This window comes from Eptesicus fuscus, chromosome 21, assembly GCF_027574615.1.
Source record: "Eptesicus fuscus isolate TK198812 chromosome 21, DD_ASM_mEF_20220401, whole genome shotgun sequence".
In the NCBI taxonomy this organism is placed as follows: domain Eukaryota; kingdom Metazoa; phylum Chordata; class Mammalia; order Chiroptera; family Vespertilionidae; genus Eptesicus; species Eptesicus fuscus.
Window position 1 is genome coordinate 26,564,582 of NC_072493.1, and position 70,746 is coordinate 26,635,327.

Consider the following 70,746-nt stretch of genomic DNA (forward strand, 5'->3'; position numbering starts at 1 on the left):
GTATAGTAGAAGTCCAACTGACCTCCCTCCCCCACTGTAAAAGAAGCCAGTTTTGCATCTATTAAGCAAATTCATCTCAGTGTTCCTGACTGCCTATATATGTGACTATCTTTTGGATTCATATCTCAACCATTTGTATCCTCTTACATACTTTATCATTAATTAGTGAGTTAAATTAAATATTTTACATGTGTTTATATTTGTATAAAAGTCATGATTTTACCTTTTTAAAAATATGTTTTTATTGATTTCAGAGAAAGGAAGGGAGAAGAAGAGATAGAAACATCCATGAGAAATCCAGCTGCCTCTTGCATGCCCCCTACTGGGGATGTAGCCCGCAACCCCAGGCTTGTGCCCAGACTATGAATCCAACTGGTGACCTCCTTGTGCATGGGATGATGCTCAACCACTGAGGCACACTTGCCGGGCTCACTTGTTGTGTGTGTGTGTGTGTGTGTGTGTGTGTGTGTGTGTGTTTTAAGAAGCTATTCTTTTAACATTGCTCGAAGCAAGTATATCTCAAGTATAGTCTTGGTGTCATCAGAGATAACCATCCTTTCTTTCAGCCTATGTGAAAAGAATTGACCACTGACTGGAGGGGCTAACCTCACTTTTTCCTTTGTGAAAACAACGATCCCAGGCAATAGGAGGCTCAGTGAAGGGTGACTGAATGCATAGCACCACTCTGAATACAGACATACAAGACCCACGAACACACGTTTAAACTTTTAAAGCTGGCATTTTGATGATTAATTTAATGTACCCCTTATTCCTAAAGTTTGGCTGGAATGAGTTTCTGGGGGCAAGACAGTAAATAATGAGAAAGTAGCTTGCAGTTAGTGAAATTCTCATAGATTCCTTAACTATAATTACTGCTTTTCTCATACAATTTAGTCAGTACTTACCAGTTTAACAACAAACACTGAGCATCTACTTCCCAGACCTGCAGCAATTGCCCCAAATATTATAGGAAAACCAAATAAATAAAAAACGTATCTACCTTCAAAATATTTAGGACATCACCTAGAAGGAATCCTTGAGATGTTCTGACATCCAGGTCCCTCAGAGAGGGAACACCAGAGCCCCCGCAGACCCCAGCTGCCAGGCCTCCACTCCCCAGCCCAGTATGCTTTCCCTTTTTCTTTTTAAACCAGAGAACTGTATGTCTTATTTATTTATTTTTTTTAAAATATCTTTTTGTTGGTTTTCGAGAGAGGAAGATAGAAACATCCATGAGAGAGAAACATCCTCTGGCTGGCTCCTGCACATCCCCTCCTGGGGATGAAGTTCGCAACCTAGGCATGTGCCCTTACCAGGAGTCAACCCAGGGATCTCTTGGTGCACGGGAGGGCTCTCAATCAACGGAGCCACACCAGCCGGGCTATGCTTCCCCTTTTCCGCATATGCTTCTGCCTCCATCTTTTTCACTGCTGTTTCCTTGTCCCCGTTTTCTGAGTTCTCATTCCCGCACACCCTACAGGCCACACCTACAGCTGACAGTTCCTTAAGAGGTCGCCGCGGGCTCCAACCACTTGGGAAGAACTCTGGACCCTGGATGACAGCTCAACGCGTGGCTTGGACCTTGCGGCAGCCCGTAGACCCCATCCTTTCCCTTCCGGATCTCAGTTTGGAGATCCTTTACTTTAGCGAGGGGAGCTTGCGACTAGAAGCTGCCTTTCTCAAGGAACTGCCACTCCCTAAGAGCCTCTGTTCCAGAGAGACCCTGGCCACTGAGTCCCGGAGATCGCCTCACGAGCCCATCTCCGCGGCCAGGAGCCCGGCGGACAGCCTGAGCTGCGCAGGCGCGACGCCGCTGACCTCGCGGGTTCACTTCCGGGGGTCGCACTGCTGTGCTCTCCAGGCAGGGTTCTGGGCTCCGGTGTGTGGTCGGCGGCCACCTCCCTTCGTTCGGCCCGGCCGGACCGGCCCGCTCCGAGCCACGCGGCCCGCTCCGGCCCGGCCATGAGCGCGGCCGCATGATGCGTCCCTGCCTTGGCCGCTGCAGTCGCCGCCGCCGCCGCCGCTGGCCAGGAGGAGCCGTAGCGCCGGGCGACCCCGCCCGGGCCTCGGGTGAGTGCGGAGGGCTGGGCTGGGCCGGGCCGGACGGGCTGGCTGCTCACGCCCAGGTGTCCTGGCCACTACCTGCCCCTGCTCCCTCTCCTCCACCCCGCCCGCTGTGATCTGCAGCCTTCCCGGATTCCTCAGGGGCACTGTGCGTGCACTTGACTTCCCCAGGTGTCTCCTTGTCGCTCCTTAGTTGATCTTTCGGGATAGGGTCCAAATTGCAGTCCTCGTTTTGTGCCTGACCTTGGCGTGACAGTAAGCTCTCCGAGCCACTGTTTTCTCCACTAATAATGGGTTGTTGTCAGGACTAGAAGAGAGAATGGCTATAAACCCTTCTGTAAGCTGTAAAGAATTGTTTATAGGCATATATTACAATGGGCTTCCTCCCACATGGTGCGTGGCTTCTTGAATGCTCTTGTTCTTCCTTCCCTGTTAAGTTTTTAACTTTTTTATTCTTTGTGCATCTTTCTCATTATCTTCCCTTCCCCATCAGTGTTCTTTGGGGGATTTCGGGACAGGGCATCTGGTACAGTCAGGTCAGCTTCAAGACAATGTCTGCATCTTCTCTTAGTGTGGCCAAGGCTCTCCTTCTTGAAAAGTCATTGCTGCCGGAACTAAGTCTCTTTTTGCTCTTGGATGGACACACTTTATTCGTTTATAGCAGCCAGTTTATTATGGTAGTTAAATTGGAGTGTGGGAAGAACTGTTGATACACCTGCCTTGTAGCTTCTTTTGCTGTCCAGGTTGTGTACAGTGCTTTCCAAACCGATGCTACGTGGTTACATTTGCATCCTGCTTAGTGTATGTACTTAATGCACATATATTTATCTGTTTTACTCTTATTGTCTCAGGTAGTCTAGAAATCTAGTTCAAAATATTTTTTTCCTAAACTCTTCACCTCACAGATGATGAATTTAATTTTTTTGATATTGTCTTACAACTTTTACTTATCTAAAGTCACCTTTTAAAAAGTCACCTTGTTAAGTTTGTTTGTTAGGAAGTTACAACTTGGTTAAAGTGACTGGCTATTGAGATATTAGAAAAATGGAATGGAACACAAGTGATAAATGGCATTTCTTGAACACTCTGGAAAATTGAAGTTATTTGGATTGTGTACTTTTTGGAGTTAGACTGGTAGGTTCCCATTGACTTTTGAGTTGAGAGATGGAGGAGAACAAGACCTCCTGAAAAGGTAATTGCCTAAAGAATTCATAAAACAATTGGAACTCTATGCAGATGTCTCATAGGAAGGCAAAGTGGTTAAAAATGTACAGAGATGTGTTCTATTACCAGTGACTCATAGCCTGCCTCTAATTACAATTAGTGAATTGCAGCTTTACAGCAATGCTAATTAGTGCACTATAAAAGCAGAAATCCTCTTCTAGTGATACAGTCATGCGCCACTTAACAACAGAGATACATTCTGAGAAATGCATCGTTAGGTGATTATGTTGTGTGTGAACATCATAGAGTGTGTTTACACAAACCTAGATGGTATAGCTTACTGCACACCTAAACTATATGGCATAGCCTGTTGCTCCTAGGCTGCAAACCTATATATCGTGTTACTGTACAACACAAGGTTAAAGCAAACACAAGAGAAAATTATGCAATTAAGAGATGCAGTAAACCAGATGTATGAGGCTGCTGTCATGTATCATGGCATACTGTTTTATAAGTAGAAGGTACACTCCAGCTATAAGAAGTATAGTATAGTAAATACATAAACCAGTAACATAGTTGTTTATTATTATTATCACGTATTGCATACTACACATATTTGTATGTGCAGTACTTTTATGTGACTGGCAGCACAGTAGTGTTGTTTAGACCAGCATCACCACAAACATGTGAGACATGCATTGTGCTATGATGTCACTAGGCAATAGGACTTTTTCAGCTCCCTTATAATCTTAGGAGACGACCGTTCTCTATGTGGTTCGTTGTTGACCGAAATGTCGTAATGCGGCACATGATTGTATTAGCATGAATAGAATGGCCGGAAATTTATGTAAGAACAGTCTTGATTTAGTCAAAAGTATGGACATACTTTCACATTCTTACTAAAACTGTTACTGCAGGCTTGGACTCTTTGGTGATATAAGTAATACAATCTTTGTTAATTTGATAAAATGGGGGTTAGAAATAAGTTCACATACAAATTAATGTTTGGGATAAATTGAGAAGCAGTTTTCCTGATGATTCCAGAACTTTGCTGCTCCAGGCTGTGCTGAACATCTTGACAGAATAAGTTTCTTGAAGCAGCTTTTTGGGTATGTGTTTCTTAAAAGTGATGTTTAATTATAAAAGTAACACAGGCTTGTTTTGTAAAAAAATCAAGAACTAAAGCAGAGCATAAAATCTAAGCACTCTTTTTCACTCCCGCTTTCTCCAAGGCCAGTGTCCAGTGTCTATGTAAACAACTTGCTGTGTGACCCTTCAGCTGTAGCCCCTGAGTGGTCGGCAAACTCATTAGTCAACAGAGCCAAATATCAACAGTACAACGATTGAAATTTCTTTTGAGAGCCAAATTTTTTAAACTTAAACTTCTTCTAACGCCACTTCTTCAAAATAGACTCACCCAGGCCGTGGTATTTTGTGGAAGAGCCACACTCAAGGGGCCAAAGAGCCGCATGTGGCTAGCGAGCCGCAGTTTGCCAACCACGGGTTTAGGCGAACGGTGAGAGTTAGTCAGCTACAAAGTTTAGAAGGAACGGTCCACACAAGACCACCTTCACTGCTGGCATCAGCTGCAAGTTTGGGGATTCCCAGAGCTACCCTGATGTTTGATTATTAGGAAGAAGGACTCATAGAACTCACTGAAAGCTGTTACCCTCATAATTATGGTTCATAACAGGGAAAGGATACAGACTAAAACCAGCCAAGGTAAGAGGCTTGCAGGACAAAGTCCAGGAAGTATCAGAGGTGGGGCTTCTGTGGGAACACGTGAGACAGTATGCACAGGGTATTGCGAAGCAGGGAAGCTCACCTGGGCCTGGGTGTTCAGAGTCTTTATTGGGGTTCCACCTGTGATTGATTGCTCACTTGCTTGATCTCAGTTTCTAGGTCACCTGATACTACATGACCCAAAGCCTCAACTTAAATTGAATTATTAGTCTTTCTTGTGTGGCCAGCCCCCACTGAAAATCAGATTGTCAGCTGAGGACAAAGGCCACACCTCCTTTTGGGCAAGGTTAAATTCTTTACTGCACAGCATCCTTCCTTCTCTCATGGCCCCTTCCTCAAATATACATACTAGGTGTATCAGTTAATAATGTGGATTTTGTAATCAAAGAAAACACGATAATTTCAAGAGAAACATCAAAAGTGCTTTATTCAAAGTAACGTCCATTGCTAGCTACACATTTCCATCTTTCAGGTAATTTGTGGATACTGTCCCAATAGAACTTTTCTTGTTTTGAGGCAAATCATTCAGAGACCCAATTTTCCACTTCTTCGTGCGTTTTGAAGTGCTGCTCAGAAAGTGTGGGTGCCATCGATCGGAACAAGTGGTAATCGGAAGGAGCAAGGTCTAGTGAATACAGCGGGTGGGTTAATACTCCCCAGCAAGATCTTTTAACGTGTCTTTAACTGGTTTTGAAGTGTGTGATGGTGCGTCATCATGAAGCAAAATTACTTTGCCATGTCTTCTGGCCCATTCTGGTCATTTCACGATCAAAGTGTGGTTCAAATTGATTATTTGTTGTCAGGAGCGATCAGTATTAACGGTTTCACCTGGTTTCAGAAGTTCATAATACACAACACCTTCCTGATCCCACCAAACGCAGAGCATTGTCTTCTTTCTGAATCGATTTGGCCTTGCAGTCAATGTTGGTGGTTGACCTGGATCAACCCATGATTTTGTGCATTTGGGATTCTCAAAATAAATCCACTTTTCATTGCCAGTCACAATTCGATGCAAAAAAGACTTTCTTTCGTGCTGTTGAAGCAACATTTTACTGATGACTTTTCGGTTTTCCATTTGTCTTTCATTTAGTTGATGTGGCCCCCATTTTCCTTACTTTAAAATCTTTCCCTTTGCTTGGAAACTATCGGAAATTATTTGCTGAGCAATGTTTAATCTTTCTGCAAGTTGTTTTTGAGTTTGACATGCATCTTCACCCAATAATGCTTGTAATTGTTGGTCTTCAAACTTTTTTGGTTGACCTGGACATTCTTTGTCTTTCACATCGAAATCATCACTTTTAAAGCATTTAAACTAGCATTCACAAGTATCTTGAGATGGAGCATGTTCACTATAAGCTTCCCAAAGTATTCAGCAGCACTTTTCTTCAAAATAAAGTAATGAATTAAAACTTCCCGCAAATGCTCTTTTTTTTGGCACGAAATTCGACATTTTTAATTGTAAAAATACCTATGATGTTAACACCTTCAGAAAATTTACATATGAAGTTTTGAAGCTTGTTGTCAATACAACAAAATAGCATACATATCAAATTGCATATATACCAACATATGTGTAACTCCATCTATTGAAAAAAATCCACATTATTAACTGGTACACCAAGTATATATATTTTAACCATTGACAAATGATTGTCTTCTAGATCATGGAGGAGACAAAGGCCACTGGGAGAGTTCTCTCAACTTTGAATCCTTTCTAGGTAAAATACCTGAATATTCATCAGTCTTTTGTATCCCCTCGCCTCTGAAGAAGAGATATTCCCTCTTTCCCAATGTCAACTTGTATCTGTTCTTTGGTCTGCCTGTTATGGGATAAGCATTTAGTCATTTACTCACTTGCCTCTTTGATTTTCTTTCATTGACTTCTTTGCTTCTTTCTACAAACATGTTCTTGTCTTACTAATCTTAGCCTTGCTTATGCTTCATTCCATCTTAAAAAGCCTTCAGTAGAATCCTGTTAATCCTATCTAATAAAAGAGAAACATGCAAATTGACCATACCTCCGCTATGCCCACCAGCCAATCAGAGCAAGTATGCAAATTAACCCAACCAAGATGGTGGCAGCCATGGAGCTGGAGTGAGCAGGAGGCTTGGGTTGCCCCCAGCGATGGAGGAAGCCAAGTTTCAAGCCCGCCCTGGCTGGCCCTGACCTCCGCTCAAGGCTACAAAGTTTCAATTATAGAAGATAAATAAATCCCAGATACCTGCTTCCAGCCAGCCCTGACTACGCCCAAGGAAGCACTGAAAAAAAAAAGAAAAAAGAAAAAAAAGAGGGGCTGGGAGCTTGGGTCGCCAGAAGCCATGGCTAGCTTTCAAAGAGCCATCAGCCCCTCACTCAGGCTGGCCATGCACCCCAGCGGGAACCACCTGATCCGGGACACTCTTCAGGGCAAACCAGCCAGCCCCCACCTGTGCACCAGGCCTCTATCTATACTAATAAAAGGGTAATATGCTAATTAGACTGGGAGACCTTCCAGGAGACCTTCCGGACATTCTTCTGGACAAAGCCATGGTGGCGGGGCTGAGGTAGAGGCAGTTAGAGGCCAAGAGGGGAGGGCAGTTGTGGGTGATACGGCCAGGATGGGATGGCAGTTGTGGGTGATCAGGCTGGTGGGGGGCGGGGCCATTGGGGGTAAGCAGACCAGCAGGGGGGGCAGTTGGGGACGAGCAGGCTGTCAGTGGGGGTCAGTTGGAGGTGATCAGGACAGCGGGGGGGGGGGCGCAGTTTGGAGTGAGCAGGCCAGCAGGGGGGCAGTTGGGGACAAGCAGGCGAGTAGGGGGGACAGTTGGGGGTGAGCACACTGGCACAAGGGGCAGTTGGGGGCGAGCAGGCCAGCAGGCAGAGTGTTTAGGGGCAATCAGGTAGGCAGGCAGGCAGGTGAGCAGTTAGGAGCCAGCAGTCCCGGATTGCAAGAGGGATATCCCACTGCCAGTTTAGGCCCAATTCCTGTAAACTGGCAGTAGGACATCCTTCAAGGGGTCCCAGATTGGAGAGGGTGCAGGCCAGGCTGAGGAACACCCCCCACCCCGTGTACAAATTTCATGCACTGGGCCACTAGTTGTCTTATAAAATCCAGACTCCTTATGGGGCCAAGAGAATGCCTTATATTGGTACAGCACCTTTTAGTTTTGAAAACACTTGTGTTATCTTACAGTGCCTTGCATGAAGTGGGTGCTTGGTAAATGTTAGATTAATGAATAATTTGGCGAGGAAGTGAGTGAGAGTCTTCTGTTGGAGGAAACAGCAGGAGCAAAAGCACAGAGCTGTGAAAGGGCATGTGGCAAGGAGAGCCTGAATGAGCACTGTGTGGAAGAGTGATGAAGACTGAGCCTGGAAAGGTAGGGGGAGCAGATTCAGTGGGGCCCTGAATGCCATGGTCCCATGGTTTGGGACCAGATTGATTTTGTAACCCAGGCTGTGATTTTGATGAGGACTCCTGCAGCCAGAGGGTGGTTGGCACTTGGAAACCCTCTGAGGTTAGGATTCTGCACTGTACAGGCAGAGGTGAGCGTGCCCAAACTTGGGTTGTGGCAAAGGTGAGGAGAGAAGGATTAGAGCATGGGGAGCAGTGTGTGCCTAGAGGTTAAGAGGTACCTAATAAATACTGGCTGTGTGAGGCGTGTCATCAGTAAATGGAAGGAGAGGCCAGCCTTGTGTTAAGCTGGTGGTTTGGTTCTAGAGCATGGGGAGCAGTGTGTGCCTAGAGGTTAAGAGGTACCTAATAAATACTGGCTGTGTGAGGCGTGTCATCAGTAAATGGAAGGAGAGGCCAGCCTCGTGTTAAGTTGGTGGTTTGGTTCTTTCTGGGAAAGGGTGCAGTTCATTTGCAGCACTCAGTAAGTAGGAGGCAGGCAGAATAGAGAAGCTTCCAGTTTCCCTTGAGACAGGCTTTTACAGTATCATTTCTTTGTTGAAATGTTGTGAATTCTTAGAGTTCCTCATTTCCCAAACTCAATTTATCCATTACAGAATGCATTTTCTAAAACCAAGAGTTCTGTGAGGCAGTGTATTTTAATGGAAGAATATGGGCTTTGAAGTCAAAACAGTCCCGACTCCACCCTTTTCTGGCTGTGAACTTGGGCACGTTACTTCAGCACTAAGGCTCAATTTTCTCATCCCTAAAAGGCTAATAATATCGTCCAGCTTTTAGGGTAGTGGCAGGAGTGTGATAATGTGTATAAAGCTCCTGACATACAGTGGATATTCAGTAATTGGCCTTTCCTTTCACCTTCTGATTTACATTGTTATTAACTTGCAACTGAGAGCTAAATGTTCCTTGTACTTTGGATTTGCGTGAATCTGATGTTCTAAAAATTCACTTCATATTAAATAAGGAAGCCCTAGTTCAAAAAATACAGAAGGAGGTTGGGATTCATAAGCATCATTCAGGTTCAGTTATTCCCTGAGACAGGACATTTAAAGAGTTTAGAACTCCGGGGCGCTTTTTATATCTGGATTTAGAATTCTTGAGGGTTTACTTACCATGTTGGGATTTTTAAAAATTGCTGCTCCATTTGACATTGGGTCAGGCTGTGGCTCTAGAACAGTGACAAAGTGAAACCTTTCCTGTTGTGTGAACATGCCTTTGAGATGCCTTATCCAGCCTAGGTGCTCCAGGTGACACACCTCAAATTGATACTTCCCCAGAAAACCCCCTACTAGTGTGGGTTTCTCTCTTCCTCCCCTTCCCCCTCTCTTCCCTTAATCCTTCCACATTTCTCTCCTACTCTTTTCTCCAAGGCTCCCCGACCTTCTGACCCCACCCCCCATGCTGGATCTCCCACTTTGATCCTCTTTCATATTTCTTTTATGTTCCCATGGGCTTCATTTCTACTTTTTCTTGCCTCCCTCAAGCATGCTCCCTAATTCTCTCACTCATTCATGCAACAAATATTTGCGGCATATGTAGTGAGCGAGGGATGGACTGGGGATTTTACAAGGAATATTTTGTTGAGGTGTCTGACAAAGGAACAAGACAGCCAGCAAGGGGAGAGGGTAAGAGGTGAGGTCAGCAGGCTACAGAATGGGTAGGATTTTATAGGCCATGGGAGGCCTTTGGCTTGTGTTCTAACTGGGGAGGCAGGCGTGGGATTGGCTCCATCTGATTTCTCAGTAAAAACGTACGCTGGTGCTGGATGGGGAAATGGATGGTGGGTGAGTGGAGGCAGTGAATGTAGAACAGCCCTGATTAGGAGTCCAGGTGAGGGCTCAGGTGCCTTGATCTGCTAGGTGGGGAAGTGGAAGAGAGGGTCAGATTTGGGTGCGTTTTGGAGGTGGAATCCACAAGACTTGCTTTGGACAGATATGGAGGTGGGGGAAAGAATTAAATAAAAGGTGAGTCCTGTGTTTTGACCTTGGCCACTGGATGGTGGTGCCCTTTATTAAGGTGGGAAGAGTGGGTCATAACAGTTTGGTGTGTGTGGGGGGGGTGTGTTTCTGCTTTGACCCTCCTACAGTGGCGTTATTGAGGAGTCAGTTGGATATACTCAGCGATGCATTATTAGTTTGGAAGTTTCTCAGATATATATTTTTTTTGGATATACATATTTTTTAACTACACGTGGCTAAGATCCTGTGAGACCATTTGGAAAGCATATACATAAAGGGGAAAACCTGGGACTGAGCATGGGCACTCCTAACATTTGGGTATCTATGCAGGAGAAGGACCTCGTAAGTGATAGATGTGTTGCTGGTCTCTACTCCCAGCCCCCAACCTCCATTCATGAGATTGACTTTCCTCTCCTAGTCCCATGGCTTTTGCTGGTGTGTTTCCAGCTTGGCATCTTTTTGATATGTAGTATCTGAGTGCTGTTTTGTGTGATTAAGTTCTTTAGTGTAAAAGACCTTGCTAGGAAGATTATATACTTTTACTGTTCACAGGAAGGATAATGAGACTTGGCTTTGGTTAGCTTATTACTGTGTTGGGTTTTTTCCTTAGAGGTTAATATTCTGTTCTTTAGCTTCAGTAATTTGAGAAGAAAATAATGTTTCATGTGGTATACATTATTGGTAGGGTTTGAAAGCACAGACTAAATCTTTCATGATTGTAAATTGATGGAAAGAACATTTAAGAACATAAATACAGTAAATACACTGGGAGATTAACTGAATGCTCAGTACTTGTACCAATTTCAGTGAGGGTTCTGGCTTTCTCTTTAGTGTACCCCACCCTAATCAGGCCCCTTCCTGGTTCACTTAGCCTCCAGGTTGGTGACATACCTGGGACATAAGTGCTTGGCATCCTCCCTTCACTCCCCTTCTGTTTATCAACCTGTTTGCACGGCCATATCTATAATAATAAAAGCATAATATGCAAATCTGGATGACCACGCTATGGCATGCACTGGCACCAAACCAGCCAAGGCGGGTGTGATGCGATTGGTCAGGTGGTCCCACCATCGCCCCACAATCGATTGCCCCAAAGAGGGAGGCCCAGGCCAGCCAAGCGATTGCACCCCACACCTGTCGCCCGCAGAGGGAGACGATTGGTGGTGGGGGCAGAGGGACAGCGCTGCACAGATGGCAAGCAGTGGCAGTGGCAGGGGCAGGGCCAGCTGCTGGGAGCGGGCTAAGGAAAGCCCCGATAGGCCCTGATCGCCAGCCAGGCCTAGGGACCCTACTCAACGTTTCCCAGATTGTGAGAGGGCGCAAGCTCAGCTGAGGGACATCCCACCCCCCACATGCACGAATTTCATGCACTGGGCCTCTAGTTTGAGATATTATTGTTATCCGAATGGCACCTTCTCTGAGTTCTTTTTTTTTTCTTTCAATTTTTTAATTAAGGTATTATATGTGTACATATCTTACCATTGCCCCCCCTTCTCTGAGTTCTTAAAGGGCGTGCAGGAGGCAGCCGATCAATGATTCTCTCTCATTGATGTTTCTATCTCTCTCCCCCTCTCCCTTCCTCTTTGAAATCACTAAAAATATATTTAAAACAAACAAACAAAAAGTCCCCCAGCCTCAGTTCCCCCTGGCTCTTGTGTCACTTTCTCCAAACCTGGTTCTCAGTCTCACCAGGACTTGCAGTTCCTTGAGGTCTTCTGTCTCCTGGTTTCTCAGGCCTCACCCGTCATCCTCACTCTGGTTTTCTAGCCCAAGTCTTGCCTCTGATACCCTGGCTTTCTGTCATCTTTGTTAATCTCCATCCCCCGTAAGCCTTTGCAGTGCTGGGTCAGGCTTTTGGATAAAAGGACTCACTGTTCTCATCACCTTATTAGAAACTGGCTGTTATCAGCACTGTCTGCGCCCCGTGTTGTGTTTCAGCCCTTCTTTTGGCTGCCCTTCCCCAGCCTCCTTTCCCCAGGCTCAGGAGCTCTTCTTTGCACAGGAAACAGTGTTATGGAGTGTGACCCTCTTTAGCTTCGGTCCGTCTTGTCCATAGTCTCCCGTCTTCCTCCAGTCTAGGGAAGAAGTGTCATTCTCTGTCAGCTGTCACCTCCCTGAGTCTGCACACTTGGACCCTCATTCTTTTTTTTTTTAGTTTTAATCCTCACCCCAGGATATGTTTTTATTGATTTTTAGAGAGAGAGGAAGGGGGAGAGGAATAGAGAGAGAGAAACATTGGTTGGGTGCCTCCGCATATATCCTGACTGGGGATCAAACCCACAACCTAGGTATGTGTCCTGACTAGAATTGAATCTGCAATCTTTGGTGTATGGAATGACTCTCCAACCAACTGAGCCACCTGGCCAGGACTAGACCCTCATTCTTTAAAAACAGATAAAAGTGAGTCTACATTGCTTTTGTAGTTGTAGGACACGTTCAAATAAGTACATATTAGAAATAAAAAAGAAACCGGAGCAAGTATGGCTGGATCTCTTAGTTTATATCTCTTAGCCTGATAGTCTAATTGGTTTATCTAGGCATATACTCTTCATTCTCTTTATATTCAATCACTTTTTTTAAACATTAGCTCTCTTTCTCTCTCTCTTTTTTAATTGATTTTAAGAGAGAGAGAAAAACATCAATAGGCTGCTTCTGGTACACGCCCCCACCAGGGATTGAACATGCCCCCTGGGTATGTGCCCTGACCAGGAATCGAACCCACCACCTTTTGGTGTACGCACTGATGCTCCAGCCAACCGAGCCACACCAGCCAGGGTTACGTTCAATCACTTTTGGGGCTGTCCTAGGCTTTTTAAAAGTGTGGCATGGTTAGACCAAGATGTAGCGTGGTGGATCTCTCATGGAGTCCCAGAGACTAACTGTGACTTTGGGTGGGTACTTAAATCTTGTGGGACCATGGTGGTCATCTGTAAAATGGTGAGACCAAATATTTCTTGAAGATAGTTGTAGCTTTAAGTGAGTCTGCACACTTGGACCCCACTTTTCCTTCTAGCTATCTATGTCCTTTACTTAACCACATTAAAAAATTTTTTTTGCTTCTTTAATTATCTCACCACCCTGTCTCCAAGCTCTTGGCACTTCTCTTTTTTTTTTTTTTTAATCTTCATCTGAAGATATGTTTATTGATTTGAGAGAGAAAGAGAAAGGGAGGGCAGGAGAGGGGAGAGAGAGATGGAGAGGAGAGAGAGATTGGGGAGAAGGGTAGAGAGAAACATCGGCCTCCCACAAGTGCCCCAACTGGGGGGTCGAACCCAAAACCTAGGTATGTGCCCTGACCTGAATCAAACCACATTCTTTTGGTGTATGGGGCGACGCTCCAACTGAGCCACACCGACTAGGGCAGCTCTTGGCGCTCCTGAAGCTGCATCCGCCTGGCATCTCCTGCCCCTCCCCCCCCTTGTTGACTGCTCCCACCTTCCTTCCTGCCCTTAACTTCCTTCCTGGCCTCCTTCTGGCTGTTCCTCCCCTTTGCTGTCTGTGCTCCCCAGGGTTTCAGCCTCACACTTCTGTGGCCTCTAGGATGAGAGCATCCGGTCCCACTTCACCTCTTCCCTCTGCGCTGGGTCTCTCATTCCATGTCTCTAGGTTGGGGCTGGAGAAGATCAGCTATTAATTGGCAGCTACCCAGCTCTGCTAGTTTATTCCTTGTGCCCCAGTCGCAGCACTCTCCCTGAGTCTGCAGCCCCCATGTTCCATGAGAAGTTCAGCCAGGGCAGTAATGTGTCTGAGTGCCTTTATTTCCCCGTCCATTCCGCGTTGGTGGCTATGCTTTTTCCTGCTGGAACTGCCTCTCAGCCCCTTCAGGGCCTGCCTTCCTCTTGGCCCTGGCCTCCATCATCTACTCTGGGTCACAGCCTCCTGGTTGCCTTGTTCCTTCCATCCTAGTCTCACTTGCTCATCAGTTATTTTTTAAAAACATCTGTCTCTTTACCTAAATTCTGGTGCCTCCCATTCCAGCAGAATGAAGTGCAGAATCCCGACACTTTAGCTGGGCATCAGAGAGCGTTGTTTTGGACCCCAGTCCATCCTTAGGTCACATTTCCCTTCCCTCCCCCCTGCCCTCTGCCCTCTGCCCCCTGCCCTCTGCCCCCTGCGCCTTTTCACACTACTCTCTCCTCCTGTGATATCTTGCTTGTTCATCAGGGCCCACCCTGCTGTCTTCTTCATTGACACTTGCTCTGGTTCCTGCAGACAGAATTGGTCTTTGTCATCTCTCCCTCCACACTTTGCTCCTAATTTGGGGATAACACTTAGCACATTATTTACAAGGCTGCCTCCCACCTCTGCTAGTTTGTCAGCTCCAGTGGGCCAAGCTCCTGTCCTTGGTTGCTCATGGGAAGTGGGGCTTGCATAGAGTGTGGTGCTTGCCCTCCCTGTCCCCATGTTTGAATTCAGTGGCTCTCTCACAGCTGGCCTATGCTTCTTATGCTGTTTCTGTGTCTGAAGCAGAGACGTGCTTATTTCTGTGTTTTATATAGGTCATCAGTGAGAGTATGAATAGTAAAACAATGATAATTCAAACAGCATATTAATATAAACATGAATACCAAGCTCTGGCGTAGATTTTCTTTTCATTTGCTTAGTGAAGTAATTTGTAACTTAATTCTTTTTTGTAGTAACTGATCACCAAAGAAAACTGATATCTTTTGTTTACTTAGTTGGTTTTAGTTTGTTTATGAGAAATATACATCTTGTTTATAGCCAAGGAAAATAGTGAGGGGAAGAGATTAAGAAATTTAACCAAAGATACAGTTAAAAGTAAATCTAAGAGGGGTCTTGACTCCTGAATACCCTTAAGGTTCTTGGCTGTTGCTTAGGTGTTTTAATAAAGTTACTATATACAAATACCATATTTTAAAAGTCACCATTAGTTTAAGCAGCTTGGCATTTATGGCCACATTTGTCATTAACAAGTTCAGAAGGGACTTGGAGCCAGAAATACGTTAGGGTGGTGTTGAGGGCAGGGCGGGAGGTGTACAGGCAGGTGCAGAGGGGGAACCAAGTCCTGAGGAGAGTTGCAGTGGGCGGGGTGGGCCGGGAGGCTGACTGCAGAGCCTGGCCCAGGTGGGGTGCGGCAAACCCCAGAGGAAGCACTGAGCAGCTCTGGGTACTGGAACACCAGAATCTGTTTCGTGGCAGGGACTAAGGAAGCATACCCTCCATGCCTCTTCTTTTTTCTTTTTAAATTTTTTTCTTTCTAATCCTCACCTGAGGATATTTTTCCCATTGAATTTTAGAGAGAGTGGAAGGAGGGAGGGAAGGAGAGAGAGGGAGAGAGGGAGAGAGGGAGGAAGGGGGAGAGAGAGAGAGACAGAGAAAAGAGACGTTGATTGGTTATCTCCCGCATTGCCCCAACTGGGGCCAGGGTCGACCCTTCCGTGTCTGGGTCAATGCTCTAACCCAGCGGTCGCCAACCTTTTGGACCTCACGGACCACCAGTGGTTCACGGACGATCGGTTGGCGACCACTGCTCTAACCACTTAGCATACCAGCCAGGGCCCTCCAGGCCTCTTAATCCCTCCCAGACCCCTATCCCTTCACCCTCTGCCACACCAGCGTCCCAGTGTCCAAGTCAGGCGTCTTGGTTTCAGAAAACACCACCATATTTTAATTAGATTGTTTCCCATTAAAAAATGGGCAGAGGACCAGAACAGACACTTTTCCCAAGCAGACATAGAGGTGGCCAAAAGATTTATGAAAGCTTCACCAGCTATAAGGGAAATGCAAATCAAAACCACAGGATACCACCTCACACCTGTTAGAATGGCTGTCATCAATAAGACAAGTAATAACAAGAGGTGGAGAGGATGTGAAGAAGAGGGAACCCTTGCACACTGCTGGTGGGAATACAGCCACTCTGGAAAACAGTGTGGTGGTTTCTCAGAAAATGAAGAGCAGAACTACCATATTACCTGGCAGTCCTTCCGGGCATCTACCTGAAAAACTTGAAAACAATTACTTGTAAAAATACATGTACCTCTGTCATTATTCACAGTGGCCAAGACGTAGAAACAAGCCAAGTGTCCTTCAACAGATGATTGGCTAAAGAAGATGTGATACATATACACAAAGGAATACTACTCAGCTATAGAAAGATGAAATACTGCCATTTGTGACAGCATGGATGGATTGTGAGAATATCATGCAAACAACAATATGATTTCACTTACATGTGGGATATAAAATAAAAAGCACTAAAGGAACAAACAAATTCACAGACAATAGTATGGCTGTTACCAGATGGGAAAGGGGACGGGGAAAGATGAAGAGGGTATAGGGGGTCAAATATGTGGTGACTGAAGGGGACTAGGCTTTGGGTGGTGAGCACACAGTGCAATACACAGATGACGTATCCTAGAACTGTACACCTGAAACCTATATAATTATTAACCAGTTTACCCTACTAAACTTAATTTAAAAAAGAAAAGACACTAACTGAGGGTTTGTTTAAGCAGAAAAATACAATATTGGATGAAAACAGAATGGACAGGCCGTCATTCTGCATGGCCAGGCAGCAGAATGGAAGCCAGCTGTGAGCTGTGCTGCAGGAGGGGCTTGGAGGCTGCCCTGCCGACCTCCTGCTGTTTGGAAGATGGGCTCCCGGAATGGCCCTCTAATCTTATATTTTCCTCTAAGGTCCTTCTCTTTGTCCTTTAGTTCTGCTTTCTGGGAGATTTCCCCTTTCTCTGTCCAATCCTACTTTGGAGATTTCAAAATTCTACCGTCATATTTTTATTATTCAATAACTAGGAAGTCCTCATAATGTTCCTCTTTTTGTTTCACAGATACAGTTTCTTTTTCTTCTTAAGTTTTCTCTGTATGTCATGCCTGCCCTGAATTCTTTTTCTCCCCCTGTTTCTTTTTGGGGCTCAGTCTTTATTGAGACCTGTTTTGGGTTTTCTTCAAAACACCTGACCGTTGGCTGTTTGTTCATATTCAAGAATGAGCTGGGCCGAGCCCTTGGAGCCATGGTAGGATGTCCTCTGGTGCCTTTGTCTTAGGGAAATGTGGCAGTGAATCTGACCTCTTTGTTGGTATCTGACCCCTCATCTTGGAATCTCCAGGCCTTTTCTCTTGGGCTGCACGAATGCTCCTAGAGAAACTGTCTACTCGCTCACCAAGTGGGAGATATGAACTGGGAACTTCTTTATTCAGAGGGTGGTCCTCACCCACGTGCACCATGGTCCTTCACATGACTTCCCCCTTCCATCCGGCACTTCTTACCCCCAGTCTTATTCTGCCCCTCTTTTTTGTAACCCCTTTGCTGTGGCTGATAAAACAAATGTTGACTGTCGGGATGCAGGCTAGGCAGATTTGGTCTCAGCTTAAAATATTTGTTTGCAACACTGAGGCTAAAATAGGAGGAAAATGGACAAACTTAAAATATGTAATTTTCAGGATTGGGAATCAATTTACTAGTAGTGAAAATTTAGAGGAGTAAGCTTCATAGTTAAAGATTGTTCTCAATAATAACACTTTATATGTAAAATATTATGTTGGTTATATATGCTCCAAAAATTAATCATACCCTAGGAAATATTGTATGCTCTTCTTTCATAAAATAACTAACTTTTCTAATCAATTTTTTTTCTTTCAGATCCTATCACATAGGACAGTATGTACCTTCAGATCCTGAAGAAAAGGCGCAAAATGTTCAAGTAATGTTTCAAAGTTATTTGTGAGGTAAGCATGTGGTTCTTTATTCAGGTGTCTAATCACTATTGCTTTTCTGACAGCTGACACTAGTGACTGCGTCCATGGAACAGGCCATACAGGCCACACAAAAGGTTAATGGTGATAAGGAAATATTTCTCTCCACCTGTTGTCCTTGATTTGCTTACCACCTGTCCCAGAAGGAGAGTGTATCATAGGGGTGGGGCAGGGCATCCAGAAAGCAACTGTTAAGTTATTAGCAAGTTTCACAAGGTGAGGTGAATGCTCAGTATAAATGGAATGGAATGTTTTTGCTTGTACAGTTGTCCCCTTAAATAATGGAGGTCTTCAGTGTAGTTTTTGTGTTCTGTAAAACCAGGCTTTATTTAGCACTAGAGGCCTGGTGCACGAAATTCGTGCATGGGGCGAGAGGGAGGGCGGGGAGTGCCTCAGCCCTGCCTGCACCCTCTCACAATCCGGGACATCCCTTGCACAATACGGGACCACTGGCTCCTAACTACTCACCTGCCTGCCTGCCTGATCACCCCTAACTGCCTCTGCCTCGGTCCCCGCCACCATGGCTTCATCCGGAATGACGTCTGGAAGGTTGTTTGGCTGTCCGGTCTAATTAACATATTATGCTTTTATTATTATAGGTAAGGACCAGCAGCTTAGCTTCAGGACTATAGACAAAAATCCCATTAAGTTGGAAAACGATGATGCGACATCTTGACCATCGGTCAATGCATAGTGCTTTCAAGTTTCTCCCAAAAATAGTTTTCAGGAGTATTAAATCAATAGCGATTTTGGTGTTTGGGGTAGAATAAGATTGCAGCCTTATTGTAATGAGGGTGTATATTTTAGTTTTGCATCGAGAATCACTGTACCATTGCTCTCATGCTCCCAGTATTTTTAGATTAGTTCAATGTAAAGGAATTGTTTCTTCATTTCCTTCCTTCCCTTCCTGCTGCATTAGTGAAGTGGATACAGTGACTCAGCAGAATGCTCATGCAGTTGATGAGAGATAACTGAACACATCCAGCTTAACCTTGCTGTGTCCATTGCTTACATTCTTGAAAAGTAAGTCACTTCTGGCTATCAGATTATTTTTCCCTTTGTCTTCTAGTAGATTTAACAACTTTGGCTCTAAAGCACATGAGCATTATGCACCAGCATTCTATTATGCACTTCCAGGAATGTCCTGCCATGCCAATGGCTGGTGTCCTTGTGGTTACTCTTCCTGCCATCTGCACCCCCAGCCAAGGCCGTAGCACCACTTGCTGCGTCCTGCACTCTGGCCATTCGCACCAGTGCCTCCTCCAGAAGGTTAGGCTGGATTGGCTCAGCTGGTCAGCATGTGCGCCTTTAGAAGCCATTCAAGGTCCTGATTTCTGGGGGGAGCTCACATTGCACAAACATCGTGCTGACAAAAGGCTAGTCTGTCTCTGGACATGTGGCTGTGCAGCTCTTTATCTTACTGCCCAGCAAACAAGCATCGTTTCTCATAGAAAGCGTTCTACTGGAGGAGTCACCGTAAAGCAGAGGGGTTCTGTTGGAGGAATTTTTTAGCTTAAGGTCTTGATGCACAGTTATGATTCAGTAAGAAACTTATGGAAATCACTAGGAAATAATCGCATCTGAGAGGTGCCAGTTTCTTGTTGTTGATCTGCCTGTAAACAAACATGCACTTGCCAACAGCACACAGGCACCAAAGGGAGCACAGGGAGAGAGGACCAGACCCTCCATCCAGGCCGACAGGGAGGGAAGACAGCAGCTCTTGTGCTGGAAGGGGTCCATGCACTGCAAGTGGGACTGATGAGCATGCCCTGAGGTAGAGAAGCTTCTGGATAGTGTCAGCTCTCTGGTAGAGTCAGGTAGGCAGAACCAGTTTGCACCTCTTCTCCAGATACTCATGTCTGATATTCACAGACCTTTCAAAATGCTCCTTGGAGGAAGGAGAGCTGTCTTTTCAGGATGCCTTGCTTGGAAGAGAGAAACGTTGGGCCCTACAGGGTGTGGGATGACATAGAGGAATGGACTCAGTAGAGGTATTAGCAGGGAAGGTGGGCAGGCAAATCTGGGTGATGTCAACATTCAGTCATGCTCCCTGACTGAGAGAATAGCTGGCTAAGGTCTGCCCAATTCTTATCTTTTAGTTTCTTCTATTTTACTTAACAAAATTTTAAAGATATTTTTGCTGATCTAAGAGCAGGTGTTATTTTACTGACCATGGAGAACATTTTTATTTCTCTCTTATACCAGTCCATAGTTTTATATTAAGGGGGAATTTTCAAAATATTTGCAGAATGAACTCTCATCTGCACCTTCATTCGTTCATTAAATGTTTTCATAATTACTATGCTCCAGTTGCATTTAAGGAAAAAACAAAAACAAACAAAAAAAAAGACCCGGCCAGTGTTGCTTAGTAGGTGAGCATCTAATTAGGAACCAGGAGGTCACAGTTTGATTCCCAGTCAGGGCACATGCCCAGGTTGTGGGCTTGATCCCCAGTAGAGGGCGTGCAGGAGGCAGCCGACCAATGATTCTCTCTCATTATTGGTGTTTCTATCTCTCTCTCTCCCTCTCCCTTCCTCTCGGAAATAAATATATGTACACTAGAGGCCTGGTGCATGAAATTTTGTGCACTGGGGAGTCCCTCAGCCTGGCCTGTGCCCTCTTGCAGTCCGGGACCCCTCGCTCCTTACTGCCCGCCTGCAGTGGAGGCAGCAGAAACTCCCACCACCGCCAATGCACTCGCCAGCCATGAGCCCGGCTCCTGGCTGAGCGGCGCTCCCCCTGTGGGAGCCCACTGACCACCAGGGGGCAGCTCCTGCATTGAGGATCTATCCCCTGGTGGTCAGTGCGCATCATAGTGACCAGTTGTTCTGCTGTTTGGTCGATTTGCATATTAGGGGTTTATTATATAGGATAGGATGTGTGTGTGTGTGTGTATACTAGTATATCGAAATGCCCAGATTCGAAGACTGCTGGTAATCACTTGTAGCAGACTTGATTCCAAGAGCACCCATTCTCGCTACTCCTGCACCTTTACAGAGGGGAGGGGCCCTCACTCTGTGCTTGTCTGAAAAATGAGCAGTGTGCCTGTGCTGAGAAAGCACTTGAGTTATTTGCTAAAAGGCTGTCAGTGATTTTCTGTCCCTTGAATGAACGCTAAGGCCAAATGAACTGACTCTTTTTTTCCCTTGTCTTTATCACAAGTATCACTACTCTTATACCAAACACTGATAAGAGAAGGTTATATGTTTAAACTAAGTTGCTAGGAAAAATGCAAGTTCCTCTTTCCTTTTGTTGGACCCTGTATGTTCTCAGGTATCAGGGACTGTAGAAAATATAGGAAAGGTGTCAAAAGAATCGATTAATAAGTGAAGGAAACTTTAAAAGATTAAAATAGAGAGGAAGGGCATTCTAGAAACTATAGTATAGAGTTGAAGAAGATAGAGATAAAAAATGGGAGCCTGCCTCCAAAACATGATCACGTGTTATCCGAGTTAAAACGAGGGAGGAATGAAAGTAAAGTGAGAATCACATTGAGAAAACCCAGGTAAGCACTGTGGTGTGGACAGTGGATGGCAGCCATGGTACAAGTCTCGTGTCCACCGAAGCTTTGGAACTTGGGTGCTATGATTGTTCTTTTCATTGTCTTTGTCCATCTGTGGCCATGGCTAGCCCAATGTGTGCTCCCCAGGAGCCTCATCAGCTCTGTGTCCTCTCCCTCTCTAGGGTGCATCGGGGAAATCATGCCGTCATCAGGACACCGGCTCCGAGATGTCGAACACCATCCTCTCCTGATCGAAAATGACAATTATGACTCTTCGTCCTCCTCTTCCTCTGAGGCTGACGCGGCAGACAGGGTCTGGTTCATCCATGACGGCTGTGGCATGATCTGCGCTGTCATGACATGGCTTCTGGTCGTCTATGCAGACTTTGTGGTGACATTTGTCATGCTGCTGCCTTCCAAAGACTTCTGGTACTCCGTGATCAACGGAGTCATTTTTAACTGCTTAGCGGTGCTTGCCCTGTCATCTCACCTGAGAACCATGCTCACCGACCCTGTGAGTACTTGATGTTGAGCTGGATTTTCCTCATGTGTCTGGTCTGTCGTGACATGGGCCGTGCAGCAGACGGCCTCTTGCTCCTGTAACCTCACGTTTTTATTAATTCCTAGAAATAGGCTTGTAGCATTTTTCACTGGAGAATAAGCATCGCTTAAATAGATGTGATATCATGGTATGTCAATGAAAAATATTCCCGCTGGCTGTTTATTCAAATGAAGAGATTGTACTAAATAATTTCTAAAATCCCTCCTAATTTAAATATTTAATTTCTCTAAGGAATGGACTGAAAGCTGAGAGATCCGGGATCTAGATTTTACCACTGTGCTAACCTTTTCAATTGCCTTTGACCATAAGCAACTAATTTAACTTCTTTGGGCTAAAGGGTAGCTATTACCTCTAAGTTCTTGCTAGCTTTGTAATTCTCTTGTTTTTAAGTCTCAGCTAAAATGAGAAGTAAACCTCTCATTCTAGCTGGTAAAAGGTCAAGATTCAGCCGTGCTGCAAAGCAGAGAGGGAGAACTCATTGATTACCGGTTATATCAGGTGTGAGTGTGACCTTGGAGGAAGCGGTTGCTAAACAGAGATCAGGTTCAGTGCAGTGAGAGAGCTGGCACTGGTGTGTGAGAACAAGGGAGGCATTTTGGGCTTCTCTTTGGAGCAGTTTCCCTGACACTAAAGGTGGGCCAGCTCTCACACAGTGAACTGCCCTTACTTCCTGATGTCTTGAAGGCCCTGGACTCAGAACCTCCATGCTGGGCATAAGGCTGCTAACCTGAGATTTTGAGGCGTCCTCTGATTAGGCAAAGTGGTAGTGATCCTCGAATTTCAGCCAGGAGTCACCTCCAGACTGGCTCACCCCGAAGTCCAGAGGAGGCTCCTCGTGGGAGGCAGCCTGCAGCCCAGGGGAGAGTTCTCCACGAGCAGAACTGCTGCAGGTGTCACAGCTAGGTTTCGTGGTCGGTGTGGAGTTCAGTTTGAAGAGGTTCTTTCCACCACAGCATTATAAGAGTGGTTTTAAGCCACTGGTACAGGGCCTCCTGATTTGTACATTCAAGTCTACTGGGCTCATGTCTGTTGGTAAGCTTTCTCTTAAAAGGTACCAAGAAGTTAATGTTTTGTTATAAAACTTTTTTATACATAAGATTAGGCCTTTGTCTGAGAATAAACCAATATGATCAGTCCACAGAATGTGGTTGACACGTTGACTTACCTGACTTTCGCTGTGTCTAAGTTCGTGTCACAGGACGTTTCTCTAGATTATTCACTCTGTTGCCTGTTTGCCCAGTGGAGGTCTTGGGCCTCGGACAGTGTCATGGGCCCAGCCAGTGGGCAGCTGGGAGCAGCACTTAGGTGACAACTTGGAAGCTAAGTCTGCCCACGGTTTTATAGCTTCACCTGATTGTGGGGTCTTTCACCATCACCGAATCTGATGTCCTGCAGAGACGTTTAAAGCAGCCGTCACCAACCGGTGGTCTGTGGACTACTGGTGGTCCGTGAGGTTCGAAAGGTTGGCGACCGCTGGTTTAAGGAAACCTTTGGAGCAGCGGTCGCCAACCGGTGGCCCGGAGACCACTGGTGGTCCATGAGATCCGAAAGGTTGGTGGCTGCTGGTTTAAAGGACCCTCTTCTCCTTCCCTTTACACAGCACAACCTCCCTCTGGGAACACACCTGCTCCTGGCCCCTGTGCATCTCCATCCCCTGTCCTCACTGCAGCACCAACATCACACAATAGTACCCAGGCCACAGAGGGGGCAGTTACAGGGCCAGGGCCCAGGTTAACGATTTCTACTCTATATTCATTGTAGGGAAAGCCCTGTTAGTGTGGACCATCTTCCTGGTTGTTGAAAGCTAAGTGAGTCCATCCTTTGTAGGATATTGGTGATGGGACCACCTCCACACACAGGTCCCTAGTGGTTAGTGTGCAGGGTGGGGCCTCGGGGGAAGGAGGGCCGACCAGGCAGACACTCCTTGTCAGAGTGTGTTTGTTTCCCCTGTTAAGTATAGTTGTCTCTCACTCCTGGCTGTGCAGCTCCCAGCCCTACCCCTCTCCTCCTCTGGGAAAAGGCCCCAGAACTCTTACTGGAGTCCCAAGAGCTGGGGGAGGTGAATGGGGAGAAGGTGTGTGCGGGGCGTCTCCTCTGTCCCTGGTGGGTGTGTGCATCACTGTGGTGTTTAATGGAAGCATGAGAGGAAGGCAGACTAAGCTAGAGGAGGAGATGAAATCATGGACATCAGTTTTTCCATTGGAATTTGGTTCATATACCACACACCCTTTTAAAGTGCATAGTTCAGTGATTTTTAGTGCACTCATAGAATTGTGCAACCATCACTACAATCAATTTTAGACATTTCGTCACCCCCAAAAAACCCCTGCACTCGTAGCCATCACTGCATAGTTCCCTATTCCCCCCAGCCCTAGGCAGATACAAATCTACTTTCAATCTTTGCCTATTCTGGAATCATAACTATAATCATACAATATGTGGCCTTCTATGCCTGGCTCCCTTCACCCAGCATGAGGCGTTCAGGGTCCGTCCAGGTTGCAGCATCTGCCACTGTCTCACCCTCCTCTGGCCGAGGAGCATTGCTTGTGTGGACAGCCCCCGTTTTGTTTATTAGACAGTGTCACTTGACGGACCTGTGGGTTGTTTACATGTTGGGCTGTCAGGGGCACTGCTGCGGATAAAATGTCGTACAAGTTTTTATGTGGACCTGGGTTTCGTTTCTCATGTACGTACCTAGGAGTGGAATTGCTGGGTCATGTCGGAACTCTGCATTGAACTTTTTGAGGAACCGCCAGACTGTTTTCCACAGCAGCCGCCCCATTTTGCCTCCCCACCAGCAGTGTCTGAGGGTCCAGTTCCTCTGCATCCTCTTGTCTTGTTCACCTCAGGATATGAAGTGGCGCTTCACTGTGGTTTTGATGTGCATCTCCCCAATGACTAGTGATGCTGAGCATCTTTCCATGTGCTTTTGGCTATTCCTATGTCTTTGGAGAAGTGTCCATTTAAGTCCTCTGTCCATTTGGATGTCACTGTTTCAGTCAGGCCACGCCAGGACTCTGGTGGTAAGTTACAGAACCCACTGGGAGTCAGTGTCAATAAAACTGAGGAACCTAACGGCAAGAGTCCTGCTGAGAGCCTGGCCGGCTGCAGAACCAGGATGTGAACACTGTGCCAGGTAGACTGGGGCTGGGGCGGACAGGCTTTCTCTGTCCTGTGGGTATGCTGTCTTGCTCAGCATCCCGGCTCTCCCTGTGCCTAGTGAAGGGTAGCCCCACAGAGCATGCAATTGGAATTAAGTTCCAGATCCACATTCCTGAAGGGAGACTATGAGGCCCAGCAGGGTCAGGTGTCCACTCTTGTCCTCCCAATGGGGGGTTTGCTTTCTTTTCTCTGAAGAGCATGGCTTTACCATCCCAGGGTCCAGTGTGGGCTCAGCTAGAACCACCACGCCACCCCAGGGCAGGGCAGATAGCCCACTGCGGTTTCATGTCTCTTTGCTAAACCAACAGGACCTAGTCAGCCTTTGCTAGAATTGGCTTTAGTTTGTTATTTGAGAAAAGTCCTTTGTGCTTTGAATGAGGAGCAGGAAGGATGATGCAGTCTGTGACCTTTGATGGAGCAGAGATCTGATAATAGAGCAACAGCCCAGCTATTGGAAGATGAGACTTTCTCCAATCTTAACGTTGGAAACACCGAGAGCTTAAAATTGTGAAGGGACACGAGTGACGGCAAAGGGGCCACCTGCCCCTCACCGGAGCCTGCTGTTCTGAAGCCCCAGCCTTTTTTGTTTTTGTTTTTGTTAATCCTCACCAGAGGATATTTTTCCATTGCTTTTTCAGTGAGGGGGAGGAAGGGGGAAAGATACAGACAGAGAGAAACAGAGAGGAGGGGAGGGAGAGAGAAATGTCGATGTGAGAGACATATCAACTAGTTGCCTCTCGCACACACCCCGACTGGGGGTGGGGAGCGAACCCCAAAACCCAGGCACATGCCCTTGACTGGGAATCTAACCTGCAACCCTTTGGTACACAGGCCATACTCTGCGCACCATGGCCAGGGCCCAGCCTCTTTTTATGAACGTCAGCCTTCTCAGACATTGCTGAGTGCCGATGAAGGGCACCCTTGGAGGAGCGTTGGTCCTGCGCCAGGTGCTGCCGAAGGTGTTCCTTCATTAACCCTCCAGCCCCTGGGAGAGGTAGAGTAAACGAGACCCCACACAGAGCTGGGATTCGAACAAGATTTGTCTGTCTCCAAAGCCCCTGCTTCAGTTAAATTCTTATTTATAGACTAGAGGCCCAATGTAGAAAAATCCATGCAGTAGTAGGCCTTCCTTCTCCCGGCTGCCGGCACCGGCTTCCCTCTGGCACCCAGGACCCAGGCTTCCCTTGCAGCCCCGGCTTCATCCAGAAGGTCACCTGGAAGGATGTCCAGTCTAATTAGCATATTACACTTTTATTATTATAGATGTTTCACACTTACACAGAAGTAGAGAGAAAATAGTGTCATGAACCCCATGGTCAGTCTTGTGTTAGCCATACCCTCACCTAACTTCCTCTCTTCCCCTCCCCAGACTTGGAAGTAAATCTCAGACACTATAAAGCTATTTGTAAATATTTGTGTGTATCTTTAAAAAGTACGGGCTCTTCTTTATAAAAAGCATAGCCTCAATGCCTATAGCTCATGTGGAGCTACTGATTAATTTCTCCCTACCTCTCCAGTTAGAGCTCACATTTCCTCAGTGGTCTCAGTTCTTTTACATTCTTCTTGTTTGAATAAGGATCCAAATAAGTCTGTACTTTGCGATTGGTTGACCTATCTCTTATATCTCTTGATCTCTGTGGTTCCTTCTCTCTTATTTCCTTGGGATTTTTTTTTAAATCCTCACCTGAGCATATGTTTACTAGAGGCCCGGTGCACGAATTTGTGCACCAGTGGGGTCCCTCAGCCTGGCCTGAGGGATTGAGCCGAAACCGGCTCTCCGACATCCCCCAAGGTGTCCCAGATTGCGAGAGGGCACAGGCCAGGCTGAGGGACCCCACCAGCGCATGATCAGGGCCAGGGAGGGAGGCAGGAGGTTGGTCAGCCGGGGAGGGATGGCGGGAGGGCTCCAGGGCGTCCAGCTCATCTCGCTCAATCCCAATCAGCTGGACCCCAGCAGCAAGCTAACCTACCAGTCGGAGCATTTGCCCCCTGGTGGTCATTGCACATCATAGTGAGCGGTTAGCAGCCTTAGCATATCATTAGCATATTACACTTTGATTGGTTGAACAGCCAACCGGAAGACCAGACACTGGAGTGGACTGTGAACGCAGCATCTGCTGGCGGTGCGAGCCGAGCACAGGCCAGCTCCTCTGCTGGGTTTCTGGTCTGCGAAAGCTCACCTTGAAAGACTCAGCTTCGACATGTAGGCCATCGCTGCGGGGCCTTAGGGAAATCATCTCCAAGTCCTGAGGAGACTGGGCCTTGAGGAGCTTCATTGGCTGCCCAGGGTTCTGAGCAGCCAAACGGAATGTCTGGAGCCAGCAAATGCCAGCACACCACGAGGGAGGCTCCAGTCACCAGTTTCTCACAATGACTGTTTGCCTAACCCTCAAGAGATACACAGCTTTCTTCACTAAGAAATCATAAGTAATTTCCTTAAAAAAAAGGGGGGGGTGTCATATTCTGCTTTTCAGAAGGGTATTTTTCACATTTTTTCCTATGGAAAAGTACATGTGTGTCTCATAAAAATTAAGGTGGCTAGAGTTTTAAATCTGGTCCATTTCCTCTGATGGAAATGTGTGATGCCGTCACCAGGAGCAGGTATACACCATGGTATTTTGTAAAATCATAACAGCATTAAGACTTTCGTATTTGTGGAGGAAACTTAAAAGACTCCAAATTGGGATATGTAAATTAGGTAAAATGTTAAACCCAGCATTCTGATTTTAATTTTCAAAAATAAGAGTTTAAACCCTTAACTTTTTTTATCTTCCTATGGAGACACATTGAGTGTTAGGAAATGCTAGGACCTTGACCAAAACAGCTTCCCCATATTAAGACCATGAAACTGACTTCCCTTCGTGCTTAGAGGGAAGTCAACTGTAGTAGAGGGTTGGGCGGGGCACATTTTACCCACAGCCCCTCCTGTCCCACTTCCCCAGAGCACCTCCTGGAGGCCTTACTTCCTGCTGGTGATGCTGGGCTCACTGGGGCCTTGCAGCTGATGGTCCTCAGTCTTTTTCAAACTTGGATGTCAGCTCTCACCCTGCAGAGGTTTGTACCTGGCTCGGGGGTCCAGCCTGCGCATCCCGGCTTTAAGGAGCTCCAGCACTGCTCCTGCCGGTCAGCAGAGTCCCTTACTGTCCGCTTACCTGCTGCCTCCTCAGTCCCCCAGGGCCCTTAGCTCCTGCCCTTCCATCGCCTCGTGCTTCTTTATCACTACACCACTGGCCTGATGTTCCCAGTGGCTCAGTGAGGCTCTTTCTCCAGAAACATGCATTTCTGCATGAAGCACAGGCTCTGAGGGGCTAAGAAATGGAATATGCACCAGCTGGTGTGGCTCAGTGGTTGAGTGTCCACCTATGAACCTAGAGGTCACGGTTCAATCCCTAGTCAGTGTACGTGCCTGGTTGAGGCCTCGATCCCCAGTGAGGGCCATGCAGGAGGCAGCTGATCAGTGATTTTCTATCATCATAGAAAAATCTCTCCCTCCCTCTCCCTACCTCTCTGAAATTATCCTATATAATAAAACCCTAATATGCAAATTGACCTGAATGGCAGAACGACCAGTCGCTATAACATGCACTGACAACCAGGGGGCAGATACTTAACACAGGAGCTGCCCCCTGGTGGTCAGTGTGCTTCCGCAGGGGGAGTGCCGCTCAGCCAGAAGCCGGGCTCTTGGCTGGTGACCACAATGACAGTGGCGGGAGCCTCTCCTGCCTCTGCTGCAGGCGGGCAGTAAGGAGTGAGGGGTCCTGGACTGCGAGAGGGATGTCTGACTGCTGGCTTAGGGATCAGGCTTAAGCTGGCAGGTGGACATCCCCCGAGGGGTCCGGGACTGCGAGAGGGCGCATTCAGGGCTGAGGGGACCCCCCCCCCCCCCTCAGTGCATGAATGTTGTGCACCGAGCCTCTAGTCCTATATAATAAAAGCCTAATATGCAAATTGTCCCCTCGACTGGGAGTTCAACTGCTCACTATGAAGTGCGCTGACCACCAGGGGGTGGCGCGGAACATGGCAGCAGGCGGCAGTGGAGACGCTGCCGGCCCCAATGGGCCCCAACAAGAGTGAGACCGTGGCGGGATGGTGGAGCAGGTGAGCGGGCGGTGCCAGGCCAAGGTGGGTGTGAGCAGGGGCCCGATCACTTTACAGATAGCAACCAGCAGCGGCAGCGGCGGGGGGCCTGGCCCTGATCGATTGCCCCGCAGAGGGCGACCAGCGGCGGTGGCAGGAGATGGGGCCGGCACCCAGCTCCCAGGCGCTGAGGGAGCTGGGTGGGGCTCTGGCCTCAACTGATTGTCCTGCAGACAGCGACCAGCAGCCAGTCAGCCCTCATCACCTGATGGGGCCAGGCCCCAGGTTGGGACAGGGAACTGGGGGTGGATGGCAGCGACCAACCTCCCGCAGTGTTTGGGTAGGGGGCTGCGCCCTTCGCCAGCTACCTGGGGACGGGGGATGGGGGGGAAGGTGCAGTGAGAATGTGGGGTGTCTGCTGATTTCGCTCTCACTCCCCGTTGCCCTCCCTGGGATGCCAGGGCTCATGTGCCAGGGAAGCCCCCTGTGCTCAGGTGCCGGGTGCTTGTGAGGAGCCCACCCTGCTCCCTCACAGCCTCTTCCGGGTGAGCTGGGCTGCAGCTGTCAGGACCACAGGGTTCGTGCAGGAGCCGGTGTGCGAGGCTGGCCGGGAGAGAGCGCGCTGCCTGCCCAGCTTCCGTGCAGCGCTGCTGGGCGGCCCAGAGGCCCACACGCGCCCTGACCCACTGCATCTCCACGTGGGGACTTGGGTGCCATGACTCAGGCGGATGGGGGGCGTGCGGGGACCCAGGGGCCCAGGTGCTGCTCAGGGCCCAGAGGTCAGCTGGGACCTGCCCTTCCATACCAGATGCTCGCGCTTCGATCACTGGCCAGGCCTAGGGACTGCACCCATGCACGAATTTCGTGCATCAGGCCTCTAGTGTGTGTGTGTGTGTGTGTGTGTGTGTGTGTGTGTGTGTGTGTGTGCGTGCCAGGCCTAGGGACTGCACCCATGCACGAATTTCGTGCATCAGGCCTCTAGTGTGTGTGTGTGTGTGTGTGTGTGTGCGTGCGCGCGCACCGCGCGCGTGTGTGTAAGATTAAGGCAATACTGGCCAGGGCCCAGCCTTTTTTATGAACGTCAGCCTTCTCAGGAGACACTTGCCGATTGCTGATAAAGGGCACCCTTGGAGGAACCAGTGCTTCAGGCGCCCTGCCAAACATGTTCTTTCATTAACCCTCCAGCGCCTGGGAGAGCTGGAGTAAATCCACTCGGGCGGAAGCCGGATTTCTGCAGCCATGAACATGACTTTCCCTCTATCTGTGCAGTCACGGTGGAAGCCAACACTCAGCATTGGGCACTTTCATCAGGCTCCTTCCTCCCCTGATACCTTCTAGAAGATTCTCTTTATTTTAAAACAAAAAAGCAAACATCCTAAATCCATCCAATCTGAAAATGAGATGCCACACAAAGCTGGGTTCTAACAAGATTTGTCTGTCTCCCTATTGCAACCTCTTGGGGCCACTGCCTGATGCTCAGGTGGCCACTGCCCCGTGTCTGGCCTCCAGCCTACCTGGTTCTGTGAAGACAACTCCTGGCCATCAGCACTCTGCCTCCTGCCATTCGTTCACTTTTCCATAACTCCTCTTCCCGTTGCTCCTCTTTCCCCAGCTCCCCTAGCTTGTGGGGCATGTGCACTGACTGTTATAGCTCCTGACCCCTGGCCAGAGACGCTGAGCTGGGTCGGTTACTCAGGGCTCCATTTCCAGGTTTGAGTGTGAGTGTGGATTAGGTTGGCAGACACAGATGCATTACATATAAAAACAAGATAAGCCCTTTGTGAGATTGTTTTGTTCAGTGTTCCCTACGGCAGCTGATAGGAAACTGTGGGTAGCTTTATCAGGCTACCCCGTCCCTCCCCCCACCCCCCGCATTAGAATGGGGTGATAGGGAAATGGTGACCATCAGCTGCCCTTGAGTTGGAGTGGCTTCACAAACCTTGCTCTGTGGAACTTGCACTAGCTAGGAAAAACTGTGACTAAATATCACATGATCTCACTCACTTGTGGAATATAGTGAACAACATAACTGATGAACCAAAATAGAACCAGAGACATAGAAGCATCGAACAGACTGTCCAACCTATGAGGGAAGCGGGGTGTGGGGATAAGAGATCAACCAAAGGACCTTGTATGCATGCATATGAGCATAACCAATGGACACAGACAGTAGGGGGGTGAGGGCATGTGCTGGGGGGTGGGAGCGGTCAGGGAAAGGTCAAGGGGGGGAAAAGGAGACTCATGTAATACTTTAAACAATAAAGAATTTAAATTAAAAAAAAATTCATGTGACTTACCAGTTTATGAGGGATAATAAGGTATTTATTTTGAGTTCATTTTAATGCATATTTTTTCCATGCAAAATAAAATTTCTGGTCCTGTCAGAGTAATAGTTATTTTTCATACTAATATGCTTTAAGTGGTATCTAATTATTGTATGACCTATAAACCTAATTCCTACATTTATTGACTGTTTTTAGCCTTTCCTTCTCCTTAACTAAACATTCTTATTAAACTGTAGGGAGCAGTACCCAGAGGAAACGCTACTAAAGAATACATGGAGAGTTTGCAGCTAAAGCCTGGAGAAGTGATCTACAAGTGCCCAAAGTGCTGCTGTATCAAGCCCGAGCGCGCCCACCACTGCAGGTACCCGGCCCTCCCTAGGGCAGCCCGAGCGCCCACCACTGCAGGTACCCGGCCCTCCCTAGGGCAGCCCGAGCGCCCACCACTGCAGGTACCCGGCCCTCCCTAGGGCAGCCCGAGCGCCCACCACTGCAGGTACCCGGCCCTCCCTAGGGCAGCCCGAGCGCCCACCACTGCAGGTACCCGGCCCTCCCTAGGGCAGCCCGAGCGCCCACCACTGCAGGTACCCGGCCCTCCCTAGGGCAGCCCGAGCGCCCACCACTGCAGGTACCCGGCCCTCCCTAGGGCAGCCCGAGCGCCCACCACTGCAGGTACCACAGCCCCTCCCTAGGGCAGCCCGAGTGCCCACCACTGCAGGTACCCCGGCCCTCCCTAGGGCAGCCCGAGCGCCCACCACTGCAGGTACCCGGCCCTCCCTAGGGCAGCCCGAGCGCCCACCACTGCAGGTACCCCGGCCCTCCCTAGGGCAGCCCGAGCGCCCACCACTGCAGGTACCCGGCCCTCCCTAGGGCAGCCCGAGCGCCCACCACTGCAGGTACCACAGCCCCTCCCTAGGGCAGCCCGAGCGCCCACCACTGCAGGTACCCGGCCCTCCCTAGGGCAGCCCGAGTGCCCACCACTGCAGGTACCCGGCCCTCCCTAGGGCAGCCTGAGTGCCCACCACTGCAGGTACCCCGGCCCTCCCTAGAGCAGCCTGAGCGCCCACCACTGCAGGTACCCGGCCCTCCCTAGGGCAGCCCGAGCGCCCACCACTGCAGGTACCCGGCCCTCCCTAGGGCAGCCCGAGCGCGCCCACCACTGCAGGTACCCGGCCCTCCCTAGGGCAGTCCGAGCGCCCACCACTGCAGGTACCCGGCCCTCCCTAGGGCAGCCCGAGCGCCCACCACTGCAGGTACCCGGCCCTCCCTAGGGCAGCCCGAGCGCCCACCACTGCAGGTACCCCGGCCCTCCCTAGGGCAGCCCGAGTGCCCACCACTGCAGGTACCCCGGCCCTCCCTAAGGCGGTCTGAGCGCCCACCACTGCAGGTACCCCGGCCCTCCCTAAGGCGGTCTGAGTGCCCACCACTGCAGGTACCCCGGCCCTCCCTAAGGCGGTCTGAGTGCCCACCACTGCAGGTACCCCGGCCCTCCCTAAGGCGGTCTGAGTGCCCACCACTGCAGGTACCCGGCCCTCCCTAGGGCAGCCCGAGCGCCCACCACTGCAGGTACCACAGCCCCTCCCTAGGGCAGCCCGAGTGCCCACCACTGCAGGTACCCCGGCCCTCCCTAGGGCAGCCCGAGAGCCCACCACTGCAGGTACCACAGCCCCTCCCTAGGGCAGCCCGAGTGCCCACCACTGCAGGTACCCCGGCCCCTCCCTAGGGCAGCCCGAGCGCCCACCACTGCAGGTACCCGGCCCTCCCTAGGGCAGCCCGAGCGCCCACCACTGCAGGTACCCGGCCCTCCCTAGGGCAGCCCGAGTGCCCACCACTGCAGGTACCCCGGCCCTCCCTAGGGCAGCCCGAGCGCCCACCACTGCAGGTACCCGGCCCTCCCTAGGGCAGCCCGAGCGCCCACCACTGCAGGTACCCCGGCCCTCCCTAGGGCAGCCCGAGTGCCCACCACTGCAGGTACCCCGGCCCTCCCTAGGGCAGCCCGAGTGCCCACCATTGCAGGTACCCCGGCCCTCCCTAGGGCAGCCCGAGTGCCCACCACTGCAGGTACCCCGGGCCCTCCCTAGGGCAGGCAGTCCCCCTCAGTGACCTCTGACCAGCATTACAATTTTGTGTATTGGACGCATGGCTTGGGGTTGTGTTCCCTCAGAGCATGGAATAGTAATAATCCAACCTCTCCTTTTCAGTATTTGCAAAAGATGTATCCGGAAAATGGACCATCACTGCCCGTGGGTGAACAATTGTGTAGGAGAAAAGAATCAGAGATTTTTTGTGCTCTTTACTGTGAGTAGAAGTATTTATGTGGTAACTTACATTGAGTTTTAAATTCTTAAACTAGAATCTTGCCTGGAGCTGGTGAATTTATTCTAACCTCAGACCAGTTTCCCTCTGGCCTTTTCTCTGGAATCAAATTATAATTCTGTGTTGTGATTGGAAGGAAGTAATCCGACAGATAAATATATGCTGCTTATGGTGCTTTAGGTGTTTTACTGTCATTTAATTCTCTCAGATACACAGTTCTTAATAAGATCTTGCTGAAGTTAGAACATGATTCCCTACTGTGTGCTTTCCTATAAAATTATGTAACTTGGTCCAGCATGCTCTCGGGTAGGAGATGTCAACTACTGCGATTGATTCCTTCCCTCATTCATTTTATCGACAAATACAATGGAGGCGTCCACATCAGATTAAGCGGCCTTTGCTCCTAGAAATAGGTGATTGCTCATCATGTGACCAGTTTTCCGTCGTTGCAGATGTACATAGCTCTGTCTTCAGTGCACGCTCTGATTCTCTGTGGACTCCAGTTCATTTCCTGCGTCCGGGGGCAGTGGACAGGTAAGGCCGTGTGCATCTTTCCTGGAGTCACGCTGCTGGGTGATGAGGGAAAGGCTTTAAAGGAAAATTGATTTTCCAGTTTTGAAAGAAATCCTAGCTCTTATTTTAGGATTTGTTTTTCTGTTTTGTTTTTAAGAAAAGAATTTGGGTAGGTATTAACACTGCCTTTTTCCTAGTATAATGAAGTTCTCTATATACTAGTAACTATTCTTCCTTAGTCAATTGATAATTTCTATTAGATAGTCTCATTGGTATTTTGCAGATATGAAGACTAGAGGGAAGTTAGTATTGTTCCCACCAAACCTGGTTAGCCAGCTGGGCACTGTTCAGCCTGCTCCTCATGACTAAATGAGTGTGAAGGTGGGCATGGCCTGTCCAGCCCTGGATGCCCAGGCAGGTACAGTTGTCCTGCCCAGGGGCTGGGAAGGAGCGGCCTGTGTGTACTCCCGTGTGTAGGTACACCTGCCTCTCTTCTTCTCCGGCTTTTGTTGCACTTTAATACACAGATACAGTCTTAATAGAAACCTCAGTTATTATGGAATCTTTGGAAACTGCTGACCGGAAACAGTGGTGTGAATTTTCGCTCGGGAGGCCGACCTCCTCCGCCCCTTGGTGAACAGTGAGTGTGCCTACTTAGAGAATGAGCACATTCTCCCTGGACGCTGGCCCAGGGCTGCCACTGTGAGGGTCCTGGGAGCTAACCTCACGGCATCCTGCGGTTTGGGGCATTTGTTATGCTGTGATGTCCAGCCACAACCCACTTTCTCTCGTTCGCAGAATGCAGTGATTTTTCACCTCCGATCACTGTAATCCTGTTGATCTTCCTGTGCCTTGAGGGTCTCCTGTTTTTCACTTTCACTGCAGTTATGTTCGGCACCCAGATCCACTCAATATGCAATGATGAAACGGTATGCTTCGTCCTGGGCTGTGTTTGCTTAAGGTTTGGTGAGAGCTTGAGTAAATGGGAAATTCTTATGTCCACAGCAGGTGTGTGTGTATTATTAACTTGGAGATTAATTGGGCCGCCTTGATAAGCACCGACAGGCTCGCTGTATTTGTTCTTCCTGTTCTTATGCGAGTGCATATTTCAGGGATCAGTATGACCTGAGAGTCAACAGAGCCAGGCAGGTTCCCAGTTTCCAGGAGACCCAACCCCTGGAGCAGCTGAGTGAGTTGCAGGAATTGATCGCCTTCATGCCTTTGAACTGTAGGCGTAGAGCAGACGCTCGATAAATATTTGTAGTAAATGAATTAAAGACTGCCCCTGGCCTGGAGGACTAGTTCTCTTCCTCACCACTGTGGCTCTTCGGCTGTCCTCGTCGCTGGTGCCACTGCCTGGCTGAGTGATGTTGGCCTGGCCAGGCGGCTGTAGCCTGGCTGTGCTCAGGGAGGCCGCGGGGCTGGTGCTGGGGAAGGAGAGCCCATACTTCACCTCCACCTCCATCTAAAATGCAGAGGGGCAGTTCAGTGGTGATTCCACATTTGCAGCACTTGGCCTACCCTGGATGTGTCGGGGTTTCCTGGCACTGCCACCCACACGCTCTTCTTTCTGCTTCCAGGAGATCGAGAGACTGAAAAGTGAGGAGCCGACCTGGGAGCGGCGGCTGCGATGGGAGGGGATGAAGTCTGTCTTTGGGGGGCCACCTTCCCTCCTCTGGATAAATCCCTTCGTCGGCTTCCGATTTAGGCGACTGCAAATGAGACCCAGAAAAGGAGGCCCGGAGTTCTCCGTTTGAGACCCCTCTCATGCTGGAACTTGTGAATGGACTTTAACTTATTTATTTGGTGTCTGAAAGGGTATCAACAACTCATCTGTGACCAATAGGGCAAATGGAACCTACACAAACCAATTGCTTGCAGCAAGCAGAATCTTATATATTTACAGTTGCAGGTGGCAGATTTTCCAAACTAGGACCTGGATGATGCAGGTGTTTTCACCTGTACAACTAACGAAAGGGAGGTGGCCACGTGAAGAAGCCAAATGTCATTCTCCTCCCGCCCAGTTAGGACTTTGTTAAGACTACTTTGCATTTCTAAGAAGCTGTGTGATACTACATGGGTTATTAAAGCCTGTGTACTGAGCTGCTGTTTTCAATCACGAAGAAGGAAAGTCAATCCAGTGAAAAGAATTCTCCGACGAGTGGTCCCAGGGAGGCCTGTTGACCCTGCGATTCATTAGTGCACTCCCTTGGTCCAGAAGGGGCGTTTACATAGAAGTACATTTTGGTCTCCATTAGCTCTGACGTTCGCACTGAATTTGCAAAAGATCTGTGCATTGCACACGAAGGCGGCTCCAGGTATACTCCCACTGCCCGGAGGGGCCTTCTTTGACCCTGCAGCAAGTCTGTGTGCGTGTCTGTGTCCGTGTGTGTGCGCGCGTGCATGTGTGTTTTAAAATTGACAGTGTTGTTTAGGCGATGTAACACTTAATGGCTGTGAGCAGCAAACAAACTATTTTTTAGAAACCGACGTTTCAGGGAAGCGGGGAGAGCTGCCCCGGGATCCTCCTCCCGTGGGCTCACTATGAATGTATTGCAAACTGGAGAATATCTTGATCCAAAGAACAATCATTCCTGTGTGGTCCTTTGTGCCCTCCTGTTTTCATTTTATCTTAAAAATCTTGAGCACATGAGGGCCTTGGAACTGACTTTTTTAGTTCTGCCCAAATTAGCAGTGTGTACACGCACCGCAGTGAGAGAAGAGCGACGTCCCCTGGCGGCCCTCACCTGTGCGGAAGAGGAGCCGGCACAGCAACAGGTACACACTGAGAGAGTCAGGTGTCGGCCCCTGGCATCACTGAGAAGGTGAGGGGACCACAGGCCATGAACCCTGGACTCTGTCCCTCACTTGCAAAGAATATTCAAGATGGAACAGCTTGTTTTTCTTTCTTTTTATCATTTTTGTTTTTCTACCCACATCACCAGTGATAAAAAAAAAAAAAAAAGGACCCTTGGTGCAGAGCTTAAAATTATGCCAGAAAGCAAACAGCTCCCCTCCTTGGGGACTCGCCTTAAACTTGCCTGGTCTGTACATGTTCTGCGGGACCCATGAGGAAGCGTCTGTGACAGTCCGAGGGTCTCCGTGAGCCTGCCTCCCACGCTGAGAAGAGTTGGTGTCTCCCTCCTCGTCTTCATGCCTTTCTGTTCATCTGTGAACCATTTTCGTTTCTGTTTTTAATTGATCCGTACCCTTTCCTAATCAGGGCTTCTACCACTGCTGATGCAAAACCACAAAGGGACCTACTCGAGACACAATGGTAGCCAAGTGAACAAAGCTGTAGGATGTGGAAGTGAACCAAGTCACTGCAGAAACTGTGAGCTATGGGGGGGCTGTGTCACTGTCCCAGGGCCAGGCACCCATCCCGGTGGTCCAGAGAGTTTCCCCGAGATTGTTTTGCATATTCATTTGCACATCTGTTGTCTGGGTTGGACTTGTGTATTGGGCTTCAGTGTGAGCCTTTTAATATGTATATCTTGTTTATCAATAAATTATCAAAGTGGTTGAATCCTGTGAGACTTGGCAAGTATGTGCAAATCAAGTATACTTGACTTTTCAACCTCTTCTTTCAATGTAACTTTTATATGAAATAAAATCACCAGTTGACGGATCTCAAACAGTTTATGATGTGGTAGAGTTCTTGGTGGATTGTCAGTGTGTTTTCTGGGGCTGGCTTTTCCTTGGCTTATTGACACCAGCACCCCAGGCTGTGACCGTCACCCCTGCCTCTAGTGCCTGTGAAAGTGAAGGGCATTCAAATGCTGCTCATGCACACTCTGCCCTATCCACATTTAATATTTTACTCTTAAATTGACAGGCCATTTTACTTAGCTTTATCTTAAACATTGCTGTCATTTTTTAGTGGTGTTTGAAATAAAATTAAGTTTTAAAAATATCCCTCTTCAATCCAGAATCTCAGCTTCCTATAATTTCACTCAACAAATGTATCTCTTTGTGCTTGAGGGACCCAAAGATGAGTGAAGAGGGTGACCGTGCCCTCTCACCGCTGCACAGGGAAGATGGGCAGCTCCACGAACGACCAGCGGTGCCCACCGGGAAGCCACACGCACTCTTCCACGAGGCACTCGCCGGCCGTGCAGACGTGCAGAAACACATGGGGTCCTGGACACGGAGACACATACCAACCAGACACCAGGCCAGCAGCAACTCTCAAGCCTGTGTTGGTGGCTCTGCAGAATTTTGCTGCGATGTTAATTGTATTCCTCTTATTAGGACATTACTGAGGCTCATTAATCCACCATTTGCATTTAAATGGAAAATGAAAATATTACCGAAAGAGGAAGTAGGCTAAATCTTATCTTCTATTAGATATGATTTTGGTTTAGCTGCCTATGCAGAGGAAAATACCCTTAAGGATAGCGTGGGGAAAGCAGAGGAACGGGGATGCCCATAGAATCCACATTGATCCAAAGTAGCATTACGCTGCCTCAGCGAAAGGGTACGCCACCTGCAACATTGCCTGAGGATCGGATGTTAAACCATATTGCTCCTATCCATCCAACTGATAATTTAGGCAGCCCAAGGACACAGGGAAGATAAAGTGATGATGCAGCTCTGTGGTGGTTCAGTTAGCAGAAAGCTGAGCCAGTGTTTGGTCTGTAAGAGAAGGAATGGCTTGATTGCTGGCCTGTTGGGAAATGCAAGAAAATTACTGAAGAACTTTCTATGCACAATGCATTTTCAATTCAGAGAACACACGATTTCCAGCTTCCTGACACCCCTCGATTCACTGCCTGCTCTCCCTTCCCCTCCCCACTCACCCAATATATTTACTTTCCACATTTTGCTCATTAGAGTTTATACTATGATGACTAAATATTTTGTGCTAAACCAAGTAGGGTTCTGTGATGTACAGCTTTTTGCTTTTCCCGAAGACTGAAGTTGCTGGTGCGCCCTACACACCCACCAGTCAGTCTTCTCCGCCCCAACAAGCCGCTCTGGGTGTAGGCCTCCACACCCTCCACTCCTGTCCCCGGCTGCCCTGGCCTCAGGTGCTTGCACAGCTATTTTCCCCAAGATTCCTGTGTTCAAGCTCCGGCTTCCTGGGTTCTGCATCTTGCAGATTCTTCAACTGTTCAACATGTTCCCTTGTAGTTCCTTGAAAAGGGGTATGTTGTTCAAGTTTTTCAAGATTTTAGCCTGTCCGAAAATGCCTTATTTGACCCTCGCCTTCGGTTGATGGTTTAGCCACAACATGGATTCTCTCTTCATTACTTCTCATTTAGCACATTGGAGACACCAAACCATCCTTGTCCACTCCCATCGCGGCCACTGAGAGGATCCAGTCCTTCTGGTCCCTGTTCTATGTGACCTCGATCTTTTATTTTAAAATCTTAGGAAGCCTTTAATACCCTCTTTTTAGTCCTAATTCCTCAAATTGAACAACCATCTGCCTTGGTGCCCTGCTTGGCGTCTCCATCTGAGACATGTGTCTGGGTTCTGGTAAATGTGCTGTGACTTCTTTGGGGATTTAATATCTTGATCTTATTTTCCAACTCTTACAGAGTGAAAGTTGCACTGACTAGACCAACCCTCTCATTGTCTCTGTTACTGTCTATGCCAGTAGTCGCCAACCTTTCGGACCTCCCGGACCACCGGCTGGCGACCACTGGTCTATGCTTTCTGGAATGCACCCGTAACTTGGTCTTGCAGCTCTTCTACTGGATATTTTATTCAGGAGTGATAGCTTTAATTTCCAAGAGCTTTTTACTAGTATTGTTCCTTTGTCCTTAAAAAAAATGACTTAATTTTTTTTTCAGAGCAGTTTCAGTTTCACAGCAAAATTAAATGGGAGGTACAGAGATTTCCCACATACCTTTTGTCCCCAAGCATGCATGGCCTCCCCGCTGGGCGCCCCCCCCCCCCCCATCAATATCCTCACCAGAGTGGCACATCTGTTACAATCCACGAACCTACACTGACACATGATCACCCAAAGTGCACAGTTTACACTATGGTTCACTCTTGGTGGTGTACATTGTGTGGGGTTGGACACATGTATAATGATATGTATCCATCATTATCGTTCAGAGTACTCTCACTACCCTAAAATTCCTCTGTGCTCTGCCTATTCATTCCTCCCACAACTCCCCACTGATCTTTTTACAGTCTTCGTATTTCATCTTTTCTAGAATGTCATGGAGTTGGAATCATAGTGTGCAGCCTTTTTACATTAGTTTCTTTCACTTAGTAATAGGCCTTTAAATTTCCTTCACACCTTGTCATGGCTTAATAGGTCATTTCTTCTCATTGCTGAATACTATTCCATTGTATGTACCACAGTTTATCCATTCGCCTACTAAGGGCATCTTGGTTTTGGCAATTATGAATAAAGCTGCTGTGTGTAGGTTTTTGTGTGGACATAAATTTTCAATGCCTTTGTGTTCTGCTAAGAGTTTTACAGTTTCTGGTCTTCTAAGTCTAATGACTTGAGTTCATTTTTTTGTGTGGTATAAGTATGGGTCCAATTTCATTCTTTTGCATGTGAATATCCCGTTTCTCCAACACCATTTATTAAAGAGACTGTCCTTTCCCCATTGTGTATTTTGGCACCCTTGTTGAAGATCAGTTGACCATATATGCATGGGTTTATTTCTGGGCTTTCTATTCTGTTCCATTGGTCTATGTGTTGTCTTTATGCCAATACCACACTATTTTGATTACTCTAGCTTTGTCATATATTTTGAAATCATAAGAGTGATGCCTGTAGCTTAGTTCTCAAGACTGATTGGGCTAGTAGTTGTGGTCTTTGTAGCACCATATGAATTTTATAATTATTTTTTCCATTTTTGTAAAAAAAATGCCATTGGAATTTTGATAGGGATTACATTGAATCTGTAGATAGATTTGGGTAATATGGATATTTTAACAATACTAAGTCTTCCAATTCATGAACATGGGATATCTTTCCATTTGTTTGTGTCTTCTTTGATTTCTTTAATCAATCTTCAGTATATAAATCTTTCACCTCCTTAGTTAAGTTTATTCTTAAATATTTTGTTCTTTATGGTGATTTTGTAAATGGGATAATCTTCCTTATTTCCTTTTCACATAGTTTGTTCTTAGTGTATAAAAATGCAACTGTTGGGTTTTTTTGCATGTTTAGTCTGTATTCTGTAACTTTACTGACTTTTAACAGGTTTTTGGTGGACTCTTTAGAGTTTTCAACATATAAGATTATGTTGTCTGCAAACAGGGACACTTTTATTTCTCCCTTTCTAATTTGTTTGGCTTTTACTTCTTTTTCTTGCCTAATTGCTGCGATTAAGACTTCCAGTACTATGTGGAATAGAAATGGCAAGAGTGAGCATCTGATATTAGAGGAAAATAATTCAGATTTTTACTGTTGCGTATGATGTTAACTGTGAGCTCTTCATATATGGCCATTATTATTATTATTAGGCCTTTATTTTGAGGTATTTTTCTTCTTTTATTTTTCTTTATTTTGTATTTTCCAATTACAGTTGACATTCAGTATTTTCAGGTGTACTGCACAGAGGTTAGACATTTATATAACTTACGACGTGATCCCTGTGATAAGTACCCACCTGATACCATACATAGTTATTACAATATTATTGACTATATATTCTCTATGCTGTACCTTATATCCCTATGATATTTTGGAACTGCCATGTACTTCTTAATCCCTTCACCTTTTTCACCGAGTTCCCCGACCCTCTCCCCTCTGGCAAAGGTACTTTCCTTCCATTCCTAGTTTGTTGAGAATTGTCATCATAAAAGGGTGTTGAACTTTTTCAGAAGTTTTTTCTGCATCAGTTCAGATAATTGTATAATTTTATCCTGTATATGGTTAATGTGGTGTCTCACGTTAATTGATTTGCATTTGTTGAACTATGCTTGCATTCCAAGGATAAGTACCACTTGGTCATGGTGTGTGATTCTTTTAATGTGCTGTTGGATTCAGTTTTCTAATATTTTGTTAAGAATTTTTGCATCTATGTTTATTAGGGATATTGACCTACAGTTTTCTTTCCCTGTGGTATTTCTGTCTGGCTTTGGTATCAGTGTAATGCTGGCTTCCTCAAATGAGTTTGAAAGTGTTCCCTCCTCTTCAGATTTTTGGAAGACGTTGAGAAGGACTGCCATTAATTCTTCCTCAAATGGATGGTATAAGTAAAGCCATCTGGTCCTGGTGACAAGTTCTTCCAAACAGGCATGTCCTCAGCCCGCTGCAGGACATATGATCCTCTCAGAGCTTACAGATAAGGACCACCAAGGCGTTTGCATGCTCACAGGTCCCTCCACATTCTCCAGACAACACAAACACAGCAACTCCAGGGAAGAGAAAACAACTGCCAAAACCAACGATGAGATAAATTTCATTCCATCTGAGGAATGAAAATTGCCACTGTTGCATGCCGTCTCCCTTCTTGTGTCCATCAGCCCACAGTTCCTGCTGTATAGACGCGATTTTCCCCCAGTGCTGGAACATCTCAAAGAAACGTGACGCTGAAGGCTGGCGGGAGCCGAGATGGGGAACAAGCTCTTACATTTACTTGGGACCCTAAGTCCCCTCATAGATTTCTGAATAGGAGCCCCACACACGAAAGCCACAGAAGTGAATGCCCGGCAAGGCCCTGTTTTCATAAGGTTATCACCATGTCCAAAGGCCTCCTGTTCAAATACACCCAACATTTTACAAACTCTCTCCTAGAGCTCTCGAACCATAACATACACACAGATTCCTTGGCATATTGGTAAAATCTAGGCTTTGCTTCGGCAGGTCTGGGGGATGGCCCGAGATCCTGCATTTTTAACCAACTCCCCGTGAGGCGGATGCTGCTGGTCCACAGAGTCTAAATGTTGTTGGCCAGTGTGGGACGAGTTCATCAACCTGTGGTAGCTACTCAATGCAAGTCCTGAACAACCCTTTGGCAACACGGAAATATACCTGTATAAGTAAGACAGTCCTCACTTATACACCTATGTCAAGACTATGTGCATGTACACACACATGTCTAAATAAAATCAGAACAGGAAGGAAAAATTGGAAAATGAAAGCATTTGGGCTTGTTGAGGTGACTAGCCTTTTGGAGAATTTAAATTTTTAGAGCCTCTGTATGTTTGTGGAATAAGCAATTTTTTTAAAAGCATGTGATCCAGAAAGTAAGCTGTTGAGCTGAGCTGTGCACCTCTACTCTAAAAAGACCTTTCAGAACTCACTCATTTAGAGAACTGTTGTGGCTTTGTGAGAAAAGCCTAGACGATACGATTCAAGTAGGACGTGTGCCTGGGAAAAGCAGTGCTTACAATTATTTAATCAGAACATGATTCCGTCAGTGGAGGGTGGTCCCCTTCAGTGGTGTCATTTGGGGGGTGAGAATCGTTTTCCCGCAGAGCCAGTGACCCGGATGCTCTTGGACTTGGCATCACGGCAGCACAGTGCCATTCCTGCTGACGTTTCGTCTTGTCTGTTTCCCCAGTCCCAGCCATCCCAAGGAAGAAGGTTGCCCAGCTCTGGATGCGGGTCCCAGTTGCAGGACTGTTTTAAGCACCAGAGGCATCATCAAATCAGCAAGGCCCGTTTGGAGGGGACATGGTCATTTGGGTGCGGAAGCTCTGGCTTATTGAAGACCTGCAAGCTGGTGCACCAGCCCCAACCTCCTCTCTCCTGACAGGTGCCTAGATGCAGACATGCACACAGGTGTGAGTAAACAGGCTCACAGGCAACCACAAGCCCTCTGACATACCTGCTGGCTCATCTTCACCTGGCCACTAGATTTGTTTGAGTTCCAAGACAAGCTCCAAGTGCAAGGTTAAATAATAACGATGATCGCCAGGACAACATTGCCATTCCCAGTTTCCAAAGCGCCTACCTACGCCCAAGTCTTCACTATAACCCTTTGAGGCAGATAACACGTATAGTAAGTCCCCACTTAACGTCGTCAGTAGGTTCTTGGAAATGCACCTTTAAGTGACACATACTAAGTAGAGTATAACGAAGCCAACTTTACCACAGGCTAATTGATAGAAACAAGAGATGAGTTTGTATGGTACATTTCTCATCACAAAAAACATCACCAGACTTCTAATAAGGACGCAAAAGCACTTCTAATGTTAAACATTGAAGTAAATGTGAACTAGACATACATGTAAGAAAGATAAATGAAAGCAAGTCAGGTCATTCTTTTCCAACCCACTTATTCCAGCTCAGGTTCAGGTGGCCAGAGCCTCTGCTAGCAGCTCAGGGCGCAAGGTGGGCCCCCACCCTGCCCAGGATGCCCTTGCATCACAGGGTGCATGCATCCCCACACTCACTCAGACAAGGACAATGTAGACACTCCAATTTGCCTCATGTGCACATCTCTGGGATGTGGGAAGAAATGGAGTCCCCGGAGAAAACCCGTGCAGACATGGGGAGAACATGCACACTCCACACGACATGGCCAGGGCTGGGAACCAATTGTTTTTTCTCATCAGTGTTATAACCAAATAACATTGAGTGAAATAACATTATTCAAGGACCTGCTGTACCCGTTTTATAGACCAAAAGACTGAGGCTTATCAAGGTTACGTGAAATGCCCAGCTTCCACAGGTAGGAAGAGAGGAAAGATTCCACAGAGGCCATTCTAACTAGATTAAAAATACTTTTTTTCTAATCTAGTTCCTTCTATTTCTATTTTTTAAAAAATTACTGAGTTTAAAAACAGGAAAAGGAATAATGAAAGCTCTTTAATAAATAAAGAAGTCAAAAGCAGTAACAAATGAAAACCCTCGCTGTGGTTATTTCAGTAATATCTTCAGCTCAGGGGTTTGAACCGCGGAGTGGATTGTAGCTGACTTCATCCTTGCTCCCAGGCCGACCGTGCCTTCCTTGGTATCTGAGCATGGCCTGTCGATTTCCTGCCCCTCCCCCACCCCCACCTCCAGGAAGCCTCTGCGTTGTATTTAGCACGCTTGCAGGTGCTGGGCCCAACTGGGAATTTCTGGTCTCCGCTGATATTTAATTCTGAGTTTTGAGGGTCTGGGATGCGTATAGCCATGACCTAACATTCCCTGGCTCAGAATATAAACTCACTTGACCTTTCTCCATGACAGAGATATGCCCACCGTGGTCTCTATCAGAGCCTGGAAGAACAGCTGCTTAGGGCACCTGGGGGATAGGGACGGAACTCAGGCCTGGAGGGACCCCGGTGATGACTGGGAGGGGTCGCTCAGGGGCCCATAGGGATCATTTCATGTTTAACATTATTAGCATTAGTTATTCAATAATACAGTCATGTGCTACATAACGACGTTTCGATCAAGATTATAACAAAGCTGAAAAAACTCCTGTTGCCTAGTGATGTCATAGCCACCATAACGTCATAGTGCAATGCATCCCTCATGTGTGTGTGGTAACGCTGGTGTAAATTACCCTCCTGCACTGCCGGCTGTATAACAGTACGGCACATCCGATCACAGTTACAGGCCCTTCCATCTGGTTGTGTAAGTGCGCTCTAGGATGTTCACAACAACGACATCGCCGAAGGATGCATTTCTCGGAACGTATCCCCATCGTTAAGCCATTAAATTGCCACATTGCCCATTTCATCATTGCAATGGCAATGTTATTAATAATGATGACAATAATAACGTGAGGAGCTGGCTGACCTCCAACTTACCTGGCCATAGGAAGCAGCTCACAGAACTCCAGGAGGACCAACTTCTGCCACTTCATGGGCTTGAACATGTCACTGAGGGTGGCTGGGTCCCAGGCGGCAAGCGGCTGGGGACAATGCTGCAGGGAGAGGAGAAAGGGTGGCCCTCAGCCTGGCATCTACACAATGTCCACCAGAGTGCGCCACGAGACAGCAAATGCCCACACTCGCTCAGCCACAAACCAAATTCCTCTACTGTTGACTCATCCGGCCAATGGGCCCACAGATATTTACCGAACACCTACTGTGTGCAGGCGAGGCCTCTGTCCTCAGTAGACACGAATACAATCAGTTAAATTATAATTATCTACTGCGATACATGGGATAAGAGAACATAGCAGCAGGGAGAAGGAGCATCAGGGTGGGCAGCATGAATGAGGAATCTGGGAAGAGGGGGAAGGGAAGAGAGAAGAAAGAGTTGTGCAAAGGCCCTGGGGCAGGGAAGGGCTGGGAGAGTGGCACTATACCCACTATGGGTGGTGAGGTTTAGTCTTTAACATCAACTTGGAATTGGAGCTAGTTAACCCAGAGAATGCTGGAGCTGGTTCATGGCTCCGTCTACCAGGTTCAGAGAAGGTGCCGAGGGGTTAACATGCACACACACACTAAAGGCCACCGAGCGGGTCGGGCAGAGACTCATCTGAAGTAGATTTCTTAAAGAAGGGGCCAGTCTTCACCCCTAAAGGCCAGGAGCGTTTCCTTCTTGGGTGGGTTGTTGGGGTCCTCAGTGGAAACGCTGAGGCCAGGGGGAGAAGGGGTGACATCTGCTATGGAAAGCCACCGTGGGAGTGCAGGGGTGGAGGCACAGGTGGCCGGGAGGGGTCTGTGCAGGGCCTTTCTCCGGCCTTGGCCTGGGTGAGACCAGCCCTCCAGGCACTGGGGACAGTCGCTCCCTGGGTGGCCTTGAAGGTTGTCTGGCAAGAGATCCGCTCAGAAAGCGGGGTGACCCCGGGGACTCCGTGAGGGCTGCTCTGAGGGCGGTTTGGCTCTCCGTCCGAGCGGCCATGAGATGTGGTTGAAAGGGCCAGGCAGATGTGGCTACGACTCCCCTGCGGTGTGACCCGGGGCAAGTGTCTCCATCTTCCGTGATTCGGTTTCCTCCGCTGTCAACGGGCACAGTGACAGCTCCTGCCGCATGCCGCCACTGGGGGGATTAGAAAGGACCGGCTGGGTGCCTGGCACATATTAGGTGCTCAAGAAGCGGCCGCGACTACGATGGTCTGGTCTGGTGAAGGGCTTTGCAGCAAAGGCAGGACCTCAAGCCAGGCCCGGCATGCAGAGGACAGCTGGGCTCCTCGTCCATCTTGTTTGCTCATTTCTCGGTTTTTCTGGATTAACACGGCGTTCTCAGTGAGGATGGCCTTGCAGGATGTTTTAAAAAGCCAAATAAAAACGTAACCAACTAAACAAAACCAAGTCCATTTATAACAAAGTCCCACCAAGGCAAACATTTGCAGTCCCCCCGAAGGCGCTGACCCATGGAGAGAGGCCCGTGGAATTTTAAAAGGCTGCAGCTCGTGTCTCCGAAAACCACCAGCCGCTTCGTGTTTGCCTGGGCCGTCCTCGCCACTGGGAGGTACTTTTCCATCTGTCCTGCTTTCTCCCAGCAAAGCCCAGGGCGGTGGGGCGGCTGTCCAGGCACTTGGACGCTCTGTCCTTGGTCACCTTGGACAGTGACCCGGCCCGGCCCCTCTGGCATCGGTCAAACACCCACAGTCAGTCCCTCACCCCTGCAAATCATTTCACCTAGAAACACGGGTCCACGGCCTCCCCGAGCCCCAATGCTTACCCGGCCAAACTTGCTTATTTTTGTTTTGTAACTTATTGAGGCACAACTCACATAACATAAAACTAACCATTTAAACAACTCGGTGGCACTTCATAGTGCTCTACCACCTACGTCCGGTTCCAGAGCATGTCCACCATCCCAAACCCTGGGCCATCAGCCCCTGGGACCCACCAAGGCCCTTGACAGCAGGAGGAAAGAGGCTGGAGAAAGAGCCATCCACTGAAGAAGACACCCACCCATCCCACCCCACCCCCAAAGCAGGGGACAGCCCCTACCTCCCACTCCTGCCCCCCACAAGGCTGGGGCCGCCATGCTGGTCTGGCCACAAAATTCGGGTTATAGTTTGCCACCTCTCACCTCTGTTTGGAGCAGGAAAGAACACGGTCCCTAAGGGGAAAGCTCTAGAGATGGCAGAAGGGCCTCAGTTAAAAGAGGAGAAGCCGAGGGAAGGCGGGGTTAGTGGCCAGTTAAGACGGTGACCCACGCGTGCGAATACGGTTATGTATGAGCCCCCCACAATTAAAGCAGAGCTTCCTTTGCCCAGCTTCCTCCTCCTCCCTGCCTTGCAGTCCCCTTTCCACGTTTTGGGCAGAGTTGGGGAACAGGCGGGCGGGAAGAGCAGCTACAGAGACGGAGGGCGCCAGGGAGGGAGCTCCCTGGTTGTGAGAATCTGGACTCCAGATGAGGCCGGAGAGAGCAAGCGAAACTGGAGGGAGGAGGCTCCTTACCCACCCCACCTCCCAGCCGCACAGAAGCAACGCCGAGGGGAGAGGAGGGGACGAGAGGCAAACTGCAATGAAGGCTGGATTTGGGGGGAGGTCTGGGTGAACGCCTGAGGGGTCCGGAGTCACAGCAGAACCTCAACCTCAGAGATGCGGGAGGAGAGGAAGCAGGGTGTTGAGAAACACAATTGTGGATTAAGGAGTGGATCCCTTTCGATGTTGTAGAGAAATGCAAGCGAAGGCCACACGCCTCCCTCTCCCTCTCTGCAGGCTGCACCTCACTTCCCGACGCCCTCCCGCCTGGCTCCTGGCAGGGTCCATGTGCAAAGGCCGCCTAGCAGCGAGGAAATAACGTATTCCCCATTACAACTCGCAGCGGGGGTGAGGGTAGGGGCTGTCACTCCCCCACATCAAAGATGAGGAAACTGAGGCACCAGGAGGCCATGTGAGTTGCCAAGGTCCCGGAGCTAGAGAGGGGCCAAGCCAGGACAAACCCCGTGTTTTCCTGGCTACAAACCCCAGCCTCCTCTCTCTGTCCAGCTCTGCCCCTGGGGAGGGATCCTGTGTCACTGAATGGCCTCTTTTTCAGAGTTGAACATTTTGGGCCAAATCTGAGTGAGGTCCGCTGTTTCCTCGGTTTGGCCTGACCTCAGGGCACTGCTGCCTGGTCATTGGCAAGTCCCCTGTTGGCGGTCAGCGGCCGGTGGCCAGGCTGCTCTGGGCACGATTCAGTGGAAATTCGGATAACTCAATAAAAGCTCGTATTTACCTTTACGGTCAAAACACACAGGACAATTTACAGATGTCATATATGCGAGTGCCTGCTGCTGGCATTGTGGGGGTGGGGCACCCCAGTCTGAGTTGGTGGGAGCTGAAATCCACACAGCTTTCTGGAGGGGGCGGTTCATGAATCAGGTCTGAGACAGGCAGAGCCTTTGACGCGCAGTTGCGCCTCCAGGAGCACAGCCCAAGGGAAGCATCCCCACGTCCCTTGTTCTCACCCCCACACCCACCGCCCTGCGGCCCAGGCGCCCACGTGGCCGTGGAGCTCGCGTCTGATTGATTAACTACAGCAATTGTTCTCCCCAAACTGATTTCGCTTCTCACCCCCAAAATGGAAGAAAGAGCATGTTGGCTCTTTTAAAAAAAAATAGCATCTAATTATGCATACAGATTTCTATTGACCTCACAGCTTGCCTTCTCACTCCAAAGCCACAGAATTTTCCATCTGGAGGGGACGTGAGGGCTTCTCTGTCCACCGTTTCCCAACGTGTATCCCGTGGGCGGCTACAGGTCGGTGGAAGCAGATGCTTTCCTGCTTGAATGCACCTGGGAAAATGGACCGTGCTCTCCCTACAGGACTTCTCAGAGCCTTTGCTACCGGCTGGGCACCGCCCGCTTCCGCAGGCAGACAGAGGGAGCGGTGTTTCCGCCCGGTGCTCGGCCACTGTACTCATCTCCCGGGGCTGCTGTCCCAGGTTCCCACAAGCGGGGTGGCTGAGACAGGAGACATGTATTCTCTCACAGCCCGGGAGGCCGGAAGTCCAAAATCAAGGAGTCGGCGGGGCCAGGCTCCCTCCGCAGGCCCTAGGGGAGGGTCCTCCCCGCCTCTTCCAGCTCCTGGGGTTCATGGACTGTGGCCCCATGGCTCCCACCTCGGCCTCCGCTCCACACGGGCATCGTCCCTTGTGTCCGTGTGTTTCGCTGTGTCCAAACTTCCCTCTTCTTACAAGTCTTTGGATTAGGGCCCGCCCTACTCCAGTGTGACCTCGTTTTAACTTGATCACATCAGCAAAGACCTTATTTCCAAATAAGGTTACAAAGCTCTGCATGGATGGGAAGTTTGGGGGGGGACACTATTCACCCCAGTACAGATGGGAAGGCCTCAGAGGCTTCCGAGCAGGAAGGCACGGGAGCCAGAGGATGTCGCTTTCCGAGCATCCCTCGCTCGGCCTGCTGCGCTGGGACAGGCCGAGGGGGCAGTGGGGGAGGGGGTGGGCGCACAGAGAGGGGGCAGTGGGGGAGGAGGTGAGCGCTCAGAGACAGCAGTGGGGCGGCCCCTGCCCAAGGTCACCTCCCAACACGCCTGCCCAGGGGTCCTACCACCCAGCTTCCTCTGTGGACACTCCTGCCTCCCCGTCAACACGGGAGGCTGTAAATGTTGGGACTTCAGCAAGCCACTCTTCCTCTCGGGGCCTCGGGGTCCCCTTCTGAAACACGGGGTTCCAAACTCAAAGGCGGTCCTGTTGGTGGCGCCCCGCTGGGCCCCTGCAGCTCTGCAGAAACGGTCCTGCCCCCCAGCTCCCCACGCAATCCCCACGGGCCTGCCCGGCAGCTGATATGCGTCTGGGCGTTCTGGGGAGGGACAGGACAGGTGCTGGGAGGGGGCACCGCCATGGGTGCCGCCGGCAGACACCAGGGTCTGCACCGTGCAGGAGAGGTCACCGGGTGGGGAGACTCCCGTGACCACAGCCTCAGGCCTGGGGCCCGTTCGTTTCGACGGGGCCGAGGGCAGTTTGTGCTGATGACAGAGTCCCGTGGCCCAGGCTGGAGTCAGGACCAGCCCGCCCACCGCAGTCTCTTCCCAAGCTCGCCACGAAGCAGGTTCCAGAGCCACAGGCCACCGTCCTCCTTTGAGCTTTGAAGTTTCTTGTGGACCTCGGCCTGTTGCCGGGAATTCAAAGGACTCGGTCCAACATCTGTGCAAAAAGAAGGCTGCCCCGCCTCCACGGCACGGGCTAGGCTGGGCGGCAGCCGCGACTGCGCGGCCGAGGGATGGCCTGGGCCAGGGGCACAGCTGTCTCCGTTCCCCCACCTGTAAAAGGGAACATCACTGACCAGCCTCCTTTCTGAAAGAGCAGCTTGATCCCCAGCAATGGAGGAGGACGGGAGCTGTGAACCAAGGCCCGCCCTTCAACGTGGGCATGTTTAGCTTGGAGGCATAGCTGCTGGTTTTCTTGTGTCTCTTCAAAGCGTTGGCTAATCGGACACGGGCAAGAGCAGCCAGCGGGTGTTGCGTGTCTTGGGGCTGCCACACACCGGGCCTTCAAACAGCAGGAGCGCACAGCTCTGGAAGCGAGAAGGGTGACATCCGGCGGGGGGCAGGGCCACGCTCCCTCCGGGGGCTCCAGGGGAGGAGTCCGTCCCGCCGCCCCAGCTCCTGGGGTTGCCGGCAATCCTCGGCGTTCCTAGGCTTGCAGACCTACCGCGCCACCCTCTGCCCATCACCATATATCTACGTCTGCATTCCCCTCTTCTCATAAGGACACGGTCATTGAATTCAGGGCCAGCCTAATCCAGCACGACCTCTTTAAGTTACCTTCATCTGCAAAGACCCTCGTTCCGAACAAGGTCACATCCACAGGTTTGGGGATTAGGCCTCAGCGTGTCTTTTTCAGGACACAACCCACCCTGGTAGAGTGGGCAGCATGACGGCCTCCCCTCCGCCCACCGTTCCTCCCATGTGGACAGCAACATGAGAGAAAGGCGTAGCTTAGGGACAGTTCCCTCCCGGCTTTTTTTCTCTGGAGGAAGGGCTGCCAGGGACAGCCCGGGACGCCCCTTCCCTCCCAGCTCTAAGTGCCACAGGCTTCCCTTCCAAGGAGCCGCCGGCCTGAGGTCAGCCAGCCGCCCTCTGGCAAAGCCAGGCCGGACGCGGGGCTGCAGCGCCCGGCCAGGGCTGGGCCGTGACCGAGGCTCCTTCCGGGGAAGGAGCTCCAAGTCTCATCCCCGGTCCAGGAACCAGGCACAGCCAAGGAGCAGAGGTGAGAGCAAGAATCCAGGCAGAGAGAAACCCGCGCCGGTGCCTGGTAGAGGCAGGAGAGCGACCCCGGCCGTGTGCACAGACCACGGCGGCCACCAGCCCGCCGGTCCTCTGGGCGGGGGCCAGAGTCAGCTCCCGGGCTCCCTGGAGGCTGGCCCCGAGGGGGACTGGAGAACAGAGGGGTTCAGGGACCAGCCAGGGGTCGCACCGTCACCAGGCAGGGCCGAGGCAGACACTGAGGCCCCGCGCCCCCGTTCTGCCAACGAGAGCCCGGGGCCTTTTCCCCACAAGATCCGTCTGTCAGGGAGATTTCTGCCGTGGGAACAGAGAGTTGATTTTGTGGTGTTTTGTTTTTTAACGTTTTTACTGATTTTAGGGAGAGAAAGAGAGAAACATGGAGGTGCGAGAAAAACATCCATTGGATGCCTCCCGTGCGCACCCTGACCAGGGATCAAACCCGAAGCCTGGACATGTGCCCTGACCGGGAATTGAACTGGCGACCTTTTGGTACATGGGACAATGCTCAACCAACCGAGCTACACTGGCCAGGGCTGATTTCGAAACGGTTTTACACTGGCCGTCAGGAAGAAAAGGTCACCTGCTTCGCAGCCAGGGACACCTGGTGTTTGGGAAAAGGGGTGAGAGAAGTGTTTATTGACTAAACGCCTGCCACACGCTGCACGCACACTCACCTCCCGCCGCCTCACCCTGGGAGAGTGACACACCCGTCTCACCTGGGAGCAGCCCGACGCTCAGGGCAGCCTGGGGTCAGCCGAGGGTCCCCGCCCGCCTCAGGCCCTTGCAGATGGCGGTTCCGCTCACTGAGCTGTTTCCTCACCTGTAAAAGGGCATCACAAACTCAATGTCACAGGCGGTCATGAGGGGTTCCATCCCAGGAATGGGCACCTCGTAGGTGCCCAAGAAGAGTGATGTGTTGCTTTTCTATGGGTGCTGCACTAAATGTCCACAAACAGAGCAGCTCACACAGCACACGTTTACTGTCTGGCCGTTCTGGAGGTCAGAGGTCCCGCATGAGTCTCCCGGGGCTAAGCCACGGTGTGGCGGGCCTGCCTTCCTCCTGGCGGCTCCAGGGGACATTAGATTCCTTGCCCTTTCCAGCTTCTCTAGCAGCACCCAGATTCCTCGGCTCGAGGCCCCTGCCTCCATCTTCAGAGCCGGCCACATGGCTTCTCTCCGATCCTTTCTCCATGGGACCACAGCTGGGAAGGGCCTCTGGCTTCAAGGGCTCGAGTGATGACTCGGGGCCGCCTGATGGCCCAGGATCATCGCCCCATCACCGGGTCCTTAACTCGGTCATGTCTACAAAGGCCCTTCTGCCACGTCAGATCACATGTGCATACGATCTGGGAATCAGGGTGAGACATCTCCGGGGGGCGGTATTCTGCTGACCACACGGGAGTTGAGTTGAACCCCATAAAGCGAGGGGTGCCTGGGCCGGTTTTTTGGCATTTCTTCCTGGAAGAAGAGGATTCCACTAAAACCAGCTCATTCGAGGGCCATTTCCCATCCTTCTGCTGCTTTTGACTCTCTTCAAAGAGGCACTGTCTAGCCAAGAAGACGGGGCCAGGACTGCCAAACCGTTGCTTCAGCATAAACCCTCCTAGGAAATTTCCACGGGACCCGGCCCTCTTCTTCCCCCACGGACCCGCCTGCAGCCCCAGCCCACGCAGGGCTCCTTGGAGAAAGGGCGCCAGACCTCGCGCTCCCGACGTGTTGGTGTTTGTTCTGTTTGTTTGGTTTGCTCTGTCCAATGAAGCGGCACCAGGACACTGTTCCGAGGTGGAGTGACGCGGCCCAGGCCCTCACCTTCATCTTAGGAAAGGGTTTACAGCTGCGTCCTCGACGCCTCGCCACCCCAGCTTAGATCCCTCAGGCTCCTCCTCGGGGCCTCCCACGCGCTCGGCTCCTGCGCAAACTCGGCACATGTGCAGGGGTCACGGGTTGTGCCCCACTGAGCCAGCACGTCAGTCAACCCCACTTGCGCAACAACCCAGCATCCTCTGACTTTATTTGATTTGTCCATTAAGTCACTGTTCGCAGATGGGCTCAGGGTGGGGTGCTTTTGCACGCAGGAAATGCATTTGTTTTAGATCGCCACCGGGTTTGCAAGGACGGGTGCCATCTCAGGAATCCTCCCGACAATTCTGGCATTCCCACTTCCTGGTGAAACAGGGTGGGGCGGGGGACGTGGCCACAGTCATGCAGCCGGTAAGTGACAGGGCTGGGGTTTGTCCCCTGACTTTAAATCGTTCCAATTTCCTGCACAACACTCACTCTGTACTGGGTCACGGTGCGAGAATAAGAACATGCATAGTTGGTCTTGGTCTCGGGTTCGGGGCACAAGAGCTCCTAAGACTCCTAATTTCTTGGAAGGGGTGAGAGGAGCATTTGGGGTTATTCCTAACAAGCCCCTCAACCACACCCGAGTTTATGCTAACGAGGTGACCTGGGTGGCCCCTCGATAGCTTCAGGATGGGGACCGATTGCCAGAGGAACCAACCAGGTGATGAGGTTGGGAACTTGCACCCCCATCCCTGACCTCCACGTAGAAGTGGGGAGGTGCTGGAGATGGAGTGAATCACGAATGATTTAATCATTCATCCCTAAGTAATGGAACCTCCATAGAAAACCTTAAAATAAGGAGTGTAGAGACCTTTTGCTGAAACACATTCACGTGCCTGGAGATTAGCGCACCCCAAACTCCGGGGGCAGCATTTTACACGCTCATCACCCTTCCAGACCTCACCTCTTATACATCTTCATCTGGCTGTTCACTTGTGTCCTTTATAACAACCCAGCAAATGTAAGGAAAGGGGTCCCCTAAGTTCTGTCAGCTGTTATAGCAGATTATTGAACCTGAGGAGGCGGCTGTGGGAACCCTTGATATATATAGCCTAATGAGACAGAAGTGTGTTTAACTTGGGAACCCTCTAATTGTGACTGGTGTCTGAAGGGGGGACCATCCTGTGAGACTGAGCCCTTAACCTGTGACGTCTGTGCTAACTCTGGGTAGTTAAGTGTCAGAAGGAATTAAATTCCAGGGCACTCAACTGTGTCCACAGAGAAGCAGAGCATTGCTTGGTGTGCAAAACCCACACCTGTGGTGTTAGAAGTGTTATGAGTAAAAAAAACAGATCTCGATAGTATCTGTTTTTATTCACGCATTCATTCACTCGATGTTTAGTAAGTTCACTGAGTCCAAGTTTGTGCTGGTGATAGGGTGATGGACAGGACAGGCACCCCTCCCCTTCCTGGATGTGCTGGGATGGGAAGCGTGGCCTGCAGACCAGTGGCTCTCACCCCCGCCCACCCCATCCCCAGGGCCACTGTGGAACTCGGGCAAACACAGAAGATGTCCTCATTCGGTCGGTGTGGGCTGGGGCCGTCACCCTGGCCATTTTTTAAATTTCTTTTTAATTTAGGTGTGTAGTAGGCTGAGCAATGGCCCCCAAAGATGTTGGGTCCTCATTCCTGGAAACTATCAATATTACCTTTTGTGGCAAAGACTTTGCAAATGTGACTAAGGCTCTTGAGATGGGACCATCATCCTGGATTGTCTGGTGGCCCTTCAATGCCACCACATGGGTCCTGACAGGGAGGCAGGGGCAGACCTGGCCACACAGGGCAGCTGGCAGTGTGGCCTGGAGGCAGAAACAGGGGTGATGTGGCCTCAAGTCAAGGAACAGAAGCTGAAAGAGAAGGAAGGGTTCTGCCCTGGAGCCTCCGGAGAGAGCGTGGCTTTGCTGACACCTCGATTTCACCCTCTGGCCTGCAGAGCTGGGAGAGAATACATTTCCGTTCTCTTAAGCCACCACGTCTATGGCAATTCAGTACAGCACTCACCGGAAACGAACATAAAGGATAACTACATACAGATATGCGTGTAAATCTAAAGTACACAACTTGATGAATTGTTATATATTCACCCACGTGCCACCCCATAGGTCAAGATAGAAACTCCCAGCATCCCAGGTTTCCAGTCAGTATCCCTCTCTTCCCTGCCACTCCCCCCCCCGCCCCCCGCCAAGATAACCTCTCTCTCGACCTCTGTCACGGCTAGCTTGCCTGTCCTAGAACTTCACAGACACGGGCCACACAGCGTGTGCTCTGGTGTGAGGCTTCTGCTAAACGGAATAGCAGTGAGACTGGAGCGTGCTGCTGGCTTCCTCCCTTTACTGATGAGTACTGCTCCACTGTGGAAACACGCTGTAGTTTGCGCATCCATTCTCCTGCTGATGGACATCTGGGCTGCTCCCGGGTATTAGCCATGATTAATGAAGCTGACAGGAACAGTGTCGTAGTATTTTGTGGATATATGCGCTCGCATATTTCAGGCGCATGCCTAGGAGTGGACTGGCTGGGTCCGGATCCCTAGTTTTCTATAGCTTCCCAGGTGATTCAAACGTGTAATCAGGTGTGAGAACCACGGATTTTGGCTAATGGTTCCCAACTGGGGACGATTTTTGCCCCCCAGGGGACATCTGGCAAAGCCTGGAGACATTTTTGGTTGTCACAACTCAGGGTGGGGGTCACTGACAGAACCTGATGGATAGCGGTCAGGATGCGCAAAGCATCCCGCAGTACGGAGGGCAGCCCCCGCCCTCCACACACAGCACAGTTATCCGGCCCCAATGGTCAAAAGGACCGAGGCTGAGAAACCCGACTGTACCCCAATCACGCACCACCACAGGCATGAACAACGTGAATAACCCACCTGCACACAAGATACAGCTCACAGAGCCGGCCCCTGCTTTGAGAGGTGGGGTGTGCTGACGCGGCGAGGGCCAGAGGTCTGGTCACTCTTGGCGAGCCCTGGAGAGAGGAGGGCAGGCTGCCCGGGGAGGATGCCGACCGGTTTTCCCGAGCCAACCTCAGCTGTGGGCCTTCAGTGAGGCCCTGGGTAACCCCCTGCCCCACGGGTGCACGCATGGGTTTCGACGTCATCCCCACGTCATCCCCACGCAGCAGTTCTCTCCGCCTGGGGCTATTGGCTCCAGGGACAGAGAAAGCCCCCAGCGGACGGACGGGAACCATCTTATCCATCACTGCAGATGTTTGCTAAGTGAATGGATAAATGGGCTTCCAAACCAGTCCTCCTGTTCCAGGTACAGGGAGAGCTGAAGTGAGGTTGGCGTGTGGCCCCCAGGGCGCGGGAACGAAGTTCCGAGGGCATGCTATCAACAAGCTCCATCTGCTGGGCTGGCAATCTCACGGGGTCTGGGTGTGGGGAGATTGGCTGGGTGTGGACCACACCCACTTCCTCTTCCTCCTAAACACAACCTGGACTACATTTCCCAGCATCCCTTGCAGTCAGGTGTGGCCCTGTAACAAGCTTCTAGGCCAATGCAATCTGGGTGGAACTTGTGCTTCCCTTAAAAGCTCTGACACCTACTCTCCCTGCTCTGTCCCTGCCCACCAGCTGGAAGCAAAGGACTCTTGCGGGGGTGGCAGAGCCACAGACGGGAAGAACCCAGTTCCTAAATTGCCCCCTAAAAAAGCCACACACTTAACACTTGCTTTGCACTGTTGGGTGGAAAACAACCTTTGTGTTAAGTCACTGAAAAGTGGAGATTTGTTTGTGACAGCAGCTAGCATGCCCTTAACTAGTACACCATGTTTCTGCAAACCAGGGGATGGGATTTTAACTCCAGTCCAGGTAAGAAGTGAATCCTCCCCCCAGAAAGGAACATAAAATGCAGAATGAGGGAGAAGATGCTGAGTTTGCAGGGGAAAAAAAACCCCCACAGCAGCAGCTGCCCAAAGAGACCCCTGAACTACAGTGTAACTAGCACTTCTCAACCAGCACGTTGGGGTTGCTGAAATTTACAGATGACTCAGCTGTGCCCAAACGAGTGAATCTTTCTTTGCACTCATTTTTTAAAAGTTATATTTAATTTACTAATGTACACATACATATTTAAAACCATATTAGATATTTCTTAGAAATATGGCTAATTCCTCCTCTCACATTCCACAAGGTCGTTCTATTCGAACTGCCCCCTGGCTTCCACACCAGGGTGTTGTCTCGCTTAGAGCCGCGCTGTGTTCTGTCGTTTGCTTTTCATTGTTTGGGAGGTGGAGCTCTGAATCCAGATATTATTTGATCACTCCCAGCATGGCTGCTCTGTGACCCTCCATCAGGGTCCCTTTGCCCCTTACAGGGGTGACCTCCTCCCCTCCCCACCCTGAGCGGTCCCCTCAGCATGTTCCCTATTCCCCATTGGGGCACCCACACCATGGGGGGCAGCGGGGTTCTCCCACCTGCCAGGCGGTGGGGGCCCGGGCCTCTTGGCCTTCAGATCCCTTCCTGCATCATAGTTGGGCCGACCCCCAACAGCTGCATTTCCCAGGGGCCTGGCTCAACGGGACGGGGCCAATGGGAGGCACAGGGGGAGACGCTGGGTGCTCTCTCCTCCCCCTCTGGCTACATGTGACCGTGTATGTCCTCCACGGGTAGACCTCTGTGTTCTAGCTTCCTCCCCTAGCCTGGCCCCTGCGAGGCCTCCTTCTGTCCCTTCAGCTCCAGAATCGGGGGCAGCTTCCTGCAGTAGCTGAACTCAGGAGGTGACTAGAGTTCCGTTGGGCTTCTCAGCCGTCTGTCACCTGCATACCCCAGGCCCCGCATTCATTCCCTCTGGAGAAGTGCTCAGAGGGGTGTCTGTTTCCTGGGATGGACCCCAGTGGCTATGTGGGCCCACAGGGAGGTTCTCGCCACGGGCCATCTTTCCAGGCCCACTTGGGGGGGTGGGGACAGGCTACCTGGTCTCCACGTTTCCACCCAGAAGGCCGAAGCCAGGCTCTCACCTCTTCCCCCTGCCCCTCTCCCTGGCTCTTCCTCTCTGCGTGTCCTCCTCCCTCAGCTGCATCTCGCACCTCCCCCTTCTCTGATCTTCTCTGGTTCATGTCGGGGTCAGTCTCCACGTGCAGCCTTCACGAGAGACCACAAATTTGGGGAGCTTTTACTCACACTGGTGAGACCGAATTTCAAGAGCACTATCTCCCCAAGGACTTAAAAAACACTCAACGAAGTTACTTTGGCTCGGCCGGCATGGCTCAGTGGTTGAGCATCGACCCAGGAACCAGAAGGTCACAGTTTGATTCCCAGTCAGGACACATGCCCGGCTGGGCTGGATCCCCTGTAGGGGGTGTGCAGGAGGCAGCCGGTCGATGATGTTTCTCTCTCGCCGATGTTTCTATCTCTCTATTATCCGTCTCCCTTCCCCTCTCTCTAAAAATCAATTTAAAAAAAAACATTTTAAAAAGTTATTTTTATGCTCAAAGCGGAGTGTTTATCCCTTTGTGTCCATTCCTGTCCTCTCAGCACTAAGCCGCATTTCATGGCCTGGTGTAATAGCAGAAGGGGTGCTGGTGGGGATACCCCAAAAGAAAATTATGAGCGATTTCATAGGATTCGTCCCCTCTAGAAGTAAAGTCAGTAGCCAGCAAGGAAAGACGTATTCATAGGAGCAAAACTTTGTAGAAGCAAGATACTGGTGACTGGGGGGGAAACGGGGGTCTGGGGGTGAGTAAAGGACTCGAGACACCCCCCCCCCCCCCCCCGCTTTGGCACCGTTATGCTGGCACCCGTCATATTTTCTGAAAACAAGGGAGGAAAAACATCCCTCATTCCAAAAAGTTTATGGGCTCAGCTCATTCTATCTGACATGAAGACTTTGAGGAAACACAGCTGATACACGTCTTGCTGGAGGCTGTGCTTTGAGAAAGGACCCAAGTTGTGACTAACAACTGGCGGGTGATTTGTGATAAGCATTTACAGTTTCTAGCAGAAACAGGCCACAGGCGTGTGAGGGAGGCTCCGGCGGCGGCCGCCACCAGACCCCCGTCTTCTGCCGGGCTGGGGCTGATCTGCCGTCAGTAATGCGGAGGATGGCAGTTGCAGTCGCTGTGTCTCTGCTCCTGGCTGTCTGGCTGGCTGTCTGAACAGTAAACTATGCACACACTCATCCAGGGTCTGAGATTAAAGGCCCCTCCAGGATTGTTAAGGGAAGACTATCAGGATGCCTCCCCTCCCAGTGCTCAGCATCTGATGTCAGACCCAAAGCAGCGCCCCCCCCTCCCCCACTGTCTGGGAGAAAGCCCAGCCAGTCAGCCCTGGTGCTATCTGGGCCAGCTCCACGCAGCACTGGCCCGTCCTCGGCTGTCTCCTGGAAAGCGTGGGTTGGAGGCAAGCAAGCCACCTGGGAGGCTGGGCCCGGAGAGCTGGGTCCTTCAGCACCAGCGGGGCAGGACTGTAGCTACAGGCACTGCAAGGTCCGCTTAGAACCAAGCCCAGGACAGGTCCAGGTCACAGGAGCCTGGTGCTGCCCAGGAGCACTGAAGGTGTCATTCTTCATACAGCCACCAGAGGGCACTGTCCAACACCACAACAGCACGCCCCTTGTGAAAAACTTCCATGGCTCCCAGGACCCTTAGGATCAAGCCAGATCCATCCACCCGGATGAAAGGGCCATGAACGATCTGACCTTTCCAGCCCCGTCTCACTCCCCATGCTCCCTGTCCAGCAACGACGGCTTTCTCACATTTCCTAGAAAACGCGGCACTTCCTGTGTCCGCGAGGCTTTTGCAACCACTCTGCCCACTTCTAAGAAGGCTCATGCACTCATCACTCATGCGCCTAGAGAACTCCTAGTCATCCCTTAGGCTTCATCTTACATGCCAGCCCAGTCCCAAAGGCAGGCCGTCCCCACACACCTGAGGCGTGTGCATCTCCCCCGTTCGGCACCTTGTACTTCTCTTTGCTGCGCTTGCTGTGGGTGCAGTTACATCACTGACTCCATCACGGCCTGTCTGCCGTCCGTCCGCGGTCTCCCCAGCTAGACACCAGTGCTGTCTGACCCAACCTGTCCACGCCGGCTCCCCAGGCCCGCACAATGCCCGCAGTGTGCCGTCGGCTGCTAGCAGGCTACCTGCGGTAGGCACCAAATATTTCTGGCCCTCACTCCCTGGGCACTTGGTAGGACTGCACTTTCTGCCCCTTGTGGTGGGACATGGCACTCCTCCTACGTACAGCAGCCAACAGCTGTGAGCCACGGAGACTGCCGCTGCCCAGGCCAGACCTTCAACGGCCGTGGACACCCGTCGGCCTGGTGCCCGGCAACAGCTGAGGTGGCAGCTGCTCCTTCGGCCGGGGTTCCTGAGTGTCTGTGAATTGGTTTACAACTTGTACATCAACATCCGAGGGGCAGCGGCCGTGGCATAGTTGCCATGCTCCGTGCTGTGCAAATATCCAAAGCGCCGGCATGGGAATGCCTAGCACGGGAGCCAACACCTGGGAATAAAATCAAACGTGTGCAGAGGGGCCGGCGGAGGGGCCGACGGAGCCCGAGGTGGGCGGCAGGAGTCGCCTAGGCCCAGCGGTCGCCAACCGGTGGTGGTGCGTGAGGCCCGAAAGGCTGGCGGCCGCGGGTCTAGGCTGCTTCCTCTTCTCGCCAGGACGTAGGAACGCGTCTGTCCCCGATGGCTCCCCGTTTTCTGAAGGCAGGGAGCAGCTTCCATGCAATGGGCTCTCGTAGGAGATGAACTATGGTCATTGTGATGCGGGTTTAAGAATCGAAATGGCTTTAGTCTGTGCTCTTGGTGACACAGAAATAACGGTGACGCGGCTCCTCGGAGCCCAGGGGTGGTGCGGTGATGCAGGAGAGCTGGTCTCTGCACGTGAAGACGGTTATGATACTTTGTGACTCGTCTGTTTCACGTACACCTTCTCTTTTGTGTGTGCTCAGCAGTGTGTTACAATAAGAATCTCTGTGTGAGTGAGTAAAACAGAGCTCTTTGGGTCGGTATCAAATAAAAGCTAAATGGTAACCAGCACCATGGGGGAGGGGGGCGAGGGATTTGTGATGCTTTTCTCAGGGGTGCAGGCTGGCGAGCCTGGCGTGGGGCGTCCTACCCCTGAGGAAACACGGGGGCACCATCTAAACGCCCACAGCGCCATGTTCCCATTTCTGAGGTGAAGAAATCAAGGGTTTGAAAGATGCGCGAAGGTGCCCCAAGCCACTGTGCTAATGGGAAGCAGAGCAGCGTTGAAACAGCCTCCCTGTCCCCCAGTTCCTGTTCTTACCAGCCAGCCACCCCCTCTCTGGTCGCAGGGAGTCCCCGCCTCCCCCAGGCTCTTCCCAAGTGGGCCGCTCCTGGCAGCAGCTACCCTTTGCACAGAGTGTGTTGTTTGGAGGGCACCTCACCAGCTCGCCCCTAACACGCCAACACCCCCTCCCCGGCTTGCAGGGTTGAGGCTGCTGTGGGCAGGGCTTGTCCTGAAGCAGTTTGCCCTGGGAACAAGCTGGGGACACGTCCACCCAGCCCACAGCTCACCTTCTGGGCTTAGAACCCAGCCCTGCCACTCACCACCTGGGCCCCACCGCCTGCTCCCTACACAGACGCATATCAAGCACATACGTGTGCGCGCACACACATGAAAACACAGACACATGCACACACACAGATACACATACACACACACACACACACGTGCATGGACGTTCCAAGCACCTAGAATAGTGGCCAGCCCACAGTCAGTCTTCAGTAAGTATCTATTTAGTAAATGAATAAATTACTAAACCAATCATGTGCTCACTATGCTAAGAGTTGGAGAAAACCCCCCAAAACACATTGTCTTAAGTCAGAGCCCCCAAAGCACCCCCAGGTGAGGATTCCTGGGCATCGATACGGAAATGCTCCTGGGGGAGCAGGCTGAGGCGGGGGAGCAGGGCAGGAGGGTGGACCAGCGAGGGTGCGCGCTCAGGCCCCGGCCCAGCCTCAGCCGGAACCTGAGGCACACGGATACGATGCACACGGATACACACGCCAAGGCTTGGGGAGGAAAGCTATCTAACAAGTTTGTCCTGAATGTGGGAGGAGGAGGGAGAGGGCCTTACCTGGCGCCTCTGTTAGCATCAGGCAAGAGCCCGGGGGCCTCAGTTTCCCCTTTAGGAATGCGTGATGACCCAGAGGCCTGGTCGCGAGCCCCGCCAGGCCCGCCGTGAGCCTCGAGCGGAGGAGAGGCACCCGTGAGCCATGATCATCCGTCCGCACCTGGCGCCCCAGGCCGCCCCAGCAGGAGCTTCTTTCTGGTTGGTTTGGGGGCCCGTCCGCGGTGTTCAACTACCCACGTCCCTTTCTGACCAAGATGAGCTGGAAGTCAAGTGCGGTCAAGGCAAAGTGCCAGCTCTGGCCGAGCCCATCGGCCCCTCCCCGCCCCGCATCGCCCCCGGATCTGCCTGTAGCCTGGCCTCCTCACTCCGCTTCTTGCTGATGAGAGGCGAGTGGCGGGCTGCGGGCAAGAAATGCCTGACCGATGGCAGGTGGGCCGAAGGCAGGTAAAACGGGCCAGAGCGGGGGTCATTTAAACACTCACGTAGGATGAAGAGCCAGAGCTGGCCAGGCCCAGGCCACCGCTGAGCGAGCACCGGGCAGGAAGCATGCTCTGCTTCGAGCTGGACGGTATCTTTTTAAGTGGAAATGTCGATCGACTTTGTGAAGAAGACTCGGTCCTTGGAGAGAAGCCAAGTCTTTCCCAGGACAACAGCCTCGGGCTGTGCACGGGCTGACCCAGAGTGGAGGCGCTCCTACGTGCAGTAGGAAGTTGGGGGGTGTTGAGGACCCCCCAAATGGGGCTGAAGAATAAGGAGGAGAGCTGTGCCATTCCTTCCCTCCCTCCTTGCCTTTCTTCCTTCTTTCTTTTTTATTCTTCTCCTCCCTCCTCCCCTCTGTTCCTTTTTATTCCCCTTTTTTTTAAAAAAAAAAAATGTTTTTATTGATTTCAAAGAGGAATGGAGAAGGGGAGAGAGATAGAAACTTCACTGATGAGAGAGAACCATTGTTTGGCTGCCTCCTCACACCCCCCACTGGGGATCGAGCCCACAACCCAGGTAGGTGGCCTGACAGGGAATCGAACCGTGACCTCCTGGTTCATAAGTTGACACTCAAACCACTGAGCTATACTGGCCGGGCCTGTTTTTGTTTTGTTGAATTTTATTAAATGCTTATTATCTCCCCTCTAGGCACTGGAGATACAGCAATGAAGAGAAAGAACAAAATTTAAAAATTCTGCCTTTGCAGATCTTACATTTTCACGGGAGACAATATAACAAATAAGTAAAAATAAGTTTTCAGGATGTGCAGAAGAGAACAAATGAGTAAGAAAGGGTGGGAGCTGCAGAACTTGTAGCTCAGGTGCCAGGGAAGAAAGGTCTCTCTGAGAAGGTGGTAAGATCAATGGGGAAGGGCATTCCAGGCAGTGGGAACAGCAGGTGCAAAGGGCCTGGGGCAGCACTGTGTGTCTGAGTAACATCAAGAAGGCTCAGCTCTAGCTTGTTTGGCTCAGTGCATAGAGCGTCGGCCTGCGGACTGAAGGGTCCCAGGTTCGATTCTGGTCAAGGGCACATGCCCGGGTTGTGGGCTCGATCCCCAGTGGGGGGCTTGTAGGAGGCAGCTGATCAATGATTCTCTCTCATTGTTGATGTTTCTATCTTTCTCTCCCTCTCTCTCCTTTCCTCTCTGAAGTAAACAAAAATATATTTTAGAAGAAGAAGAAGAAGAAGAAGGAGAAGAGGAAGAAGAAGGAGGAGGAGGAGGAGGAGGCACAAACAGCCCTAGCCAGTTTTCTCAGTGGTTAGAGCATCGGCCCATGACTGAAGGGTCATGGGTTCAATTCTGGTCAAGGGCACATACCTTGGTTGCAGGCTCAATCCCTGGCCCTGGTTGGGGCATGTGTGGGAGGCAACTAATCAATGTCTCTCTCACATGAATGTTTCTCTCTCAGTCTCTCCCCCTCCCTTCCACTCTTTCTAAAAATCAGTGGGAAAATATCCTTGAGTTAGGATTAACAAATGAAAGAGAAAAAGAAGGCTGAAACGTACCCACTCCTGTCTATGGAGTGTCGCAGACACTCCTCTCTGTCCCACCTGCTTCCAGCTCTCTCTCTGAGCCATGGATGGGTTGCAGGTATCCACGCGATGCCAACTGGACGCTGTGCTCCATGGACGGGGGGGCGGGGAGGGGTGGGGACACTCGGGTGGGAAAACTGACACAGGTCTGCCCTCCTGGGGCTACAGTCTGGTCCAGATAGTGAACATTGGCAGCTCATGGCTCACCTCGACCAGAAGGCTTGTTTTGTTTGGCCAGCAATACGTGCGTTCTTATTTGGTAACTTTTAATTTTGATAGCGTTTCACACTCACAGAGAAGATGCAAGAATAGTACAGGAAACTCCCATACGCTCTTCACACAGACTCACCAAGTGCTTAGGTTTTGCCCGTTTACTTCGTCGCCTGTGCTTCCCCTCCCCAGGCACACTGACATGCCGGTGTCTTCCCCGCACCATTTGAGAGGGAGTCACAGCCCCTCCTACCCACAAATACTTCGGCGTGATTGAAGCCAGTTAAGTGTCCGTGGTGGGTGAGTAGATAAAGAAACTGCGGTCTGGCCACACGGTGGACGATTAGTCAGCCTCCGGCCTTAAGACAAACCTGTGCGACGGCACGGAACGAACCTTGAGGACATGGTGCTAAGTTAAATAAGGACCCCGAAGGACAAACAGCACCTGCTAACTCTTCCAGGACGAGCCCCGCCCTCACAGAAGCTGAGAGGAGTCGGGGGCGTGGGGTTACGGCACCGCACAGAGCCTACAGTTAACAATACTGTATTGTGTACTTCATAACTTGCTAAGAGGATAAGCCTTATGCTAGGTGTTTTTATCACACACAAAAATAAAAAAAATCATAGAGAGCAGGGGAAAGCTTTTGGAGTGAAGGGTATGTTTAGGGCATAGATTGTGCTGGTGGTTTCCTACAAACCCATCGGGTTGTATACACTGAATAGGTACAGCTTTTTTTGCTAAAATGCTTTTATTGGTTTTTAGAGAGAGAGGAAGAAAGAGGGAGAGAGAGAGATAGAAACATCGATGAGAAAGAAATAGCGATTGGCTGCCTCCTGCACACCCCCTCCTAGGGATCGAGCCCACAACCCGAGCATGTGCCCTGACCTGGAATTGAACCGGTGACCTCTTGGTTCACGGGTGAATGCTCAACCACGGAGCTACACCGGCCAGGCACGATGTACAGCTTTCTGAGTGTCAATAGCACCTCGATAAAGTGGTTTCAAAAATACCTGGGTGTGCCGTCCCGAGAACAAGGACATCCCCTCACAGAAGCACCGGGGAGATCAAGCGCAGGAACCGCAGGGAAATGAGTGTAGGGTCTACGCCACCCTCGTCCTACTTCATCACCTGCTCCAGTTCACACTCACATTTCATCAGCCATCCCAACACATGTCTTTTACAGCTGCATTTTCCCTCACCTAAAGTCTGATACGGGAGCATGAAGCGCACCATTCGTGTCTCTTTAGTGTCTTTTCACTCTTTTTTTTCTTTTTTTCTTTTTTTGTCTCCCATGATGTTGACATTTTTGAGGTGCATGGGCCAGTTATTCTATAGCACGGCCCTCACTTTGGGTCTGTCTCACAGTTAGACTAGTTTCTGAGTTTGGGGTGGGAATAGCACGGAAGTGAGGCCGTGTCCTTCTGAGTCCATGTTATCCACAGACGCATGATTCAATAGGTGTGATCTTAATGTTTTTAAATTAAAAGTTGATTAGCCCTAGGGAAAAAAAATTGATTCCTCAAAATCAACTTTGGCTAAGTTCCCTGTAAAACAGTGAGCATACAGAACACTCCCATTCCATGAACAGAAAATCACTGATTTTTGAAATATCTAACCACAAAAAAAAGAAAAAAGAAAGAAAGAAAGAAGAAAGAAAGAAAGAAAGAAAGAGAACCACTATGGTTTTGGTCCAAGATATGTTGGTGTTTGTCCTTCTTCTGCCGGTGGGTAGAGCTGCATCCGTAAACGAGTGCAACAGGAATTCAGACGTGATGAGTGGAAGACTCGTAACCAATGCTGACACAGGCCCACCTGGAGCCCCAGTGAGTCCTCTGTGCAGGCTCCACGTGCCCCAGGGCCTGCCACGGTCCTCTTCCAGCCCGTGCTCCCTGTTCCACGCTGGAGATTGTCCTTCCCCCCGGGGATCAGCCTCTGCTCTGGGAGCTCCCTGAGCAGCCTGAGTTGGTGCCACGCACGCTGGACGGTGGTAGGGGGCTGAAGAGGATAGGATGGCTGGGAAGTTGTGGATGTCGGTTTTGATCACGTGACACACTTCTGTTTTCTGCACTGAAAAGTTATTATGTTCCCCTTGTCATTAATAAATAATGTGTGGAGAAATACTTTGAGACCATAAATATCCTGTTCCTCCAAAAACCATCACTTGTTTTCAGCACCCACTGATGTTCTAACTCCATCATTCTGAACATATTTGTTAGTTGGCAAACATTAATTGGCAAGCTAGATAGTTGGCAAAGAGAAGCTTTGTTTCAAAGACAGCTTTCTCTCCTCCCTCACTTATTTCTGTCAGCGTGGGGTGGGTGTTTCATCCGTAGAAGGAGCATTCTAGCTGATTTAAGGAGATTGGATGGAGGTGGTGGTGGATGTATTAGTCAGCTATTGCTGTGTAACAAGCCACAAAGCCTTTTTATTTGTAAAGATTTATTCTCTCTTAGGGTCTCTGTGGGCCAGCTATTTGGGAACAGCCAGAGGGGAAGTTATGGTTTGGGGTTTCTTGGGGTCAAGATGCAGGCCTGAAGGCTTCATTGCAGATAGAGGACCCACTCACACAACTGCCATGCAGTGCTGGCCATTGGCAGGAGGCCCCACCCCTCCTCACAGGCTGTTTGCGTGTCCCCACGGCATGGTGGCTGGCTTCCCCAGAGCAAGTGGCCCACGAGAGGGAGAGCCAGGCAGAGGCTGTCCTCCCCAGGCCCTGCCCTGAGGGGTGGCACAGTACAGCTTCCACCACGTTCTACCGGTTAGGAGTGACACTTAGTGGGTCTGGCCCATGCTGAGGGGTAGGGAATGAGCCTCCACCCTTCAAAAGGAGGCCAAAGAATGTGCAGGCATTTGTGGGTTCCTCAGAAAGTTAAACACAGAGTCGCCTGATGACCTGATACCCCTCCTCAGTGTAAATCCTGAGAACTACACCAGGGGCTCACACAAGTGGCTGTACACACATGCTCACGGAAGCACCATAAACAGTGAAAAGATGGAGATGGCCTAAGTGTCCATCAACCAATGAGTGGGTAACCTAGATGTCCTTTGCTTATCCAGTGGGATATTATCTATCTATCTATCTATCTATCTATCTATCTATCTATCTATCTACCTATCTATCTAAAAAGAGGTAATATGCAAATTAGCGGGGATGCCATAACAGTCACGACCAGCTCAGGAGGAGGCTGCGTGCGCAGATGGGTCTGGAGTGGAGACACAACACACAGGAGGGCCCACCCTCACTGGGAGATAGTGCACCAGCAGTCCCGCCTCTGCGTGTGAGCTGCAGAGGAAACACCTTTTCTGACCGCTCATTGGCTAAGCTCCCGGTACGCCACTCACAGTGCTCTTGGTAACTTGGGTAATAAGAATCCAAGAAGGTGATCTAAGGTTTTCTACCTCACTCCTGGAGGAAAAAATGTAGGTCCGCTACTGGAGGGGCTAAGAAATGTCATATCCTGCTCTAGCCAGTTTGGCTCAGTGCATAGAGCCTTGTCCTGTGGACAGTAGGGTCCGGGTTCAATTCTGATAAAGGGCATGTACCTAGGTTTCAGGATCCTCCCTGGCCAGGGCCCAGGTCAGGGCTCATTCAGGAGGCAACCAATTGAAGTATCCCTCTCACATTGATGTTTCTTTCTGTCTTCCCTCTCTCTTCCATGCTCTCTAAAAATCAATGGGAACATATCCTCAGGTGAAGATTAAAAAAAAAAGAAAGAAATGTCATATCCTATGAAAGACACATCTTGAAAATGCCTAAAGAAAGTTGTCATTTTTTTCATGGTGAAGGGACTGGAGTCTGTGTTGATGAAAACACCTTGGTGGCTGCTGCGGCCGGCAGTGGCAGGAGTAGCAGGGTGATGGGGGTGGCGCCTTCCCCTGATTAGCTGGTCACCTCCCGCAGAGGGATGCCAGACTGCAGTTTAGGCATGCTCTGGGGAGCGGGCCTAAGCTGTCAGTAGGACATCCCCTGAGGGCTCCCGGATTGTGAGAGGGGGCAGGCTGGGCTGAGGGACCCCTCCCCCAGTGCACAAATTTCGGGCAACGGGCCTCTAGTTTGGTCATAAAAGGAGCGAAGCCCTGAGGCACGCTTCCACGTGGATCAACCTTGAAACCCCTGTGCTACGTGGAAGAAGCCGGACACAAAAGGCCACAAATTGTGTGAGTCCATTTATATGAAATGTCCATCTCAGAAATACCCATGGGGACAGAAAAATTGGCTGTCCAATTTTTGGGTGCCAGGGGCTGGGGGAGATGGAATTAGGTGGGTTCGGGGTTTGACTTTGGGGAGGTGGAAATGTTTTGGGACTAGAGAGAGGTGGTGTTTGTACAGCACTGGGAATGTACTGCATGCCACTGGACGGATCACTTCAGATGGTTAGGTTTTTGTTATTGTGGGTTCACCTCAATCAATTATTCTAAAAAAACAAAACAAAAACAGAAAACACCACAGTGAGTCCGACTGAACCCTGCGCGGCCAGCTGGAGCCGCGGAGGATCAGAGAGGGAGGCGGGAGGGCAGGCTGGACGGGAGGGCAAGGTGAGCAGAGGGCGTGCGGACGGCTGGCACCCCTGCCTGGAGGGGTCAGCGGGGAGGAAAGGAGGGAGATGCCCAGCTTCGGGAACATGGGGGGACGAGGGGGTGGGGCTCAGCGGCGTCTGGAACACCACGGCCCCCAGAAGCTCCTGGAAGTAGAGGGAGAGGCTGTTGGCACGTTGGGTTTGTGGTGCAGAGGAGCCTCCGGGGGCTGCTCATGTGAGCATCTTCCAGGAATGAGTCAGAGGGAGGGCGTGCTCACGGCATCTATCTAAAAAACAGGCGGCGTGTCCTGTCATCTGAAACCATCCCTCCCCACATTCCGGGGGTGAGCCCCAGTGTCAGATGGCTGGCGCTGGAGCCCGGCCTGGCAGCAGACGGCTGGATGTGTCTGTGGGGTGTGGGGCGGGGCCGTGTGGGCTTGGGGTTCTGTGGGTGGCGGGGGCTGCGCTCTGTCAGAGGCGTGCCCTGGAACCCCCTGTGCTCCCTCAGACCGAAGGGCCACCTCCCTTGGGCTTGGTGGTGTTCCCGCCGCCCATTTCTCTTTTGGGGGCTGGAATCTGGCCACGGGGTGCCAGGCGGTCGGTTCCTGCTCTGGAAAATGCCCAGAAGTTAGACCGCGGGGGATCAGAGTGG

The 70,746-nt window shown here is 50.3% G+C and overlaps 1 protein-coding gene across 4 annotated transcripts; it reads left to right on the forward strand.

Moving 5' to 3' along the window:
* Nucleotides 1–1,842: 1,842 nt before the first annotated feature.
* ZDHHC7 (zinc finger DHHC-type palmitoyltransferase 7) lies at nucleotides 1,843–37,989 on the forward strand. Of its 4 annotated transcripts, XR_008554965.1 has the most exons (10): nucleotides 1,843–2,070; nucleotides 17,937–18,022; nucleotides 18,969–19,072; nucleotides 21,734–22,065; nucleotides 31,874–31,998; nucleotides 33,836–33,932; nucleotides 34,403–34,484; nucleotides 35,262–35,392; nucleotides 36,044–36,781; nucleotides 37,687–37,989. XR_008554965.1 is itself a non-coding variant. In XM_054710837.1 (9 exons), exons 4-9 carry the CDS (start codon nucleotides 21,751–21,753, stop codon nucleotides 36,218–36,220), a joined length of 927 nt encoding a protein of 308 aa, XP_054566812.1. In that variant the 5' UTR covers nucleotides 1,843–2,070; nucleotides 17,937–18,022; nucleotides 18,969–19,072; nucleotides 21,734–21,750; the 3' UTR covers nucleotides 36,221–37,989. The 4 variants fall into 4 exon arrangements, 3 of the variants coding, with proteins under 3 accessions (XP_054566812.1, XP_008137947.1, XP_054566813.1); XM_054710837.1 differs by having other exon boundaries at nucleotides 36,044–37,989; XM_054710838.1 differs by lacking the exon at nucleotides 1,843–2,070 and adding an exon at nucleotides 17,245–17,310 and having other exon boundaries at nucleotides 36,044–37,989.
* Nucleotides 37,990–70,746: the final 32,757 nt, after the last annotated feature.

What these genes read in the sequence shown, in the direction of transcription:
- ZDHHC7 (XM_054710837.1), top strand. Translation starts at nt 21,751, where the DNA reads ATGCCGTCATCAGGACACCGGCTCCGAGATGTCGAACACCATCCTCTC. An exon ending in GATTTTTTGTGCTCTTTACT is followed by an intron (nt 33,933 to 34,402) that starts GTGAGTAGAAGT and finishes CCGTCGTTGCAG; the next exon opens with ATGTACATAGCTCTGTCTTC. An exon ending in CGTCCGGGGGCAGTGGACAG is followed by an intron (nt 34,485 to 35,261) that starts GTAAGGCCGTGT and finishes TCTCGTTCGCAG; the next exon opens with AATGCAGTGATTTTTCACCT.